Here is a 72,089-nt window from a genome sequence, read left to right on the forward strand (position 1 = left end):
AGTTCAAAACGAGACATCGTGAATGAGAACAGGCACAACCTCATTATCGCTAGTGTACGATGTGTGTCCAGCGTGGAGCATCACACTATGATGAGCTATTTTATATAGGTTTGAAGAAAATTAAGTCACAGTTGTGACTCCACAGCATTTCTTGAATGCATTTTATCACATGTTCAGTGGTAGCTAATGTGATCTCCACATGTTCAGCAGCACTATACTTTCAGTTATTTGACAAGAAATGTGGCCTTTTGCCAATACAAAGAATTGAACCTCTGCATGTACTATAATACATCAAGTATGGGATATGCAGAGCAAAGCATCGGCTAAATAGATGTACTGTTATTGGAGGAGGAGGAAAAACACCTGATTCTAATCTATAATGTTTTGGCTCCATCATTGCATTAGGACAGTGTGAAGATATTCAGCCCAGATTGCTCCCCTTTACCCTGCCATGCACACCCATTTACACTCTGCTTCCAACATGGATAATTTAAACTCACACTTGGCAGAGCTCTAGTTTGTGATTACACTGCCCTGTGGTGTCTAAAACAACCCACTGTCTTGCTGTCGTCCTTGGATGTATGAGCAGATACTTATCTGGAGGTAATGGGAGATCAGACCTTCACATATTGCTTTTTAATGAACAACAGCGTGGTGCTGTCTAATGGTGCTCTAATGGGCTCACTTGTGACGCATCATCTGTGCTGGTCATTTGGACACCAATCAATTGTTTACTACTCCACAGCATCGTCACATTTTAGTCCCAGGAACACTTCAGGGGCCAAGGGGTCAACACTGGGTACGTTTTACTCTGGAGTTTGTGAGTCTTTGAGTAATGATGCTAGCATTAGATCAGCATAGTAATGGAGAATCATACCATTGGTGAACTCTCTGAAAGAGCGTTCACTCCTCATCTATGGGGGTCCAGCTCAAATATAAATTTTAGGCTTAGTTTGCCAATGCTTCCATTATAGACTCCTTTATGTACAATCAATGACTTGAAATAAATTAAAAGCTAATGGTTTGATTTGCACAATTTCTTTTCTGAAGCAGACCTACTATAGTATATAAATGAGATCATTCTGAAGGAGATGGCACTTCTAAGTCCACATCATCATGGCTGGTTTGGTAACCTTATGGTCTTATTTTTGCTTTTTGCAGATGATGTGGATCTATTTGCATCTTCAAGCACTGATATTCATGGTGTACTGGAGACGTTCTCAACTGAAAAAAGTTGGACTGTTTCTCCCAGGTCAATTGGACTCTGCCAAACAGAGAAGTTTAAGTCTGTTGTAATGAGAAATGGAAGGATGGAGTGGAAGATAGACAGGTGGATTAGGACTTCACCTGTAGTAATTTGGGCATTGCTCTTAACAACTGTGGTAAAAAAAAAAAAATAGCTAAACCAAAATGTAAGGCTATCTGGCTATAGCTATACGACACTTTGGCTATATTCTTATATTAATCAAGGATCATGTCACGTGAATCATGACAGAAATAGAACCTGGATAACAAAGTGACCTTCCTTCATAGAGCAGTTTAAGGAGTTCGGTCAACTCGGTGGAGATCTTAGAGTGGAGTTACTGCTGAGTCAGAAGAAGTGCTTGGTAGCTGATCAGTATGCCTTCTGGTTGCCTCTGTTTGGACGTTTTTCAAGTATGCCTCATATGTACAAAATATTTTAGTTATATTTGTTTATCAAAATATTTTACTGACTTCCTCTTGTACAATTTTCAGATGTTTACCTCCATCGCTGCAGGCAGGAAGTAAAGAGACAGCAGCAAAATTAAATTTATATTGTTTAGAGTAGACAACCTGTTATTTTATTTCAAAAGTTAGTTAAATTAGCAGCCAAAACCCAAAACGAAACTTTTAGAGCTTCTAGAATTTAAAAAAAAATAATTGTATGGCAACAATTATTAAGTCCATTAAATTGGTCAATTGAATTGGTTAACTGGTAAGTTACAATAACATTGCCACATCTACAACATGTGATGTTGTTTTGTTTTACTTTAATTTCCTTGTTGCTTCTTAGATATTACAAATAAATCCAAAGCAAACCGTAAGCCCATTCACTTATATTATTGGCAATCTGTCTGTTGGAACAGTACAGATTGCAATATAGGCAAAAAATTTCCCATGTGGACCACTTGAAGGCTGCAACTGCCAAGATGTCAAGCTCAGAGTCAGCTGACAAGCATATTAGGTGATTAATTTGGATGATTGTTCTCATCATGGCCACCCATATGTGTAATTAACCTCACTGTACCCACACCAGCTTGTGCTTAAATCTAATAACCGGCCTGCAGAGAGCAACAACCGCAAAACCCAAGCAGAGCACTTCCTCCTCTATCCGTCTGCCTCACACATAATCAGCTGCATCCTGCTGCCTCTTGGAGGAAGGAATGTGACACAATATGTAACGACCGCCATGAGCTGCTGCGTGACTTATTTCAAACATAAACTGTTGGGATGCAATCAAAAAAGAACTAAAATAGCACGAATGATATAATCGAAAAGCTTAGACTTAGATATTTAGTAAACAAAACCAGAAAAAAAAACATCCCTAATTGAAAATGGTGTTTCCTTTTCATAGAACACAAAAATTCAGAAATGAAGGCTTAAAGAATAAGAGAAAATGGCATGTGTGCTTCATTCAGTGTTGATGTTTCAAGACAATTCAGAGAAAATAGCCCACTTCAGATGTCCGTTAATCTGATTAAGAGGACAATTTATTTGGGTTTCCGTGCCCAATAGAAGCCCTTCCTGCTCAGCGCACAGCCTGCCAATGGAGCAGACAAATCCATCCTCGACGAATTGCCTACAGCTGTGTATATAGAACGAGCATATTTCCCCTTGCACGAAAGAAAAAAAAAATGTTTTACTCACACAGTAAGGCAGTACTCCCACAGAAAACACATATGTGCTTGAAATTAGATTTTTTGAAAGAGCAAACATTTCTTGGGGATTTTATGTAAACATACTTTAGAATATGTAAATGCACACCGGCCCCAATAACAAATTTCTTCCTTTCTGTGCGTACCTTTCTGTTAACCGTCATCAATCAAATAATAGCATCAGATGCAAAATACAGTTTTCAAATTGTCTTTATTTTAATGAAAAACATTACTCACACAAACCAAAGCCTTTGTTTTGTTTTTGTTAAAACTGTGTAATAATAGATTAATTATGTTTTTGGAAACGTAAGTTCAATTTCAGCAGCCACATCCAAGTCCAATTACTACCAGAAATGTAGAATAAAGAGATCTGCATACAACCTATCTGGCAACATGAAGCTGGGTAAAAGATCTTAAAAAGCAATGCATCATTCCCCAATTTAAAGAGAGTTCATCATTCAACAGTTACAAAAAGCTTGGACAAAATGGCATCTGTGAGAGCTACCAGGCAAAAAAATTAGATGGATCAAAATCAAGTAATCTGGTGCTGCTTTGCTGCTCCAGAACCAGAATGGCTCACTGTTATTGGTGAAATCATGAGTTGTGTTATCTAACAATAAATTTAAAGTGAGCTTATTATAACCTTAAACTGAAATGCCATTGTCTAAAAAGCCAATTATTAATATCAAACCAGCAAATCCACCTCTGAAAAGAAAAAAAACATTGAAAGTCTTCTACTTATAGCCGGTTGGGCAGTATGACCTAATCATGACATCAAAATCCACCACTGTGACTGAAATAAAACAATTCTGCAAAGATGTGGACCAAAATTCCTCCAGAGTGATGTCGAACCTTGCCAATTATTCACAACACTTGATGGTAGTTGTCGCTATCAAGGGTTGTCCAACCATTTATTAGATTTAAGGGGTAATTATTGTTTCACATTATTTTAAAACTGTATTTTTTGTTTACTTAGGTTGTCTTTGTCTGATATACATTTTTTGTTGGTCTAAAGCAAAGCATTTACAACAAAAAAAAAAAAAAACAGAAGAAATATGTAAGGGGTATGTTCTTTTCTACAGCACCGTGCATGATTTAAAACATAATTTAGATAAACATTTTTTTTTCACCTGACTTCTTAATTTAGAATAAATCAAAATGCACTGGTTTCAGGGGTCTAATGTTTGGAGCCAAGAAATTATGCCTGTGTGGAAATTTGTGATGTCGGTCATGGGCCAAAAATGAAACATTACATAAATTACAATCCATGTAATTTCTGAACATAAAAAAAAAACGTATTACCCCTCTTTTGTTCATTACCCAATTGTTTTGTCTTTAAGACAAGGTATCTGCCCAAACAAAAAAATAAAACTGTCTGGAAAAAAATCTAAAATGCCGAATTTTACTGCTACAGGTTTCGAGTTGGGAACCGTCAAGCTGTAATGCCGGCAGTAAAGATGTCTCCTCCAAACTGACAGGTCCCAAACCTCAGTTCATAAACCTGTCTGGAGATTTTGTGCATGGCTTAGGGACTGAGTTGAACAACTTGGCCGACTCAGGGATGGAAACAGTTTCTCTCACTCCTGATGGCGCGTTTGAGGGAACGCTGATGCAACGTTTTTTTTGTGTTTTTTTTTATGGATGGTTTAAACATTTCTGTGAAACAACACTTAGACACAGATAACTCAGTTGGTCCTTATTTGGCTTTGCCTCGGAACTCTGCTCGCTTTCCCATGGCATTCCATGAGAATTTGCTCATTATGCAAAGTAAAAATGCAACAATATTGTCAAAGGATAACAAACAGTTTGTGTTTGGACTCCCATTTAGACCTTAAACCCCAGCTCTGCATCCAAGATTCCAAAACGGCTGCGTCAGTGTAACCATAGTGCTGCAATTTGGATAAACGGCGAAGATGAAAGCCGAATTACGTTTTTACATGCCCTCCAGACTGCTTGCACATTTTTCTTAAAGCACCAATGTCTGTGTGTGTGTGTAATTACACACTAAATGCTGTTGTTGTTGTTTTATTTTTTTTTTTAAGGAAATGTGTGTCACTGCGCAAACATTGCTCCAGGCACGCCTCGGCTTTAGAGTCCCAGCTCAGACGCCACTAATGACAACTGTGGTATTACAATAATCAATGTTTTTAATCAGAGATTTTAAATCTTTCATATCTTACGACTGGATATGCATTATGTTCAGATTAGATGCTGACGTTATTTAAAAAGTAGCCAGAGATTTTTTTAAATAATGTACTAGAATTAAATACATTACATTTTTTTATACATATATTTTTACCTTAAAATCAATCAATTAAAAATATACTTCTTGTTAGAATATTTAGATTTGGCTCAATACAATTGATAGCTTAAAGGATTTGTGCTATTTGTGCTATTCAACTATTTCAATTATGATCGAGTTTTGTTTCTGCAATAAAATTATACTACATCTAAATTGAACTGTAAAATTTCTTTTGTGATCCCAGTGCTGTATGTGGCTCTTCGTAGCTTATAACAAATATGACCAAAAGTGTAAAAAAAAAAAAAAAAGTAATGTTTTTAATTATAGAAGCAGAGGGAAACATAATTTTCTTATGTTTTGTAGGACATTAAATTTCCACAATGCAATGAGACTACAAGGTTCTGCTCTTTTGTGTTATTAATCTGCTAACCACCTGCTTTGTTTTAAAATAGGTTACCCTTTGAAATATGAGAAAACCCTAAATTGGTCTCCTTCTACTAACAAATTGAATGTTTTGCCATAATTGTGAAAGTTTTCTTTTTCTTTTGTAAAACCAAGAAAAACACCTCAACCCACCTTTAGAATTAAAATATTGTTTTAATAATAAACATCAATGCCATAATGTTTTGATCAACATTGATAGAAAAAAGTCAGAAAGCCAGTTCCAGATCGGCAGTAAAAGTGAGCTACTTCCAAGCTGAGCGGCAGAGTTAGTACTGGGGTCTGCGACCTGTGGCTCCAGATCTGCATGTGGCCCCTCCAATGTGGCCCCTCACAAACCTTGACCAAATAAATTAGGAAAAAATGAGCCACTAGATACAAAGGCAATATGAATGAGTAAAAATTTTCAGTGCTTTAGCTTTGATTTGATTACAAATCAGTTGAATTTCAATTCAACAAATGTCACCACAAGGAATATTAGAAGATGGAGTATATCTATAGGAAGAAATATATACTCTAAATAAATAGATTTTACTCAAGGCAGAATTTTTTGTTCCTTGTTTTAGAACTTTAATGTTTTTGGTTTTCCAAAGCTTAAAAATATAAATAACTTATTGTAGTTTTGTTATTTTACAATTAAATGAAAAAAGTGAAAGTAAATAGTTATAAAGCTTGAAATTCTAACTTTTTACAATTAGGTATAGTATTAGACACTTATTGATTAGTTGAGGCTCTTTGGGTTGCATAGTTACTGATTCTAGCGTTGGTAAAATATTAATATAACAATGTCTCCCCCACAACATTTGCTCAAAGTAAAAGTGAGATGAAACAAAACACATGGCAGATGTAATAGGATGGTTATGTTTACTACTCTAATATAAATATAATTTTTCAGTAAAGTAATTTAACTTGCCTGAGTAGTTTTCGAGCAATGATTATTTTCACTGGTGTTCTTTTTATGACATAGTTCGAAAGTGTAGTCAACTGTACTTCTGATTTAGATCTGACTCGTTCATACAGTAAACTGCAGACTTCCTCTCACGGACATTAAAGCTGCAGATGTCAGAATAAATATGTACCTTTCTTGTGGAAATGCACTTTGCATTCCTTGCTCTTCTACCATTAATCATGTCTGAACCCTTAAGTTTATTGAGTGACCCCTGTGTCCAGTGCTGTCGGAGACCGCTACACTGCACATCAGGACCGACCCTTTAAAGATTCATTTTTAAACTTAATATGGAAAGGCACTGCTAAAGCAATCCCACAAAACTTTAGCTTTGAATTGATCATAAATAGAAATAATTCTTGGTATTTCATGATATGAAGACATTTGACCTTCTGTGAGGGTATGTTAAGTGTCATCATGGTTCGTTTGAGGGGGCTGAACACTTCTCCAGGGTCGAGGACATGCAGAAAAGACACGGGGTGTGATTTGTTAAATGCGGGACACCCTCTTGTATTGTCCCAACAACATGGGGGACATCTGGCACTGGCAATGCGGCCCACTGTTGAGGTCTCCATCCGCTTTCTCGAGCAGTGAGCTGTGCAGCATTGAAGCACTGCCTGCACATTCTCATGCTAATACTCGGAAGGCAGGAGCAGATGTGAACCATTTGGTTCTGTTCTTGTCCACTTGTTAAGGAATTATGTGCTCCGTTATCATTATTTCTCTTCTTTTGTTCTTCTGTGTGTCATAAAAAGTGATTTTTGACCCAGGTCATCTTCTTTGGTGGCCTTACTCAAGCTGAAAACAGCAGTGATAATGTTGAGAGACTTTACATTAAGGTGTGATGCTAGAGTAACAATCTGTGGTTAAAAAGTGCAAAATAAACATTTAATTTCATGAGTGAGACTTACTATTAAGGTGCAGCTATGAGTATGCTGTAATATGTGTTAATACCCCAAAGTTTTCAATTTTCACCCCATAAAACTGTGTCAAGGTTTTGTAATGTGTTGCCAATCAGAAGCCTCTAATAATATCAATAGCCAGAACAACATTTCAGGAGTTATGTTTAGGTACGTCACTATTGCAGTAAATACTGTTTGTCATTTAAAGTTTTAAAAATTACATATATACTAAAAATCAGCAGATTTGATACGCTAGTCAATGCTGTTAAAGCCCGTGCAAAATGTTATGCTCATGATTTTAAAATATTGTATCTCCTACTTTCCATCCATTTTCTAACACCCTTGTCCCTAGTGGGGTCGGGAGGAGTGCTGGTGCCTATCTCCAGCTAACGTTCCGGGCGAGAGGCGGGGTTCACCCTGGACAGGTCGCCAGTCTGCCGCAGTAACTCCTATTTTTTATACCTATATCTGTATGTAAAGGGAACTATAAATAAAAAGAAATTTAAGCATTAAAAAAAAAAATTAACGAAAAAATAAAATTATACTGCACCTCATTTAAGCTTGTCCATACCTCTCTTAAATTCATACATAAAAAATATTATGCACATTAGACCATGGCTGAGTGCGGGAAGCAGATTTATAGGTGTGACCATTTCTCCTCTCAGCCCGCATTGGAGGCCTGGCAGAGTTCACAGCTGCTTATGATTCTGTTTGTGGACTTAAAGAAGTCTCAAAATATCCTTGAAATCAACGGCACTAGAGGAAAAACAGTCTAAAAATAGTGCACATTCAAACAACTGTCAAGATCTAGCCGTGCAAGCATGCAAGTTCATTCTGAAAACAGACTGCAAGATGCTAAAGAAAGACTCCAAAACTCCCAAAGTGGTCATCAGAGGATCTGCAGTATGAAGATGCACACCTGTACCATCAGAGAGAGTTTTACAAGTTTAGCTATCATTGGAGAAAAAGAAATCCTTTGCTTTTTGAAAAAAAATCACAACAGCCAAACTAAGGTTTGTTACAGACAACAAATAGAAAGGGGAGAACATTATTTCAGTAATCCTTGCCTTTGCATTTGCTGTCTCTCCCAAACTTTAGTTTGGCTGTAATGCTCTGGACTCTGCAACACAACCATGTTTTTTTTTTTTTTTTTTTTTTACAGATCTCTTCTATTTCCTTGATCCACAATAGTGTATTCTTTAATGTGAAAGATGTTTCTGTAGTAGCAACTTCTACTTTTTGTCTACATTTGGAGCTTGAATTCAATGCCTGCAGGATTTCCTTAATATTAAAACGTAAAAATAAATGTATTTTAATCATTCAAGAGTATTTTAGCTTTCTTCTTCAAGTCTATATTCATAATTTTAACTTTATGTACTAATTTCACAAATTAGTGAGCTTATCATGATCTCCACCCACCTGGAAGCTTATTGGTTGTTTGGTTCGCTCTTCTCCCTCCCATTGGTCAGGTGCCGTGTCAGTCATGGAACTTGACGTGTGAGACAAGTTTACAACTCTATACACGTGCAGCTGGTGAATCGGGAGCATCCTACATCAGGAGAGAGGCGCAGACTATAACCCGAGTGTTTAATTAATGCACCTCCACTTTCGCGGGGTTATCTTTGTTTCATTTAAGGTAGTTCTGCCTTACATGTCAAGTTTAAGTCCCATGTGTTGTTTTTGGAGGGTTTATGCTCCACATCGCAGTGTGGATGAAGATTATTTTCGCACTTTTCTTCATGGAAAGTGGATTCAGTGATGTTCGCTTAGCATGGCTGTGGCTCCTTCACCGGAGCCGGTATGGCTTTTAGCCTCATCCGCAAACTGGACGCCCCGTCCCGAGGCATCCCGTCCAGGAAAGCGGTGGTCATGCTGTGCTCCCTCCTCGCCCCTCTCATCCTCCTGCACCTCCTCACCGACCGCTGCGCCTCGCCTTCGCCGGTCAGAGGCTCTCCGCGGAACAAGCGGCTCGTGAGCGAACGGCGCGCTGCTGGCCACGGGGTCGCCGAAGGGGCTACAACGGCTGTGCGAGCGGGGCCGACGGTTTGGCAGCTTCCAGAGGAGTTCCCTGCTTTCCCGCCGCCGCAGGACCTGGTCGTTTCTCCCAGGTTCGCAGGTAAAATCAGCCCGCTCGGGGAGGGGAGCAAGAAGCTGCCCCAGGCTCTCATCATCGGGGTGAAGAAAGGAGGGACCCGAGCTCTGCTGGAGTTTCTACGGGTACATCCGGACATCAGGGCAGTGGGAGCGGAGCCGCACTTCTTCGACCGTAACTATGACTACGGACTGGAGTGGTACAGGTAAATATGTACAAATAATATAGTTTATGCTGACGAAAGAAAATGCACTTACTTAAGTTGTCTAATTTGTGTAAATGTTCCTCAAGCTTAAATGAAGCAGAATATTAAAACTCTAAAATGAATTCCAACCTATTCCAGGATTTTTTAAAAATGTCCAAATCTGATTTATAGATAAAATTAAAGGTCTAAAATGGCCAGTGAGTAATGTTTTTTTCTGTATTTAATTAGCTTATATCTTGCAAGCAAAACGTTCCAATTAAAGCATGAGCGCATATTCTTTTGGAAAAACCTTCAACTTCATTATTTTTTCATGTCTCAACAAATCAAATTGTCCAGATTTGCAAACAAGAGTAAATAAAATCAAGTTTTTACAAGTGTAACATCAAATTGTGATATGAAAACAGCTAAGTTAAAAGTTGCGATTGCCCAGAATAAAATGTGCATAAATGACACTCGCATGCCTTCAATGTGCTGCCTCACTATAGAGCTTTATGACCTTATTAACCGTCCTGATACAGTTATCAATGCATATAGTTTTGAATACTGTTAAATACCAAATTAAATTAGAATGTTTTTCATTTTCAAAACTGTTTCACAAATTAAGCACATTGTTTAACCTTAAAAAAACTATTTATTTTTAATGGTTTATGTACAAAGTTTCAATAGATCAATATAAGAATAACCCAACTGTGTTGTTGTGGGTTATCCTAATATTTCAGTAAAGCTCTAAAAAGTAATGGTAACGAACTGAATTAATATAGCACCTTTCCAGTCATACTGACTGATAGAGCTCTACACTACAGCTAGATGCACGCTTTCGCATTGACAAACACACACAACAATATGGAGGTTGGATGGCAAGTTGGGATCAAAGCCCATCAACATGTGACAGGAGAAACTGAATCAAACTTACAACTTTGCAATTTTAAGACATTTAGTCTTAAAGCTACAACTGCCAAAAAAAAAACTAAACTAAACTCTGCAGTAGGATGGTAATGGTTTCCAGTAGGATTGTAGTTGTATTTCATCAGACTCTTTCATATTCAAATAAGGATGGATTTTTTTTCTTATTTATTTGAGAGTGGCTAATATTTCATCCCTCCGAATTTTTGCACCACCCCCTTTCTGCTGTATTGATTTCTTTATGGTTTTGAGATACTAACCTAACATTAGCCTGCTTCTTCTCTTCTTTGATATGACTCTTTGATCATTTGTCCCTTAACTTGTTTTGTTTGCAGCTCCAGTCAGTCATTAGAACATGAAAATAGTGGTTTTGCTGCTTCTCCAAATAAGCACTTTGCTTTCAACATCGTAAATATTAATAAGTTCCATTGTCCAACTATGTTGCATTATGTTCAATTCTCTTCCCTTAACGTAAGTTATGGACTGTGTCTGTTTTGGCTTGCCATTCGGTCAGAATCTTTGGGAATCTTTGAAAGGAACTGGATTATGCTGTTCTGAGCCATTAAATTGCCACAGTGATAGATAGTGTTTTTCTTGTGTTTTATTTGGCCTCCCATACATCACTGATAAAGACATGTCACAGTCCAGAAATCTTTATTTTGAATCTCAACTCTCAGAAGTAGCCTAATTGCTGCTGAAATCAGCACAGCCTGTTGATTTATTGAAGCTGCGTTGGCTCTGGTTTTATTAGATGTTATCAAGCGGCTCATTTTGTTTCACATTTCAGGCTTGACCACCTTTAGCTTCTTTAGTCAAACCCCATGGAAACAAACTTCAAGCCAGTTTTAGAAACAACCAAGGGAGGAAAAACAAGTAGTTAAAATATTTTTGATAATTTGTGGTTCACATTTTCTCTGCTGAGTCAGAGTTTGTGTCAAACGTTTCTCAAAACATTTGTAACCTAATTTTTTTTTAAACCTGTCATGGTAAGACACACACATGATTTAATTATTTGTTCTGTCGTTCTAAATTTTCTGCAAATATTTTTTCCACAATTACACCATTATACATATCCTGCAGATAGCTCACAAGCTAAATTGTTACAAAATCAGATATGTTCCTAAATGCTAACAATATTTACACAAAACTTCAAAATGATACACTTGTCTACTCTACAGCATTTAGTCACTAGGATTTTAATTTTTACACTAGAGCAAAAATATTGTACCTATGAGTGTTAAAACCTTTTTGCCATTTTTCATAGAAGAGTACGGTACTAGTAAAAAAAATGATAAAAACTGGCCAATTAGTTAGATTATGAGCTGCTTAAATGTTGCTCTTAGTTTGCTACCAATATTAGAAACAATGTCAACTGGATGGATGGTGTTGCTTGATTCTGTGAAAGCCTGCATTTCTTAGCAGCCAGAAACATGGAAATACTATTGATCTTTCTTTTTCAGCCTGCTGAACAACAGTGGGCAGCAACCTGCGGGGGTGGGGACGATGCCATGTCACCGTGGCAGCTCAGTAAAATAACTTTAAAGTGATATGTTGGAAAATGTTTACGATTCTGAAATTGGAACATTTTAAGCCGGTCTAGGTTCCCCTAAAGGCTTCAGGAAGGTTGGAGTGAAAGTGTTTTTTTGTTAACCAGAAAGGTTAAAAACTTGTTCATGGCTTTTGCAGTTTGTTTTTGCTTTTAGAGAAACAGATTCCACATAAATACACATTTACTCTCCCTTAATGTCTCCTTTTCCTCATGGAGGAGTTTCTGTAGCTCATGTCGAATTTGTGATTGATTTCATCTGTCACTGCTGAAACTCTGTGAGTGAGTGTTGGTGTGTTCACATTTCTGCAGGCCTGTGGGGAATAATGGCTCTTCCTCTCAGTGGCTCTCTGTCTAATGGGGCATTGCCGACATTGCGGCTCTGTTATTAAGAAGGATTAGGGCCATAATGAAAGGTTACCTGAGTGTCTCAGGAGGTATAATTCACCCTTTTGATTGAGTTAACACTACGCACAGCATCGCCTAAAAGCCCAGAGACCAAACTTTTACTCTCGTTCACCAACAACTCCCTTCAGAGCCCCCTCTCACTCCCTCCCCTTCGCTCCCCCTAAACATTTTGGCTTTCTCCCATCTCCCACTCACACACCGCCCTCTTTGTGCCTCGCTGAGAGTGAACATTCTCTTTTTGCCATCACTCTTTCACACTCTTCTGTTTACCTATTCATCCATTGTGGGGTTTTATATCCATGAGGGTCCCATCTATCCCGAAGAGTTGCCAAGATTCTCTGGAATTTGGATCGCGGCTCCGAGGACAGACCTCCGTGCCGGTCCACCTTAATGCTGCCCATTAAAACAACAAAAAGATCCTTGAATTAGAAAGAGGAATAAATAACTGTTAGAAGAACACAGTCCACTCAGCTGGAGTTCATCTTGTTGGCTATTCACTACAACGCCTGAGAGTCCTCCTGTTGATGGCTCTTGTGTTTCTTTTTTTCCACTAAGATTATGATTGAACTTTGTTCATTCTGAGTTGTTGGTTTGAGGGCATACAAAGGTATTTTCTTGTGCTTCACTGGTGCTTGTCGAAACCAAGAAATCGGTCTGATTGCAATGGCTAAACCAACAAACTCCTTGACAAAGTTGCTGCTGGGCTACAGTTATTTTAAGAAACTCTTAAAATTCCTCTTCTGTGGTGTGGTATGTTTATGAAACATCTTCTATGTGATTGTTAAAAAGCTGAGCGTAAGGATGCAATTACAAGATTAATTTAAGGCTTTATACACTTTGTACCCAGGGAACCAGGAAATGTAAAGGGGTCAATTTATTTTTGAATCCAAAATAATTTTTTGAGAACGTTTATGTGTTTCCTTGAAGTTTACTTTTTTAAATCGAAATCAAATTTCAGATGCTTCATATTGTTTTGAGTGATTTTTTTACACACTAAACAAAGCAAGTATCCAGTCAGTTGGTGTTACATTTCACCGCACATTACTCTGTGTAACCACACACACAACCTGTTCTTGTTCCGGCTTTTGTTGTGGAAATGGACACGCCAAGCGAACAAGCAGGTCAAGCACAAGCACTGTGAAGTAAGGCGGAGGTCCGTGCAACAGAGTAGTAACTATTTGTTTTTGGCCGACTTGGGTTACTGAACACCCAGGCTTTCACCTGTCCTTCAGACAGCTAAAGACCGGTTGGATTAGGCCTCACCTGATCCCTGAGTGGGCTAATTACGCTCCATAAAAACATGTATGACCACACAAAGAACAAACTCAACTATATGCGGATGTGCTTAAAAAGGTGACTAAAGTAAACAGGTGCTTTAGAGGAAATCTGTTTTCCTATGGTTTATAGGAGTTACATTTTTTATGTGATTTTTTAAAATTTGTAAAACCAGAAAAAAGCCCAAAAAATCTATATGTTTGTGTGGAAAATCCTAAAAATCACATTATCTTAAGCTGTACCGTTCCTTTAACAGTGCAGGTACTTAAGACGGAGTTCTGTAATGGTAAAAAAAAACACAAAAAAAAACAGTTCTTGATTATAAATGCAATGACCCAGTGTTGACTTGTGATTGCAACTGCCTTCTTACGCAGATCTTTTTCCCTCTGTCGCTCCGTGATTAGTGCCGCCAGACAGTTTTAGATGTGGATAAACTCAGAGCAAATTAAGGATTTTATTTCTGATTTTCAAGTATAACTTAAGATCCAAATGTAATTCTTTAAGTAAGTAAAATTACTGGAAATCCATAAGAGTTTTCTAAAAGCCATTACAGTTTTTTTTCCCCCCTCTGTAATTGTTACCGATTCAGCAGGTTGGTTTGGCCAAATGTTTTTTTTATTTATTTTTTTTATAAAAAGACCGTTTAGAGTTGGTAGAAAACTCATAAAAAGCAGCATTAATTCAATGTTCATCTGTTGGCTCTTTTATCTGGGCGCCTGAGTTTAAACGTCCTCATCTGCTGTTGATTCGTATTTCTTTTGTCGTTATGTGAAGTTCTGCAAATTGTTGGAAAGAATGACACAACTCCAACTGGGAGAGGTTATACATTAAGACCTTGTGTTCGTCGTACAACAGGAATGTTGTGTTCATGTTATACAAAGCTTTCTGTAATTTAATCAGCCCCTTGGAAATTTTACAATACTTAAATCACAGCAGTAAAAAAAAAAATTCCTATTTGCATGTGAGCATTGCTTGTCTAGTGACTGCTTTGGTGCGAAACACACAGCAGCTGCAATTGAAGACTCAGTCCAGCAGAAATCCTTTTTTAGGAACAATTTCTGTGAAAATATAATCTTAATCTAATTAGCTCTGTGATACTTTTTATTTCCATTGCTGTTTTTCAGAAGGTTGAAACTGAACATACTAACTCTATGATCACATTAACTCATGTTTATGTGTAGGTTTTTAGGAGTGTTCTTAGTTTTCACAAATCCTTTAATTTTGGCTTCACTTTTATATAAAAATATTCATCTGGAGGTGGATTTTTTTGTAAGATAGTTTCAATACATCATTTAATATCTATCATGCACAGATATAAAAACTAGGGACATGATCTTAGAATTCTTTAATTTGTTTGTGGTTTGATTTAAAGCTGCTGCCTTTCTCAATTTTCTATTACGTTATGGACGTTAAAAAATAAGAATATATCAATAAATGAATAATTTATTCGCAAAGCATTTCCACAGATAGCTTTTAAAAGTGATCTATGAAATAAGATAAGAGAAAATGTCATAAAACTCAAAACCACGGGAGGTAAAAACATAAAAGCAAGCAAATATGCCTGAACTGATGCAAGTCTGAAAAGACAAGAAAAGGCAGGAAATACATTTAAGATGAAGAAGTATTTTTAAACCTAAGCAAATGCCTGGATAAATAGACATGTCTTTAACAGATCTTTTTCATAATCTTCTGTTTAGTCAGAAGATCCAATCATTCACAGCTTTATATATGAGCAATAATATTTTAAAAAGAAACTTAAAGTGGGAATTAATTAATTAGCCTTAAGAAGGTGGGAACCTTGATTGGACCTTTTATGGGAAACAACATAATTTATTGAAAGTGACAATGAAAGTAATATTTAAAGAGAAGACGAATATGAATTAGGATCTCAAATTTAAATTTGAAAATCTCTATTAGGGCAAATTTATGGCAACCTGGAGATAAAAGCAACAGGCTTTCAGAGGAAGGCATGTATTTAGAAACAGTTACTATTCCGTGTGAAAAATTGGGACCCATCCACCCAGCCTGGACCCTGCAGTAATATCTACCATAAATTCACATTGACCGTTATAAAAATATGGCTACTGAGATATTTTTGGATATTTGAGTCAGTAAATGTATTGAACTTTTAGTTGTAAAATGTTTAGGAATCCTATTTATGTAGTATTTTAGTGAGGGGAAGACTCCAGAAACATTTGAAATAGTAGGAAAAAAATATTTTTAGCAGACTAACGTTTGGACGTTTGACCCAAGTCAAGGTCAGTTTTAATTATGACATCTAGGAAAGTTTTTAAACATCATGAATTTGACCCACTGAAATACCCTGTGCCCTAAAGATGTGTCAGTTTACTTGGTATTGATTACACAAATTACCAATCAGTTTGAACATATTCCTAGTTACTGAGAGCTTCCCTTTGAAGTTGAAATAAAATTTTTCCTGAATTTAATTTAGCAAATTTCTCAGGTAAAAACATAGAATTTAAGTAATGTAATATGCTTATTTGATCTATAAATAATAAAAAAAAGTTTTCTACATATTGCACATATTCTACATATTATATTTTACAATAATTGCCTCAGATTTTCTGGAGCATCTGCTAAAAGCAGCAGGGTTTTCCGGGGCAGGTGGAGCGGAAGGTCCAGACGGAGGTGGAGGAGGTCGTGACAGGGGTTGCAGAGGGCACACACTCAGTGGACGGGAGGTAATGTGATCACCAAAAGACCTCCGGAGCATGAGCTCAGAGCTGCCTTTGGATTGTGAAAGTGATTATCGGGGGTATAATTGTACAGCTTGGACGCTCACCTCTTGCTGAAGGCATGCAGACCACAACCACGGCGCCCCATCCCTCTTACCCCCTTTTCCCCCCAACTCCTTGACCTCCTCCGCCCCCCCGCCGACTTCTCTGCAGCTGACCCTTGTAGGCCCCATGTTGAGGAGGTAGATGGAAGCAAGGGAAATATCAAAAGTAGTGCCTGTCAGCAGCTGCCCTGTGGCATCCCGAGAATCTGCCCTCCAATGGGTGGGTGAGGACAGGCAGCAGGTGCAGACCCCACCTGGATCTCCACTGCTCACACCTGATGCATTCACCTGACACACCTAAAATAAGACTATTTGTTGTCTCCCTGAACTGGGAGGCCGGTGTCCTGCTTTGGTGCAGATATTTCAGGTGTCAGGGATCAGCACCTCCTGGGGCTTTGATGAACATGTGAAGAAAGGAAGGGTGATTGATCAGAGTCAGGAGGGTCGTCCAGAGGGCTTCAGCCGACCACAGCAGCCTCGGAGCTTGCAGCGCCAACAGATGGTACGCCGACACTGGGATCAGGTTACATTGTTTCTAGGATTCAGTTGTTTATTCACTTTTGGGTTTATGTGTACACAAGTCGGCAACCTATATGACCTGGTTGTGTCTCAGCTTAGCAGCTGTTGGCCTTTTTATGAGCTTTCAGTCGCGACTTTATGAGGCATTTATTCTGGGATTCATATTTCCGAATGAGAACTTGAGGTCAGTTTCTTTTTTTTTATTGCACTTAGCATTACAGAGCTGTGTATTTTTGTACAGTCAAGCTGTGATGGAGACTATTGTTTTATTGTATTGTGTTGTGTCTGAAGTTAAGATGTGTGACCTTTTGAAAAGCAATTGTTTCACGTCTGAAGCTCAGAAAGCTATTTTCAGGCAGCATACTGTACCTGAAGCCATCACTGTATGGCAATTCTCTGAATGTCATTGATGTTTGTTTTTTTTTTTCTCAAATCCATCTAAACCTGCCAAGTAATGTTTTCTAACAGTATAGCCTTAGGCTCTCTAGGGAATAGCTTAAAGAAGAAATCAAGATTTTTATGTACTATATATAAAGTTAAAGGTCAATGGTGGTTAAGTATTATCCTTCCTCAAACAACCTCTAGAATTCATGCATAGTAAGACTTTCAGAGGATTTGCCAGAGAGCATCAGGATTTCAAAACGGTGAGGCCAAACCATGTTATTTGGGCACGGAGGGGCTCGGTAAATGATGTATGGATGGAGCATGTATGTTTTACGACTCTCTGTGGTGTGGATTGGCGGGGTAAGCCTATGCCTTAGCGTGATGGATCTCTCTTTCCCATCTCTCAGGCTGCAGCTTTATCACAGGAAAGGGAGCTCTCCACATTTTCCACTAAACAGGAGAACAGTGAGCCACAGAAAGAGAGAAGACCAATCGCTGTGGAAATCTTGGGAGCCAATGAAATGAAGGAAACCCTTTTCTCCTCTGTCCACCATTTTATATTCCTACTCTGGGATCTTTGTCGATATTTAGTGCTGTGATAAATGAAGATAATTTAAAAACTGGTATTTTATTCATGCTTGTTATCTTATTCTGTTATTAAAATTAGTCTGATCACCAAAGCTATTCAGTTTGACGGGGAAAAAACCCCCAAAACCTTAGAAAAACATACTTTTGGCAAGTTCACACTTTAGTATGGAATTAGTTTATTAACTCATAATCTAATCAATGCCTCAATATAACAAAAATTAGTCAACAATTATTGGCTTTTGCTTTGAGTGATCAATATTACAAATAAGAGCTAATAAATGTATGTATATTCCTCATAAATAAAATTTTCTTAGTCATCATTAAAATAAACACTTTTATTTATTGAAAATATAAATGAGAACTGCTAATCTGAGAAAGTCACACACACAAACACACACTGTTGTTTTTGCCAGAAGGTCACTCCCACTGGAAAGGTGTTAGCATTGGCCCTAGTCTGGTGAAATATTAAAGCTTTCTTAATTTCTAATTTAGCAAAGTAAGAGAAACTTTGACATTTATTAACAGGCATTTAAACCACACTCCTCCACTCGACGCCTTTGGAAGCCATAAAAACATTCATATTTTTGACATTTTAGGGCGCCAGTTGCATGGAATAACATGTTATTTTGGCCAGACCCCAAAACTGTAGTAAGGACTTTTTAAAGTGACCTGGAGAAAAGCAGTTGGAAAAAGGTCAACGGTCAAATCACAAATGTCTGTGTGTATCACAGGTAAAGCATTTTGTGTAATTGCTACTCAGAGAAGTTCCTCACGCCAGCTCTTGATGTGTGTTCACTGAGCAGGAAAGTCTTTTCAAGTGTTTTCCATGAGCTTATTGGCTTACGTGGATTTGTTTTCCTCTCGTGTCTGTGCTTAAAGGCATGGACGCTGTAACATTCACAGGGTGAATGCTACAGCGTTGCAGCTGCCGGTGTGGTGATAGGATGGCAGCGAACGGCGCTTTCAGTCTTCTCCATCGGGGGTTCCGGCCATGCCAGTTGCTTTGGCAGAGTCTGCCCAGCAGACATGGGTAGAGGCTATGGCAGACGACACCTCAGGCACAACCCTGGTTTGACTGCCCAACTTCTGTCTACGTGCAGCACACTGCAGCAGAGCTCAAGGCGTGTATGTGTGGCTCTCTGAGTCCATTTGAGGGGGATTGGCACTTTTTTGGCACCGCCACCAAAGAGACCAACATCCTTTCTTTCAGATGTTATTTTCAAGCTTTCAGCACCTCCATATCCAGCGTATTCTGCATATTCCAGCTACACTATGAACAAAGACTCTCACAGTAGTGATGAGTGAAATAAAACATGCTGAAGATTAGGGTTTGGCATCAGTAAAGACCACCACTGGAAATCCTGTACAATTTTTTAAATATCTAATAATGGAGGTGGTGAATGGAGAAAGAATGACAGAGTGCCACTTAATCTGCTGCGAGAGCTTTTCTATTCAAACAGAAGCACCGTGGATCTGTTGCATGTGCGGTTTGAAAAAGCTACCTGATTCTTCAAATAGAAATCCAGCTGTTCAAACAAAGTCTTTTGTTTTTCACGTGTGAGTGGTTGCATTTTATAAAGCATCCATTCACTGTATAAAATAAGATGTCCCTCAGCAAATGATCAAATAAAATTTATCACAAGCACAGGTTTAGTCTTCTTTGTTTTCCAGACCTCAGGTCAAAGTTTTTTGAATCCCAACTTCAGTCTTTCAGATCTTTTACAGTTTATTATTATTATTATTATTATTAATAATAATAATAATAATAAAAACAAGCATGCAGACTCTACTAACTACCACCGGATGTCAGGCGGCTTGATTAAGGGGAGGAATCTGTTAGAAATTGAGTTTGCCAACCTGGACTTGCTCGTTGATAGATGGAGTGCAACTGCGCAACCTCTGCCTTTTTTACATAAAGATGGAAAAGGGTGATAAAGGGGCCGTGTAACAGCAGAGCCTGTGATTGATGGGCCCGCAGGGGAGTGCAGAGAACCCACACAGTAATTCAATTAATCTTAACCTGAACACTAGTAATTGCTACTGTAACTAGGTCTGACTGTATATTAGGCAGGAAGGAGATTGCTGTCAGACGAGCATGTCCAACTAATAGCAGAAGGAAGAAACATGCATGGAATTCTGCTGTTTTTATGCCATTATTCTCTAGCCTAAAATTACGTTTTGCATGCAAATGAGACATTTGAGGCACTTTTTCTTTCTTTAGTTGCAAGCCAGGAATTGGAAAATGAGGATAAAAAAATCTGTACGAAATACGCTGCTGTTAATTTTTTAATAAAATTCTAGAATTGTCTCTGACAAAAATGCTCCTGTTAACAATATAATCCTTCATTTTTTGAAATATCTTTTATCTCAGAATCACATAAGGAGACCATTGCCATACTCATAAACAGTGTCTTGTGAAAGTGTTTACATACCTCGAACGTTTTCATAACAACACTATAAACTTCATTGTGCTACACTAGGCTTGTATGTAATAGACCCACACAAAGCGGTGCATAATTACAAAGCAGGAAAAGGATACATTGTTTTCATATTTGTTTATCATAAACCCCTGAAAAGCATTCTGCATTCGGTCCTCCTTTATTTTGACACCCCTAAATAACATCTAGTGTAGCCAATTGCCTTCAGTAGTCACCTAAATTGTAGAGATCTACGTCAGCTATTTTGTGAAAGTCACAGAAATTTGTCTAAAAAAACACAATTAAACAATATTTAAAGCTTTAAAATTCTCCCAGAATGATATTTAGTCCAGCAGAAAATGGAAAGAGAATGGCACAACTGGAAACCTGAGTCGTTTTTGTTTGTTTTGTTGGACGGGTCTGAGCATTAGTTCTGACAAAAACAAACTTAGTCTTTGATTGGCTTCCGCGATCAAATTAGCCTTCTGTTTCTGCTTTTCTCATGTCCAAAAATCCCATTAAACTCTACAACAGATCCTTTCGGATTGTCAGAAATCCTTCGAGCAAACGTCAACGTATTGATTGTTTCCTGGAGGATCCCTACAGGAGTTTGGAGGCGTTTACCAGGAGACAAAGAGACGATACTTTCATTTTATGCACCCCCTGGAAATTAGATACCTTGTACATGTCATATACTGTAAATCAACTTTACTGTAAAATCTATGTTTTCTTTCTCTCCAGTATCTTTTTTTTCTTTTTACTAGACACACCTCTGCTCTCCTTTCATGTCTTAAAATTCTTTCCTCTAGGTAGATTTTACAGCCGTAGTGTCTGGTATGAGATCTAAAGCGAGGAATTTGTAATAGCATGCTTTGCTAGTTTTTACATAAATGCAGTAATTTTTTTTATCTGTGCAGTCGGCTGGTTCTGGATCCGCCACAGTCAGAGGGAACTGCTGCTGTGACAGCATAGAACCTTGTGGGACTTGACATGAGACCGAGACAATTTAAGCATCAAATTTGCGGTGGGGTCGGGGGTTATTATGTAATTATGTTGTCAGGCTGATTGTTTACTTTGACATCTTCGTCCCACATAGGCACGTCCTCGCCTGCAATCGAGGCATCAATAAGGAGGAGGAAGCCGCTTATTTAGCCACCAGCATAGACAGATGCACCAGATAAAGCATTTAAACTCCTTCCAATAAGATGATACGCGTGCAGCTTCTGCACCTCCTCAAACAGACCTTGCATTATTTATTAATTTAGCCAATTAGCAGGACTGAATTATTCACCCAGCTGCCTTGATCACATCCATTAACACCACTGTCATCTCATGTGAGATTCCTGCTACCTGGTGGAGACATTTGGCTTACTCCCAGCATTCTGTGCTGCACTGTGCTACAACCTGTTTTCCCCCTCAGGACAGTCTGGGAAACCTCTGGCTATAATGGCCACGTCTCAGAGGGAAGTGACCAATGATTATTTGCTTCCGATGTACTCAGAGTATGATAGCTGTCATCCGGGCCAAAGCATCCTGTTTAGTTCACCTATCTTGTTTTACGCATACATACATTTAAAAGGGACTAAAATACAATGTATTTCCAGGAGACAAACCAGTTGTTTTGTTTCAAGATTTTATTTACAACCTGTGCTTTACTCAACTTGGCTCTACATTCAACAGCTGACACCTCACATCGATTGGTAAGATTCTCATCTACAAACAACAGCATGGCAGAGAGCATATGCATTACATGGGGATGTGTAAACCTTTCATCGTGTGATAACCTTGGGTTAAAATTACTTGGTTTCACTATATTATTATACAAACAATTTCAAGCAAAAATGTAACAATGATTTCATTACTTTTATTATACTAATATTTTATTACAGTGATTGTTGCAGTGATGATTATATTTATTTTGGTTATTATCCTATACTGTAGCCATCTAAATTTATCATTTCAACTTTATTTTTTTAAGATTATCAGGGTTTACAAATCATCATGTATTTGTTCAGCTTCTTCCACTCATCAGGTCGTTCGCGCAGAGTCAAATTTTTCTCGGTGTCACAGTAAACTGGTCAGTAGGAAACGGTGTTCACGTTGAACTTTTTTGTATGCAACACAGCAGTGATAAGGTTGAGAGTCGGCGCAACCAGTGGTGGCTGCCCTGGTGGCATCCATTCAGATTGTGCAAAATTAAGGAATTTATCACATCCTAGGAAATGCAGAAAATCCTGTCTATTATGAAATCTCAACCGTCAGTTGATAGTGTGCACGGAGTCCACGCATCTCACAGAATAAACACAATACTCCTGAGTATGATGGGGCCTTGGCGTGCTGTTTCTCTGCCCAAACCAAGTTGCCTTGTTTTCCCTTTCTGAGGCATGAAAGTGAGCAGAACCACCACCAGACTTGACAATAGTCCTGAACAATAAATCCCAAAAATTACAAACAAAAAAGCCTGCCAGCTATAATTAGAATCCATCACATCTCATCCATCAGTCATCCTTTATCTGGAACCGTGTAATCTTCGCTGTAATCTTTGTTGAATAGGAAATGAGGAAAAACTACAATGACTTAAAGTAAACTTATATCCATGGACATAAATCATCCAAAGTAAAAGTAATATTAATGCTTATCATTGTGATCCTTTTTGTTTAGCTTTAAACCAGATGTAAATGAGGTTTTCCCACAGCTTTAAAAAAGTGCTTGTCACTGGGATTTATGGGGCCTCAAAATGCTGAACAAAACCTTTTCCTGTTTTTATTGTGTTTACTGGACACACAGGCAGGCCCACCGCACATTTGATAAAAAGTGATTTATTATCTTTTGCTTATCTGGCTAATTGATGTCCCCCCAGGTCTCCCTGGCAGCAGTAATTTCATTACACAAACAACTTAGAGAAGTTTGATTAATACAAATGAGAGTGCAACAACCCCACTAGTTTACATGTTAACCTACACATTGGGAGTCATGTCAGTTTCACATCGACTCAATCTTCATTCTGCTTTGACAATTAAAAGAAACAGGAAAGAAGGCTGAACTTGTTACTCTGCTCATCCACCATGAAATACTGTAGTAAAACTGTAAATACATATGCACTTGTGCATACATATTGTGTAAATACACATTGTGTAAATACATATGCACTTGTGCATATGTTTGTGTTAAATTTCTAAAAGTGAAAGTTTAGTAAGCATCTACATTTAATTACGGTTGAATCTGTGAACTGAAGACTCAGATATAAAAGATGGAATCCATGAAAACTGGAATCTGCAACCTGTTGTTAGCATAAACAGCCAGTTCAGATTTTTTGCACATTCCAACTTATTTTCTTAACAAGTCTATAACAGAGATAAAAGAGCTGCAGCTTGATCTAATGCAAATAGTAGTTTATAATCCAATACAAAATGGATAACAAAGCCAACCCACAAATGTTCACCAACACATGTCTATTTTTTTTATCTGATTTATACTTATTTCAAAACAAAGTGCATCAAAACACATTCTGGTTGTTGATATACTTGTACAAAAGTGATATTTTTCAGTTATATGCATTTACTCAACAAGACAGCATTTTTTAAAAGTATTTTCCCTCCCAGTCAGAGCCGATTAAGGGAAAATTGGCCGATTTTGACTACTTGCTGAACGATCGTATAAACAAAATAAATCTCTGAGGTAAATTTTTGCCTAAAACTAAAAGTTTAGTAAACATTTCTATTTATATAAAACTGGTAACATCTGGATATGCCTGTTGTAATTGGAAAGTATGGGTCTTGCTGAATTATTTTCCGTTTTCTTCAGTAAATATATATCAACTCTGTATCCTGGAGGCTTATTGTCATTGCACAGTCTGGTCAGCTCAATGTGTTCCCACATGAAAAGCTAAGTTGTTTCCATCTGCCAGTATAATACAAATACTCTTTTTAGCTCTGAACCAAATAAAAAGGACAGATTTATTTATGCAGTTTTGCATCTAGACTTCAGAAATCTTGTGTGATGAATGAAAATTAAACTATAAAAGTTTATGTGGTTCCCAGATTCTAGATATGGTCCCATATGACATTCTCACTATTGCATGGTTTTTCCTTACGAGCTAATTGTTTTAATTTATGACAGAAACCCACAATAGTACTTTCTGCTGCTAAAGTATAGTAAAAAAAAACAACATTTACTTATAATTGACACAGACTGGTGGAGTCGCACTTACTTCGCAATGGTGGAGTTGTGTGCTTTTACGAGATTTTTTTGTGTGGTTTTGGAAACTGACGGTCTGATGGGACAACCCCCCTGACCTCGGTTCTCCGCTGTCCAACCGTGACATTTACTGCACTCTTCCTGAGCATTGCGCTAAGACCACATGTGGGTTAATTGGAGAAAAAGTTTCTCGGCCTTTTTTCAGTCAGCTGACCAGCAATGCACAGCAACAAGTGGGGTAGGGGAAATATGGCATCTTTGGACAACTCATGTCACTGTACTTTCTCTGGCTATTCATTAAAAAGACCATCATGTTTCAGAATGGTATAATGTAATTTTTTTGTGTCCGTGTAAAAACTATACATATTTTTATAACAGGCCCAGGCATACTGTATTTCAAATGCAGTGTATATTTAGAGAGGGATGTTCAGTTTTTGAGTAAAGAGTTACGCACAAACTTAATGTTGAGTACCATCATAATGAAAGCTATGTGTTACCTTGGCGTTAACGTATTATGGGTCTGTTGCTGTTATTTATTTTAAGATCCTCATTATGGCCCTTGTAACACTGGTGTTTACAAGTCAATATCCATGAGTTTGTTGGCCTCCAGAGACAGATGCATGATCGGACTTATTAAATTAAGAGCTCACAGTATCATCCCTGGTATATCTCCTCTCATTGTTAATGTTCTTGTTTGTTTTAATCATCTAATGATTGGTGAACATTACTGGAAAAGCTTAAACATACATGGACAAACTCAATGACTGTTTCTGACGTATAATTTATAACATTGATATTTTCCATTTACCCCAGCAGCAGTGAATATTATTTTTCACTGCCCAGTTTTTTTCTTTAAATTTTTTTTGATCCAGCATTTCTTTTACTTTCTTTCTTTTATCAAGCTTGCTTTAAAACAGGGTTGGCTCAGACAGGGCATAAATCCAGCAGGAGGGATTTCCCCCTCGTCCACAAAGCTCCATTCTTTTTGGCAGTCAACTCCCAGTGTGCAAATCCAGCGCTTCATGTTGCCCTCTTGAATGCATGTTTTTGGAGAGCAAAAAAAATGGAAGAGCTCTAATACTCAGGGTTAATTTACATGAATGTAGAGATAGTTTTTACTACCAACCAGACCATATGCCTGTGTGGTCTTTGCTACACCTAGAGGACTTGCTCGTAAACCAAAACCATGTTTGCAACAATATTAATGTATGTTTATTCTCTAGGTTTACACTTCAACTGCAGGCTTCTAATGTAAATGCAAATGTGATTGAAAGTAGCTCATAATAGCCTCTATTCCACTGTCATGAATATGAATTGCATTAATATGCATTTCGTTTTGGTTTGCCGCTGCTGTTTGTCTGCACATGTGAATAATCATGCACACTCAGCCCCTCCTCATTATGGGCTTTATGCTATATTTATTTATTTTCTAATTGTGCTTTGGACTGACCATATTTCTTCACACCACAGCCTTTATCTGTATTTAAGGCACATCTGTCATTCAAGGATGGAAGAGTTTGACTCAGTAATAGTGCAAACAACAGCCATTATCCCTCTGCGGAGCACTCTCTCAATGTTAATGTGTTTTTAGGACGATTACATCAGTGTGAAATATTGAAAAATAACCCACTGATTGATCACATGAATCATCAGGGCTGTGTCCCCTCCTCCCTTGAACACCTCATTTACCATCTCTGTGGATAATATTCCAGGGCACAGCCTACAAGCAATCACCTGCTCACACAAGCTGTGGTTTGGGGGTTGTCTATGTAATCAGGTGGTCCTTGGTGACAATTGGACCAGTCTTTACTGACTATAACAGGAAAACAGCAGCATGGGCCTTAACTCGGTAATGCTTCCTAAATACATCACAAGTTTATGAGTAAAAAAATGGAAGGCAACATTCCTACTGGAGGTAACTTATAAGCTGTAGCTGATCATGTGTGAAAAGCCTTCAGCAAATTTATCATTTGACACTGCAGGTAAAATGTTCATTTGTACTTTTAAACTCTTAGCGCTTAAGTATATTTAGAGCTTTACTGGTTTGTCTTTCTACTTACCTTACATTTCTTACCAGTGGAGAGTTAATAGTTGAAATCAGCGACAGGGCAGTGAAGGAAGCTACATTGCATCAGTTTCAAAGGGGATGTTACAGATGTTACAATATCCATTGGTTTACAGATAATTCAAAATTATTTACTTGAGTAAAACAATCCAATTGGCAATAGGTTTTTAATCATTACTTTGATAACAACTTAACGGTTTCATTGAGTCTGATGTAGGAAAGGAGAGATATAGACTTCAAATTTGTTGAGATTTCTTGTGTAATTATGACATTTGCATTTCTTACTGGTTTGACTGGTCTGCACTGTAATTGCCAAAGATGAGAGATATACAAATATATTCCCATTATGGATCTTAGGAAACATATGAAATTAGATTTTCAGGCACCATACAGAGTCAGAGAATAATGGCATCGTTAAAATAAATGTATGATATTTCAAAGGAAGTGAAAAAAAATGACTTGAATTCTTTAAACTTTGAAGATCTTACTTATGTCTTTTTAGCACTGAAAATCTTGTTAAATTTTAAGCGGGAAGAGGAAAACATCCCTACAGTATATCCATTGTCCAAACTTTAGAAAGGAGGTTATGCCTTGTAATTACATTCTATTTCTAGATCCATTCGTCTTTCCCTCCAGAGAGCTGACAGGCTAAAACATTAGCACGTTGTCAGCGTCTCCTCAGACGCCGCACTTCTCCATTGCCCTTTATATTAACTTCCTCCAACTCAGCTTCCCAGATAGAGTTACCTCTCTGGAGCCTGGGGAGAAAGAGGAGGTGTTTTCCTGTTGCGTGGCCGGTTTAGCAGAGCCATGATGGGGCCTTCTGCATTCTCACTGGAGGTTTGTTGGATTCTGGGTCACAGTCCTTCCCCGGGTGCCCGCTGGCTGCACTTTGGCTGTTCTGTGTCGGTTTAGCTCCTGTGACATTCCACATTGGGTCATTTTTCACCTTTTCTATCAGCAAACAACCTGCTCTCTATCCCTCCCCACCTTGCTGGCACTGCATGCAGCCACAGCAAGCTTGAGGCAACTGTTGCTGATAGCAAAGCGGTCTCGACACCTCTGCATCACCTGTTCGTTATGCATAACAGTGCTGCCTCAACAGAAACGAGCTGCGTGAAGTTCCATTTTCCCCAGGCTATTTATTTAATGGATAATGCAGGGGACGCAAAATGGAAATAACGCATTCGACCGTGTCTTTAACCCCGGCTCCTCCCTGCATGCCTTCCTGAACCGCATTTCTTCTCACCCCCAGTGAGCATAAATCATTTGGGTAACTTATTATCACCGCGCTGATTATTTATTCTCCAAGGAAGTTTGAGGAGAAGCACAAAATTTCTATCAAATATTAAAAGTTACCAGGGTGTGTAAATCTTGATCTGTTTCTGCCTGTGTCTTTGGGAGCAGAATCTTAGCGAAAGCTTGCTGAGATTGTTCAAGCATGTTGACATCAGAAGAAGAGATAAGTCGGGGAGCATTTATACATGCTAATCTTGGCCCTGCTCTGCTTCGTCTGCGGTGCAGGGATAGCAGAAAGGGGTTCAAGCTTTTCCCGGTGTGCTTTGGCCATGGCTTGGCTCTGAGATGAGAAAAATCACTCTGATGTGCCAGGCGCTTTGTATTCTGAGCCTGGGAGTTGAAGGATGCAGACAGGAGGAAAGAGGGAGGAGGCAGAAAGAAGAAGAGACAGTAATCACTTTTACACTCCGTGATATCGGTGTACACCTAACCCATAACTCCATCAAATATCTCCCACCCGCCCCCCCTTTCAACCTCAGTCTAAACAGAAACTTGATCTTCAGGGTTAGCCTGTACTTCAAGGCAGTTTTGCTGTCTTCCTAATTTTTTTATGGAAAGCTTACACTCTGGACTCCATGTGCTCCCAAAAGTGTTTAAATTTTACTGTCAAATATTTGGGTTTCATTATGGTGTAACTATCAGATTTCAAGTAGGAATTATGTTCTACTACCTTCCTCGTTCTTCTGTCTATAGATCAAGAAACACTGGGCTGAAGGAGAGCAAAAACTAATGAAATTCAGGACGATGGCAACTGAAACCTACACCAGCTCTCTGCTGTGAGGTAGACAACGGCGTCTGGGAGGAATGACGTTCTGGGTTCACAGCGAACTAATCTGGCAGCCCATCTAACTCCAGCACTCTTGGCTAAGAAGTTACCTGACTAATTTTGGCTTCTATATGCCAACGTTTGTGCAGAACAATGAAGCCCTCTTAGAAGTAGATCTATTTTAGAAAATCCCAGGCGGTTAGCAGCTCTCTGTACTACACCATCGAGAATCAACCTGTCAGGTTTTTTGCTTTAATTAGGTGTCGTACCGGACATTGATTTTGAGTGTGGATGCGCCACTGTAGTTTTATCAATGCATTGATATTCTTATCTGTGCTGTGGATGTGGGATGAAAATACCTGGAGATAAAAGCAGACACATTGAAGTTGAGGGCTTGGCAAGATTGAAAATGACATCGTCTCCACAAGCTTTTCTTCTTGTTGAAATATGCATTGTGTGGTAAAATAAGGAGACAAATTGTCTGATGTAGCACCAAACACACACGCATACAAGCACACACATGGAAACAAACACTCTCCACCACACCCAGCTCCTCCTCTTTTCCTTTGTTTTTCTTCATTCTTATGATCCATTATCATAAAATAGAACAGACTCCACTATCATCCACTTGTACTGAGCTGTGGGAAGCTTTCAAATAGCACCATGCCACATCTGCTCCTTTGGCAAAGAAATAAACTTTTCGTTTCCTAATGCCTCCTAATATTTTTACCAGCTGCATTATACAACAAACATTTCCAGACATCTAATGTAGAGGGGTTTGATGTGTGCTACATAGATAATAGCTAAATACTGATGGCAATCCAGGAGGTTTTTTGGGATACTGATATTTTAATAATGAAAAATGTACTGTATATTTTGCGGTTTCAAATCATGCCACGGTCAAAAGAAAGCTATTGGTCAGCATTTAGCCTATTGCTGCAGTGAATAGAAAATTAACATAAGAAGCTAAGAAGCTGTTTTAGTTTAGCTGGATTAATGAACACTTCTTAACATTACTAACACAAGGCTCAAGGAAGACAGTAGTGGGCCTAATGTAGACCCCTGTGGGACCTCATAACTTGTGTGTGCATGTGTGGGTTCTTTCCAGGTGCTCAGTCTTGATTGAATTGATAAAGTGCTCTAGAAGTACAGGCCATTTACCATTTAACTTTTTTTTCCCTCCCTTAAATTTAAAATTTAGGAGCTAATCATCTAAAATTAGTACCAGCCAGTTATGGAAGGCAAAGATCTAAAATCAGACATGAAATCTGTGATTTGTGCTAATTGTCACCTAGAGAGAAACATTTAGCGCTTTTCTCTGTTTTATGCCTAGTTTTGCTAGTATTTTATTATATACCTATCAAATCTGTGATTTGTACTAATTGTTTACAAAGCTAATATGCACAATTGACTTTTTGCATATTTCCTACTTTAAATGTAGTTATATAATTAGACTGAGAGGCCTTTGTTTTCACAAAACAGAGTTTGCCTCGTGTGCCATACTAAAACATAGTGAAATGTGTAAAAGGACACAAATTCACATAACAGCTGAAATAGCACAGCGCTACAATTGTACACCACCTCAAAACATTTTCTTTTTATTTGTAAAAATTGAATTTAGCTTCAATTACAGAAAATGTTTCTGTATTTACTTTCAAAAGTTTATTTTGGATCCGCATCAGTACCTATTCATACTGGAAATGTTCTTGAGACTCTTCATTATTCTTGTCTGATTAAGAAGTAATAAAACCATTAAGTATTGCTTTTTAAGGTTGTTTAATAAGTTGCATTTGGAAGGATTAATACTGAGCATACCTGTGAACAGCACATTTCTCTTGCAGCTGTTTCTCAGTTATAGAGCAGTCATCTATATTTAAGAGAATATGTGTAACAATTTGTGACTAAAGTGTCACCAGACAGAGCAGGGAGAATGTTCAGGAAAGTTTGCGTCTGTGTCTGTGCTGGTAAAAAGAGAGAACATCAGCGGGATCTGCCAGCTCATCATTTCAGCAGCTGTTTCATGAAGGATCAAACCCTCTACTTAAGTTATTAGAGTTTGCCTTTTTATTATTTAAATCACAAGCTGTGGGGATTTTTCTCATATTGCCGTTCCTTCGTCTTTCGACACAAACAGCAGCTAAAGCAGCAGCAGTGGAGGCACTCAGGTGGGATGTGGGCCAGCAGAGATGTGGCACACAGCAGTTATCTTCCAAGCGACAGCCTATGTGTCGCATGTAAAAAGTCTCAAATGCTCATATTGAAAGTTTCAGCAGCTTATAATTCACTGTGCCAGTGGTCCAAAAGACACAAGACCAAGCCTTTTGTTATGGTTAATTATCAGAGTAGACCCTTTTAAAGCCTTCCATTTTGCGCTGAACAAATTCATATTTAATTTTGCTCACAAATTTGACACAGGGCTTTGAAATTTTCCTTTCAGATCAGGCTTAAAGGGGGAATTTAAATACCCTATGAAATGAGTCCTATTTGAGTTCATTTTCTATATTGTTTCAACACTAAAAACCATAGAAAAAGATAAAAAGGGCTGCACACTGGCCTAATGCTTCCTAATGAAACCACCTTTAGCATATGAGGGGACATTTCAAACCACAATACCTTGAAAATTAGCTTTGGCATTAAAGCCAAGTTTAGGTGTCTTATCTCTTATAAGCTGCTGAGTCCCAAAAAACTGACTTGGCAGAATGAAAAAATGGCAGAGAGCTTTTATCCAAAGCCAATCCCACTGAAGTGTCATTTCCACAAGCTCTGTCTCGAGCTGCTTGTAGCTCTGAACTGGGTCAGAGAAATATGAAAAAGTAATAGCAGTGCTTTCTGAAAAAAGCCTCACACTGCCTATGTGATGGCAGTTCATGTAACACACAGTTCCTTTAGGTTTATATGTACTGCTGAAATTTTGTCACAATTTGGTTTAATGCTAAATTAATCCAGATTTCTGGGTTTTCAGACACTTCAATCAGTAATCTTAAGTTCTTTTTACTTGTACTGCCTATGCACAATATCTCCAACTCAAATGCATCTCAAAAGGCCAGTTTAACTTTGAAAAAAGGAGAGAAATTATTAGTTTCTTTAAATAGAAAAATGTATGTTTCCCTGTTTGTATTTTAACTGTACAATTTGCATCAAACATTGCTAGAAATTTGACACATTCCTCCTGACAGAACTGATGTGACAAGTTTAAGTTTTCAATTTGGTTTGCAATCAAAGCTTCGGCTTTGCTTTTGGCACAATGTTTTTAGGCTTGCAAATTCCACACTTTCTATGTAACAATAAAAATTATGAACAAATACATAAATAGTTTTTTATCATTTATAAAAATGAAAATAATTTATCATCATGAGCCTGGTGAAAATGCAAATGAATTGTCATAGTGACGGGAGGCTAAAAAGGTAGTCAGACAAACAGTTTTAGAAGGCCAGCAATTCAGAATGACTCTTGCTAAAAATGTTTCTATCCCTTTTGGATACAAAGTTATAATTCTAAAGTGAGACTACGGTATGTGATGTTATAGTCAGTAAAAGTTCCTTTACCTGTGCTGAGAATATTTAATATATTTGTTAAAATAAAAATAAATCCTTGAAGTGGTGATAAGCTAACAAGTTAGTGAGATGCATGTGGCTAGATTTGTATTCATGTGGAAATGTCGGCTGAGCTTGCTGGCTGCATCAATCTGCCAGATCAACTGAGACTCGTTGGACAACTTTATGTTCCCCAAGGATGAAGTAAACCTTTGGACTTTGCTTGAAACTTTAAGTTGTGTAATGGTGTGAAAGATGTTCATGTCTTATAGTTTTTATTTTTCTTAAATTAGCTCAGCAGACTTACAATCAGTTGATGTGACTGACACACATCTCAGAAGCTTAAGTTAATATAATACCAATGATCAGTTCTGTATGCTTGGCCGTGTCCATAACTACACGAAAATGTAATTACTATGAGAACACAGTAGAATTGGTTTTCAAATTTTACACAGGAATTTTTCCACTTTGTTAGGTTTTTGTTTAAATTTTCTAAACATTTTAAATCTCCTAGTGGGAGATGTGGGTTCAGATGGATATCTTATTGAATTTGCTCCAAACATCTAAATCATGTCTTCTACTGTTTCTGTCACTTTACTCTTACTAATCTTTCCAGCTCAGTTCTGGACATCACCTTCCTGACCTCTGACACACAGCCTGGATCTGACTTCCAGATCCAGGCTGTGGATCCAACTTGTGGATCAAAGTGACTTAATCGCATCTTTCTAACCACTCTGCATCCCTCAATCACTCTTTCAAAGAGGCGGGTGAATAATTCAACGTGTGACCATAAAGATAAAGCTTTCTTTTACCCATTACGCAATATACTGGGGGAGAAGAAAAAGAAGACTGATTCTGTTAAAATACTGCTGACAAATTTATAAGAACAAGCTGCAAAGCCAACTATAAATGTTTTACAAAATCACATAGTGGTTTTTCTATGGAACGAAAGAAAGAAGAGAAAAGCCTCAGCTCAGCCGAAAGGCACATTTCCAGCTTGAAGATGCATTTTACAGGCTTTAAGAGAATGTTTTATCGCAGTGGGTTATAAAATACTATTTCATCAATAAATGTCAAACAAATAATAGCACATTTTGGACCACTTTTATCATCCTGTCCTTTATTTTTCATTTTAAGTGCGTATGAAAACAAAATAGAAACTTTGCAAGTGGAGCCACACTAACTAAAATCTAATTGCAACCATGTTTATTTTTTAAACCTGAATCTGAAGATAAATGCAAAATATATTTCAGCTTCTCATCTTCATTCATTTTTTAATACCAGGGAGAAATGATTAATGCTTACAAGCTTTATCAAATCAGTCATCTCAGCTTGTTATTGTTTTGTTTTTTTTTCATTTTCAGCCTAATTTCCTTCTCTGGACCCAGTTAGAACACCTCCATGAAACCCGTTCATATCCACTTTGTCTAACTTCAAAGATAACGACTCATCATTTTGAGAGCACATTTCCTGTTGTTGAAAAGCAGTCATTTTTATTTACTTAACACTCTTATCGGAAAGTGTCCTCCATGTTGGTTTCGGTTGCTATTTCTTAAAGGACGAGAGTTCACCATGTCCTCCTACTTCAGCTCTCTTATCTAAAGAGTCAGAATTACTTCCCAACTCCCTACATTTCCCACAAACATTGTTTTATTTCTTTTGGAGCATAATTAATATTTTTTCAGAAATATTGTGCTGGACTGTATTTTTCAACAGATCTATAGTTTATGATGTTAAGAATATCAAATATAAGCTTTCCATCAGAGTTTTCACTATAGTCAAAGCAAATAGGATTGCTGTTTTTACATAACATGGCTCATTGTATTACAGATAACCTTATCAGAATAGAGTATCAGACTTTATTTACAATTTTTGGCCAAACTAAATGGCAGTGATAAACACAATGGTCAACTTTGTAAGTTGACCATTGTGTTTATTTAGGAAATGGTCAAATGTGAGAAGAATATCTTTTGCCTTATTGAGGATATTAGTCAAACTGTTTAGTGACTTCCTCACTAAACATTGTTTTCTGAAAGCCCAGCAACTGTTGCAATGCTATGGCAGATATAAAGTCAGTTGGTTCGGGTTATAAGCCAATGTCTTGTTGCATCCCTCAATAATCTCAGCGCTGCAGTCAGTTGAGTCTCATTTAATTTAGTCTTTGCTGGTATTAGTAGCCGTGCCTTGGTACTTGTGCAGACAAAAGGAGATTATGAAGGAGTTTTTGTAGGGTTTATAGAAAAGTATCTTTCTTTCCTCTTTTTAGGCTGAACGTGTCTTTACATGTCATACCAGACAAGTAAAGAAACCTTTTACTCTAGAGCTGCATTCACTCAGCCGCTATCACAACACACTTTTTTTTAGCTGAACAATAGCATTACCCATGCATGGAAAAATATGGAACAGTGGTGAATTTTTGAGGAGTGTCCAGCCAACCAAATTCACTAAAAGAGTTCATTATCGACTCATCACAAAAATACCCAGAACAACATCTAAAGCTGGCCCGTGGGGGTGGTCTGATGCTGCTCTTCTGCTTTGATACCTGGATGACTTGCTGTTATTGTTTGAATCATAAATTCTGCTCTGAACCAAAAAATTATTCAGTAGCCATCATTTGGCAACTTTAAGCTTAAGTGCACTTGAACGATGCACCTCCACCTCCGATTTGTTTGAAAAACGAGTTTTAGACTCGTCTTGAAAAAGTCAGGACTGAAGTCTGATTCAGATGCCGCCGCATTCCCTTAAACAGGACGTTTATGCTTGAAAACCCTCCATTATGGCTGAAATAAAACAAATCGGCAAAGGCAAGTCGGCCAAAATTCCTCCGCAGTAATGTCAAAGACTCATTGCCAGTTACGCAACCAGTTTTTAGTTTTAGGGGGCAATTACTTTTTCATATAGGGTCTGGTTGGTTTTGGCAGCCTTTTCTTTCAATTAAAACCATTTGGACACTGCTATTAGTTTATGCTCTGCTCATCTACAAACAGCAGATTTGAAACATTTAAGTGTGACAAAAGAATAAATCTGAAAACGGGGAAAACACTTTTTTTCCTCTAGCATTTCATATGTTTTCATTTGAGCTGCTTTACGTATGGCAGCACAGTCGGTGCTTACAGCTCACACGGCAGGTGAAGTACTGTGTTTTCACGCAAGGCTGAGAAAGCTGTAGGGCTCCAAGCTAAAAAGAGTGGGCTTCCCCCACCACCGCACATCGGTCATTACTCTAAATCATCCCCTACTTCCTCCTCCTCCTTTACCCATTGACCTCCGCTTGCATCCGCTGACCTGGAAAATATCTGCCGAGTCCGAGCCACCGAGAGCGGTACTGGGCCCTCCCGTCGCCTCAAAATAGCAAAAATATTGAGCCAATTACAAGATTATTATCTGGTGGCAGTGGCAGGGCCACACCGTGGGAGTGTTTTTATGCCTGCCAGGGCTCCCTGCTAGAGGAAGAAAAATGAACCAAAGATTGGTGGGGGAGAAGTGGTCAGCCCTCATGCCCACTTGCCTCCGTGTTGTTGCAACTCCTTTCACTTGACAGACATTGGCTGAGATCCAAACTGCTTACTAAAAGGTCATAGCCAACAAGAAAGGAGCCCAGTTGGAGCTGATTCTGTTTTACTTAGTGCTAATTCATTAAATGTTTAATGCATACACATGATTTACAGTTTTAAAAAAAAAATGCCATTAATGCACTCTTTTGTTCATTTGTGGTGAGACATGAGTCACAGGCTGTACATGGCTGCAGAGGGAATTAGTTTGCAAGTAAAACTCGGTCATTGGGAAAAGCAATGATGCGTCAGAGCCTTTATTTCAAGGTGGTTAGTTTATAGACAAGCTTACAAAGGGGTGCATTGAGTGATGGATTGCCTGTTGTTTTTGTAATTGGGAGTAGCGATGCTCTTGACATTCGTTTTCAAACGGTTGGTTCCATATAAGTAAAATTACAGTTTGTAATGTTCTGTCATGTACACAAACTGTTTGCTCTGTTTATGCTCTAAACATCTGTCACTCTTAATATTTGCCCTTTTTTCACTGCAGCTCCTACACACATGCCAGCGCAGTGAAACTGATTTAAAGTGAAGACTGCTGCGTTTCATTTAGGAGCTTGCGTCTTGTGTCTTGAACGGATCCCGCTGCCTGTGTTTCCTGCGTCAGCGGGCTTTGGGAGTTGTATTTTAGCAGCGCTGTAAAGACATCAAAAAGCAGACTTGGGAGCTGCAGTAAATCTCAGGCGCTTGGACATTTTGTCATCTGTTACATCACCTACAGTACTAAAGCCGCTGAGGTTTTCCTTGAAAAGTGCTGCTCGCTGCTGCTGCACAGTGGAAAGAAAGACTTAGGCTTAATTTGCTTTCAGTTAAACAAAAACAGTGTTCATTGCTTCTCTTTTGAAGTGTGAAACTGAAGAGTTGTACATGCATTAGGCATGTGTTGACACACCCATTTTTGTTCTATTTTAAATGTAAGGATTGATTTAGAAGCCATGCTGCGAAATACTTCAAACCAAAAATATGAACCGTCCTTAAAACATTTCACATTTTAGAATGGCTTATCCAAAATTTGGGATTTCTTTTTTTTTTTTTTTTGTAAATGGAAAGAACACACTTTCTATACACAAAGTCTATTCTTCTATTGTTAATGTATAGAAAAACAAGCAGTAGTTCATTCTAGAAATATGAAAAAAAAATAAAATGTGTAACTAAAAAGGTGCCAAAGGTGGGCATTATTTGAGTCCATACTCTGTAGAACCACCTTTGGCTGCATTTGCATCTTCTTGGGCTATGTCTGTGGATTTGGATCTGTACTTTGACTGGACATTCCATCCCACTGTAGTTCTGGCTGCACGTTTAGGATTCTGATCCTGCTGAAAGTTGTTTGTAGCCACTAACAGATTTCCTTTCAGGATCACTTGACTTCCCTGAAGAAAAAATATCTTCACATCATGATGCTGCAACCGGCATATCACTGTGGGGATGGTGTGGTCAGGATGATGTGCAACGTTTCTCCTAAGTACAGCGTTTTGTGTTAAAAAAACCCCCAGATATTTACAATCAAAGTCAACCAATAAATTTGCTTCCTCTGACCAGGGATCACTTTTCCACATGTTTGGGGTGTCTCCTTTACTCACTTTTGGCTAACCGCAAATGAGACTTCTTTGAATTGAATGAATTTCTTTACAGAATGACGTCCTTCTGATTTCCCATTTTTGGCCAAGTTTGTGGTTGTGACAAAATGCAAAAGGTTTAAGGGAGTGAATACTTTGAACAGCACTGCATAAAGTGACCTGTAGTGTATTTATTCCATGACTGCATTCCACAAGTGTATAGTTTTCCCCCTACATCAAGCTGAATACACGAGTGGTTTACGATTTGGCCATCTTCGTGTTGTCCTGATCACAACATACCACATTCTTCCTGACTCTGAGGATCCCTCCTGAGTTTCCCAGCTCCACCACATCACTGATGAGAAAGTGTCGACCACAGAGCAAGCAGGACGCACACCATCAAGTATGGATGCTTCCTTTTGGACAGACTCATGTCTATTTCATAGCACAATAATGTTCCTCTTCATTGCAGAGTTATACGTTTTACGGTCCTCAAGTCGCTCCCGAATCAGCATGATTACAAAATAAGCAGGAAGGAATTCAGACATGCTGGCGTCTGCAAGTCCCAGTTTATCAATAATTAGTCTCACTGCTCTTTATCATTGGCTTAGGAGCTTAGTAGCCTTTGTAGTCCCAGATGACATTGGTTTTTGTTTCAAGCACCATCGTACGGCCTCACTGTGTACTTCTGGTGCGATGAGCCAGAGCTAATGTGAGAGGAAAGGAGCCTTGTCCAAGTTGCTTGCTACACAGCTGTGGAAGACGTCCCAGATACTGAGAGGACTCTGGAGGTTGGGTCACGGTCAGAGTTGCAGGCTGATGTCGAGACATCGGTGCACCCTTGTTGGTGCTGTTGCCCTTATCGACCACTTCCCTCCTGTTCCTCTTCTGCTGACCTCGTGAACGGCTCCTTAAAGAGGAGAGCCACTCAGCATACTGAGCCACAAAGACCGGATGTGCTGTGATATATCGACATCTGGCTTTTAGAAATGTTACGCTCAAAAAATACTTGTGACCAAGTAGTGTAGTAAATAGGCTTATTCCATAGTAACTTATAAGGTTTTAATTTTCATGCCCAAAATATGCAGGGCACTTTATATTGCTTTTATGGTTCACCAAAACTCCATGCCTTTAGTAGCATTTTCCATTATAGAATTTAAGTAATTTCTTAAATAGAAGACATAAGACCATAGTTGTTTTTCTCTTGCATGTTGCGTCATTTTGGGGAGGTAGGACATTGTTTTTTGAATAAGTGTCTCACCTAATATCTTAACTATATCCTCGAAAGATGTGTTTCAACCCGACTATAAACATCTTGGCAAACATTATCTCTTGTACCACCTACTAAAAATATTATCAACCCAAATTGGAAAGAGCCCATGTCCACATAATATGGGGATTTACAAAATGAGCCTTTGTAGCTATTATGTATCCTATCCACACACACATGAATGCACTTTAAAAACAAACGGTCAAAACTAACATTTTTTGCGGTTTTCAAATACATATATATATATTTTTAAATATTGATATATTCCAGAAACTGAACCATGTCTTCATAGTATGTGGCAAAATTACAAACCAATAATAAGGAGTAGTCAAAACTTAAAAAGTACAGTAAAGGCACTAGCAACCTTGAAACAATGTTGAAAGTACAACATTTGTTTTGTTTCATACTGAGCAAAAACTGCCAGAATAATCTCAGCCAGATTAGAAAGGTTTTTTTCTTTACATCACTGTCCTGCCACAGAGTGTGTCAGATGAAGGTGTACGCGTCAGCCTGGGGGTGGGAGTAATTACAAACAGTGTTCGAGCGAAGCTTTAAGCAGCTCCAGGCATCACATTTGTCACGACAGTTAACGTCTTTGTTTTTTTTGTGCGAAGCTCAGCGACAGCAAACATCTCGGTGGCCTCTGCCTCATTTTCTTCCATGTATGTTAAACGGAGCATGATTGTACAACAGCCTCAGGACGACAAAGAAGGTTCTGTGCCTGTCATCTTGACTGGCAGGCCCAAGCTGTTTGTCCTTTGATCATGTGTGCTTGTGTTTACTATTGGATGATCCTATAAACAACATGTTGAAGTGTTGAATAATCTGCAGACGTCCTCCTCTATGTGATCTCTGCAGATTTTTTTTTTTTTTTTACAGGTGTGCAAACTTTTTCAATTACCCCAATAACAGCCCAAGCCACTTAGCTGTTGCCCGTCCTCAACACCAGGCAAGCAAATGAATAATTGACGCTTGCATTCTGTACTTTGGTGAATTTTAAAGCTGTATTCTGCAGAGACTCTAAATGGTAGAGGGAGGGCACGTTAATCATTCATGGGCTGCTTTTACTCACTTTGCTTAAGGTCACTGTCCTTACGGCCGCTGAGCAGAGGGAAAGTAGCAAAAGATAAACATTTTCCGGTAAGTGCAGGAAAGTGTGGAAGAATTTTTTTTTCAGCTACCTGACCAGCAGTGCACAGCAGTGGGTGCGGGAGGGGCAGAGCTGTGCTAGTCTGTGCTAATGGCAGAAGGAAAGAAAGTCTCTCTGGGAACTCGATAAAAAGAGTCAAAACGGCAGTCATATTCAATAAATTTTGCAGTACCTTTTCAGGTGTTGTCGGCATAACTGACGTCTCTGCATTGTGCTTTTGTCGAAAGTGCAGATCAAATAAATATCCTACTTTCTCTTTATCATCTCTCAGGGATCTGATGCCGAAAACCCTGGAGGGCCAGATCACCATGGAGAAAACGCCCAGCTACTTTGTGACCAGAGAGGCCCCAGCGAGGATATCGGCCATGTCCAGAGACACCAAACTGATCGTGGTAGTGAGGGACCCCGTCACCAGAGCTATCTCTGACTACACACAGACTCTGTCTAAGAAGCCCGATATTCCCTCTTTTGAGAGTCTCACCTTCAAAAACAGGACTACGGGGCTCATTGACACCTCATGGAGCGCCATCCAGATCGGCATCTACGCCAAGCACCTGGACAACTGGCTGCAGTACTTCCCCATGGACCAGATCCTCTTTGTGAGCGGCGAGCGTCTGATCAGCGACCCGGCCGGAGAGCTGGGCCGCGTGCAGGACTTCCTGGGCCTCAAGAGGATCATCACAGACAAACACTTTTACTTCAACCAGACCAAGGGATTCCCGTGCCTCAAGAAGGCAGAGGGCAGCAGTAAGCCCCACTGCCTGGGAAAAACCAAAGGGAGAACCCATCCGAACATTGATCCCGAGGTGGTGCAGAGGCTACGGGACTTCTACAGGCCCTTCAACATGAAGTTCTACCAGATGACAGGACGTTTCTTTGGCTGGGATCACTGAATGTCTTTTTTTTTTTTTTGCTAAATAATGAGTGAGAAATACAATGGGTTCTTAGGCAAACACTTGATGGTATGAGAATTTGACACTTTGGGCTTTAAGTTGGAACACACTAATCCTAACCCCAAATGTTGTCTTGTTTCCTCCAAAGTCATTAATTGAAAATTGAAGCTATTGGACTTTTCTAATAAAAAAAAAAAAAAGTCTTCTGAAATTCAGATAGTTACACTCTTAGTTAAACCAGATATAAACATTAGACTAAACCTTGGCTCCTGTTAGTCAATTGGCATTAGCACAATTATTTTAATTTGTTAAAGTTACATTATTGAGATTTTTTGTCTTTTCGTCAAGTTCAGAAATGTGCATTTATTTCTTAATATTTTGTGGAATTACCCATTAAAGTGTAAGATTTGGATTAAATATTTTGGGGGTATTCTCTACAAGGTCCTAACAATAGATTACTAACATTTTGATCAATGTTTTAGTTTCTTCTCACAACAGTGGCCAAGTAATAAAGTAATTTCCTCATACTACTGGACATCTTGCAAAAACTATTTCTCTGAATGCATTTGCAAACTATAATCCGAATTGTTTTTGTATTGCTTTTCTGTCTGCTTGACAGTAGGACACCGTCCTTTTATGGTTAATTCACACATTTCTCACTACATTCATCCCTGGGAGACAAACCAGCCTTCTTCCTGAGCTATATGATGCCTGGACATTACCAAACCCAAATAAATGATCGAGGCATTTCCACTTATTTGAAGGTTGTACGCAAGGATGAACCAAACTTGTGGAGATCCACAAGTCTCTTATTAATATCTTCATAGGTTTTTTTTATTTAATTTTTTTTCTGCGCTGGTACGCGACAAAGCAGCATGAGGTGTTGCCTTCAAATACATCCCCTAGTGTGCCTCCAATTAACTCTGTTGTGAATGAACCAATCAGAAGCTTTCAAAGCTATTAAATCAGCATTTTTGGCTTTCTCAAGTGAAAGGTTAGTTGATGGAAGCATCCGAATGTGAACAAAGTTATAAAAGGTCTCTCTGAGTGTTATTCTCCTACCATCAGGACTTCCTCCACTCATTAATCAGCATTACCAGCTTTAAGCAATATGCAAAAGCTACAGATTAGGAAAACAATATGCAAAACTCTTTCTGCGGAAATTCTTCTGACCTGTGCTCATACATTTTAAGAACTCGTTTAAAGATTTAAGTCACATTACTCCATGGTGTCTGCATACATTTCCTCAGTTTGAATCCCAGTGGAAGTGAGACAGAGATGATGGGTATTATTATATTATGCAGTTTTTCTACACAGAAGTAACAAAATCAGTGGAGAAATAAGTTGTAAACATGCATTAAAGCGTTTAAAGTTTGTTTATAGCATAAGGAGTACGGAAAGATAAAGAAATGTATTTGTATTTTTGAAATGTATTTATTCAAAAAGTGTATACGCATTATGTATGTATTTTGAATAACTCAGCGATTGTTTTCTGAGATTATTAAGCCTTTCCATTTTGCTTTAGAGTTTTGCTTTATTTGTTTGTTTTTTTTCCTAACACCTCACTTTCAGGTTATTCACGTCTGTATGTTTTTTTTTTTTTTTGATATACAGAGATGAATGTGTTGTGTGAACACTTCGCTTTGCGCTCGGTTCCAGAGCTGTGAGTTTGTTATTTCAAGGGTCGTTTCCCCGTCTTCAGTTAATGAAGCCACAGGCAGAGAGAGAGCACTCAGTGTTATTTAAGCAACATCGACTCCAATGGAGGGAAAAAACACCTCCGAACAGGACCTTTCAAAACTGTGACTCAGATTTCCTCAACATGCCTCCTGATGAAGCGAACACACTTGACGCCTCCACCAGTTGTCCTTTACTTTGAAACCAGGCTCCTGTGGAGGTCTGTTTGAAAACCAGCGAGCATGAGAACAGTGGCTCAGTTGTGTTCCTAATTTCTAACTACTTGCAGTGTGAGACTCCTTATGAAGGGCAACGTGCCTGAAAATGCACACGATTGGCGTGTTTTTGGGTGTGTGTCGGAAAACAGTCAGGTAAAGGTTAAAAAAGTTATGCACTCAGCTGTTTGGGTTGTCACGTTCATGGGCACTCCTTCAATAAAATATGTGATAATGAAAGCATCGGTCTGTGTCTACTCTGTTTTCTGTCCACCTCAGAAAGCGTGGGATTTAATGGGACACCAAATCGGCAACATTAAAGACCAAACATTAAAGCTACTGTAGCGCCGCTCACGCATCTCACCAGCCCAGCTGCTAGCAGAATCATAACAGTGCTTGGCTGCTCCACTCATATCTCCTCTCATACACCTTGACATATTGTCTCTGCTTATCTTTGTCCAGCCTCCAAGGCAGTGTCAAAGGAGGGAAGGAAGGATTTGTTTTCTTATAACTTGGGGTCTGTTGGAAGCTTTTTTATTTGCATTTTGGGAAACTCAGAAGGACACTTTTCAGTATCAATGATATTTTTGATTGATCTATTTAGGATGGGTTGGTTTTTACAGTTAATATGTCGATTATGTTTTATCCACTATGTAAAAAAAACATTTATGAACAGATTTTTAATCAGCATTGCTATCATATATTTGCCTCCTACAGATTTCCAATCCTTTGAATATCAGAAAGAAATAACTTTATAAATGAAGTTTCCTGATGATGATCTGATTTATTAACAGAAAATAATCTCTCCGAACAAACCTGAAGAAGCAACTAATTGTGCTACCGTTAATTTTAATACCAGGTAATGAGTCTTTTGCATCTGGATGTATTTTGGCCCACTCTTCACTGTCGAATTTAATTTCACCCATATTGGAGGGTTTTAGGGCATAAACAGCTCATTTGACGTGCCGCCTCTAGACTAAATGTGCAATACTAGTTGGCAGTTCATTACTAAGTGCTCAGCAGGCAACAAATATAATCCGATCCAGCCGTCTTCCACAAAATAACCTTAATTAGTATACTTCCACTAACTCAGTCTTCTAAGTAGTAAAGGTTAGTACACCTTGTAAAATTCTTACTGGCTAAATTGCAAGGAAAGAGGGCCTTAAATAGCCGATTCATAGCGACTCAACAAGCTTTCAGTTAGACAGTTAAAACTGTTGTAGTGCTGACAAACATGTAAATTATACACCATGTTGGTATGCCGCCTGACAAACGAGCAGTTTGCTCTTTTGAAATAATAAAAAGGCTTGTGCTGACTGACTGTGTGCTGAAATGATCTTGGGACACGCACAGCGCTAAGGGAGCAAAGGGAAGCAGAGGTTGATGTCCATTTGTTGACTCGTTTAATTTGCTTGTTGTTCCTCCCCGAGTGGCTCAGGACGGGATCCTGTCTGATGGTTCTTTCACGGTAATAAACACTGACAGTTTTCCTCCTCACGTTTAAGCGTCTAGAAGGGTGGCTCGGTGTAAAAGAGAAAATGGAATGGCAACATCTGCTGGGAGAGGATGTGCAGGCCACCCCTGTCAGAGTGAATTCAGCTCAGTATCGATGGCATGGTCCTGGGGAGAGCTTCGAGCTTGAAAAACACAGACCGCATGTTCATGGATTTTTTTCTAACTCCTTTAGAGAGAGAGAGAGTCCGCTGCAGATAGACAGGCATTTGTTTGAGCTTTGCAAAGCTCTTTGATCCAATGTTTTCTAATCCCTCCCATATCCTTTGTTTACTCTTTCCCTCATTCCACAGTTTTCTGAATACACGTCGGAGCACCTGTGTCGAGTCACCTGTGCACAATTAGTTTGTCAAATTAAGCCCCTGAGGCCTCGTGGTGTTATGGCTTCTTAAATTGTGACTTTTACTTTATCTCTCCCATTGTCGGCTATGATGTCTCTCATTTTTCTCTTGGCAATGCTTCATAGATATTCCATATAGTTCAGGTCAGCTACCACATACACAGCCTTTCCATAATGCTTGTCAGTAAGATGAATTACGAAACTTTCTAATATGTCCTGACATTGAACTTAGTAAAAAAAAAAAATCAGTGGACCAACACCGACTGATGACAAGGCTGCTCAATTCATTACTTACTATGGAAGCTTCGACTGTGACCTCAAGCAAGTTTGATTCAATGGCTCTCCTTTCTTCCTCTAGAGTCTTGGACCTTATATATATATATATATATATATATATATATATATATATATACAGTATGTGTCTGTGTTTTCGTGATTGAACTTGATAATGGACACAAATAAATTTTTGATGATATTCTCATTAACTGAGAGGCACCTGTTAATGGACTGTATGACTGCCCTCTGAGTAACTTTACACTCTGGGTAAACAAGTATGGAGTGTAGGGGTGTGTCGGGGTGTGTGTGTGTTTGTCCATGTCCCCATGGCCTCATAGCCCATGCAAAATCATGAAGTAAAAGGATTAGAGAGAGGTCGCTTTGAAGAAAAGAGCAGAAGTTAAAAATGGTGTGTGCAGCCAGAATACTTTATGCATTTATCCCAACCCTGGCCCAGTAGCATGTGCTGCAGATGTGGCTTGTCATTGTATCATAAGGAACACACACAGTGACCGTTTGGTTTGGAGTATGATCGCCACCCACTTCTGCCCCGCGGAGGGACATGTGGGGGATCAAACCTCTGTTTTCTCTGGTTCCTGTGAGAGAAACCCTTAATCCTTGGCCTAGCCTGAGCAAACAGCTCCACCAGCCACACTCCACACAGAGTCCTAATCAAAACAGCCTGAGGTGAGGGGGCTGCATGAGAGCAGACTGAGTCGTCCCTTTGGGTTCAAGTTCAGCTTTATCTATCACAGGCTCCATCTTGAAGAACATATCCTGTTTGTGTTGCCTTTTTAATTGCCGGCTGAAAGTTGATTGATGTTTGTAATGCTAAACTCAATAAATGAGTAATGTCAAAGTCTGTAACTTGAATGTCAGTCCTGACCAGCATTGCTATCGCAATGTACATTCATTAGCACATTCCTGCAGAATAAATAGGGTAGCACTTCTTTGTATGATTATATTGACTGTACGATTGTGATTAATAGTCTTACTATTCTGAAAATAATCAGTGTTGTATTTTAATCATAAGGATTTAGTATCTGTCAAAATGTCAATCTAAAGAAACTGTCACACCAACTGAGCCCAATCAGTCCACCATTACTTTACTTCCTTCATGTCATTTACCACAAAACATTTGATAATGACAGTTTAAGATAGCGACAAACAATAGAAGCAACCGCAGTCAAACACTCGCTCCTTCATTTGGCTCAGACATTGACAAAAAAGAAAAAAATCATCAAAGCTAAATCCTTTAATCAAGGGAAAGACAAACTGTTGGAATGTTAGAGAAAGCTATCGGCAAACATTTCTGTAATGCAGCCATACGTCCACTCAATAAATTCCTACTAAAATAATCTCTCTGTCTACAGCCAGGCTTCAAGACTGTGTCATTACAGGCGCTATGTTATTATCCATAATGGAACTGCAGTTCAGGTTTTGAGGGGGCAACTCCAAAGCCTCCTCTTTTGTCAGAAAAGTGTGTTTAAAAGTTATTTATCCACTTTGAAAAGCAATTAAAAGACATAATATTATTTATTTCATACAATAGTTTTCTGTCGGTAAAATATAATCTTTGGCATCTGCAGCAGAACGCCAAAGTAGTATTTCTTCTGAGGCATGCACGTTTTATCCTATAAATTGAATAGATTTCGAAATGAGAACCACTTTTCATACTCTGAGACCTTTTTGTTTGTGTACTTCCTCACGAACCACGCTCCACATTTTCTCTTTATGACAGAATAAGGGTTGTGGCTTGCCAAAACCAAACCCAATGAAATGTCACAGCAAAATTGTTGGTTTAAACTTTAAAAACCACCTCATGAAAATGGCTGATTGTTCGTTTATAATGAAAGGCAGTTGGTTAGCACGATAGTAGGAACCCACAGGGCTGTTCTTTGAACTGTCACTTTTAGGCCCAGAAAACAGCAGACAACACACACTCGGTTGCAATTAGGATTGTCTGCTAGCAAGACAGTTTTACAGAAGTGCATTTTGACATAGAAGTTTGCATGTAGCTTGAAAATAGAGTGACAGCTCTTAAAAGCAAAATGATTCAACTTTACGCCTGACTAGAGATGGGTTGAACGCAAATGTCACATCATTTGGTAGAAAATATGCTGCCCAAACTACCTTTATTGAGATTTTATGTGGTAGACAAAGTGGTGCATAACAGTGCATGACTGGACAGAAAATTATAAACGTTTTTTCTTTTCTTTTTTTTTTCTTCAACAAATACAAATTTGAAATTTGAATAGTGTGGCATGACATTATAAGTTGTCTCTTTCACCCAGAACTTTGGAGAACAAACTTCTGCTTCAGTGGTAGCTGCAACTCTTTTAAGGTGTGTATCTACCAGCTCAAAAGAGTCAGATTGGATTGATGACATCTGTTAGATTTAGGTCTGAGCTTTGACTGGAGCATTCCAACACATGAATGTGCTTTGATTCAAGCCATTTGACTCTAACTTTGACTCTACATTTTAGGCTGTTGTCCTGCAGTTTTCCTCCCAGGGCTGTCCTGCATTTTACTTCATCCATCTTCCCAACAACTCAGATCCACATCCCTGTCCCTGCTGAACAAAAGACTCCTCACATCATAATGCTGTCATCACCTTATGTTATTTTCTATCACTTCACAAACTACTTTGTGTAAAGGCTAAATTCATTGGCCTAAAGGCTCAGCATCTAAATATACCTCATTACTTTTAAATTTCAGCTTGGAGACTAGTTTCGGGAGAATGAGTTCGATCCAATGTTTCCACCGAATCCAGAGCCAAATAATAATACCCTCCTACTTTGTGTTATTGTTCCCTTTCACATTTCTCTTTCTGCTGTATTAACTGGCCTTGTGAGTTGTTTTGCAACCACATAAAATTAACTCCACATAGCTGTTTGACAAATTGTTCTGCTTGTTATTTTAAGACAATTAAAAGAAAACAGAATGATGTGGGATGGAATGATGGAAACCATTGGATAAGGAGCACCGGTTGTTGAAGGGGAAAATTAGCCTGTGTGGCCCGAAACAAATAGCTTTAAATAAATCATCACACACTTATTCCCATTCAGTGCACAGTTTCTGTTTGCCTTATGAATAAATGAGAACTCGACCCTGTTTACCTCCCACTCATTACAGACGATGGCCCTCCACAGTCGGAGGTCGTCACACACAAAAACACACGCTAGCTGCAATTTTGCTGCTGCAGCACGTAGCTACAAACAGTTTTTTAAACGTATTCTTTTCCTTTTGATTTTGACAAAAGTCTCAGATACTGAACTTTTCACACAATCAACTATCAGACAAACACAATGTCAAGCCAAATGTACAGATGCAGCTTTGAATTTCTCTTTTCTGAGCAATTGTTGACATGGCGCCAACCAAAGAAAAAAAAAAAAAAGAAAGAAATTTAAATAGGCAGAGGCAAAAGGACCTGGTTAATTATTAAAACTGCCAAAGTGCTACGGTGCGGAGAGAGGGGACAGCATGCAAACACTACAGGAGAGAAGTCAAGGTTCTGCTAAGTAATTATTTATCACCCAAGGCTATTGCTCTGGAGACAAAGTGAGACTTGAGGGGGTCAACATGATGAACTAGCCTGGTTTAGAACCTTATGAGGTGTTACAGACAGATTAAGTATTACCTCTCAGACTGTATATTTTGAACATGGCACGGTTAGAGTTGATGCAAAGACACAGACCAGGCGATGGGGAAACTTGAGCTGCAGAAATGAGGCAAATTTGTCTCTTTAGATGCCTAACTGGGTTAAGAACTGTTCGTTAGACAAAGCGTAATGTAATACATAACACTATGTGTGTTTATCTAGCGTTTATTCCCATTCTGTCACTCAACTCAGAAGGTTTCTCCACTCCCTCATGTAGCCCTTTATTTAAGGTAAGGGCTCGTTCTGATGAATGAGTATGCTAAGATGGTCTTTGTGTAAGGTATAGCGGTCTAGTCCAAACACAGCTGCTTACACTCACAAATATGACAGCAGCTGCAGCAGCAGTTTGTCTTTTCCAAAGACCTTTGTTGCCATGGAGGCTTAGGTGCAGCAAGGTGATGGATCTGCTTCAGCCGATGTCATAATAATCACAGAGGCTGAATGGATGTTCATTTACACACTCTGTCAACTATTTCGCCTCACATCGACCGTTGTAATGTATGACAGTGCCACCCTGCCATTAAAAAGCAGTTAAATGAACAGCGAACATCTCGAACATCGTCGTGTTAAATGATGGAAAAAATATGCACTTTTTAGTGGGACATATGTCCTGTTGAAAAGAAACAAATCTGTGAGGTTATCACATAAAATAGCAATTATCTGGTTGGATAAGTGTGTGCACCTTTATACTTCTACTTTGCCGATTTTGATTGAATTTTAGGATTAAGTTTCCTTCCAACATGTTGACTTGGTTATGTTTACTTGTTCCACTATGCAAGATCTCTCCAAATATCTCGAAGCCAAAGATTGTCTGGAGTTTCTCACCTGACTCAGCTATTCCAAAACGTACCTTTTTATCTAATGAAGCCATTTTTGTGGATTAGGACAAATACTTTGATTTACAGAGGGGCAAAAAAGCTCGCTAATATTTTAGAGACTTTTGGTCTAACACAACATGTCAAACAAGCAACACACACTCAAGGACACACACTGGACCTGGTTATCAGTAAGGGTGTGAATATTTCCAATGTCTCTGTAACTGATGTCGCCCTGTCGGATCACTTCGCTGTTATCTTTGAAAGTTCTTTATCTTTTAACTCACTTGGACAAACAGCAACCATCACAAAACGTTCTCTCACTGAAAACACAGCAGAAACTTTTAATCAAATCTACTCTTCTTCCTCACCCTTGAGCTGTAATGATGTAGATAAGTTGGTAAATGATTTTCAGTCTAAAGTCTCAGATATTATTGATTCCATTGCCCCAATTAACATGAAGGTTGTGTCTGGTAAAAAGAAATCTCCATGGAGGAATACACAAACAGTTAGATCTGCAAGACAACTCTGCCGTAGGGCAGAACGAAAATGGCGTAAAACTCAACTCCACGTTCATTGTGACATATATAAAGAAAGACTACGTAACTATCATTTAGCACTAAAACATGCAAGAGAGGCTTTCTTTGCAGATGTCATAAACAAAAACATTAACAATGCTCGAGCTTTATTTGCAACAGTTGACAGAATCACAAACCCTCCTGTGATGTTACCGCCTGAATTCCAATGTATTGCCGCCTGCAACCAGTTTTCCAGCTTCTTCTCAGAGAAAATTCAAAAAATCAGAGGATTAATCTGTACATCCACTATAAAGTCAGTACCAATGCTGTGCCCAAACAAAACAAATACAGGAAAAATGACCCAATTCCAACTACTTAATTATAAAACCCTACAGGAAATTATAAGTCAACTAAGCTCCAGTTCCTGCTGTCTGGATGTTTAGAGACATCTAAAGGCAGGACTTTCTTTAAGAAAGTCCTGCCTGCTATTGCTGCTGATCTGATCCAAATAGTAAACTCATCGCTCTCATCAGGCGTTTTCCCCCAGGCTTTGAAAACAGCAGTAATCAAACCACTTATAAAAAAGAACAATCTGGACAAATCACTAATGCAGAATTACAGGCCGATCTCCAACCTCCCATTCATCAGCAAAGTTATTGAAAAAGCTGTGTGTAAACAATTAACTAGCTTCCTAACTATAACCAACCTCTTTGACTCCTTCCAGTCTGGGTTTCGTGCTCACCACAGCACAGAGACCGCCCTCGTAAAAGTGTTCAATGACATCCATATAAATACGGACTGTGGCAGAACCACAGTGCTGGTTCTGTTGGATCTCAGTGCAGCTTTTGACACTGTTGACCATGACATATTACTGAATCGACTGGAGAGTTGGGTCGGACTCTCCGGTCCAGTGCTAAACTGGTTTGAATCCTACATAAAGAACAGGGATTTCTTTGTTTCAATTGAAAACTTTTCATCAAAGAGGTCAAAGGTCACATATGGGGAACCCCAAGGTTCAATCCTAGGGCCCCTTTTATTCAATATTTATATGCTCCCACTAGCTCAGGTTATAACAGGAAATAACTATGCAGATGACACACAGCTCTACATTACGATGTCACCAGGTGACTCAGAACCCATCCAATCACTGAACAGATGCTTAGAACAGATAAATGTGTGGATGTGCCAAAACTTTCTTCAGCTGAACAGAAACGAAACTGAAGTTATTATTTTTGGGCCTAAAGAGGAACGATCTAGAGTCAATGCACAGCTTCAGTCATTACAACTAAAACCTAGAGATCAGGCCCGAAACCTGGGAGTAGTGATGGACTCTGACCTGAACCTCCAGAGCCACATAAAGACAGTTACAAAGTCGGCCTTCTATCACCTGAAGAACATTTCCAGGATTAAAGGACTGATGTCTCAGCCAGATCTAGAGAAACTCATCCATGCGTTCATCTTCAGTCGCATTGATTATTGCAACAGCGTCACAGGTCTGTCTAACAAATCAATCAAACTGCTGCAGCTGATCCAGAATGCTGCTGCTCGCGTTCTCACTAAAACCAGGAAGATAGAGCACATAACACCAGTTTTAAAGTCCCTCCACTGGCTCCCTGTAGCTCAAAGAATAGACTTTAAAATACTGTTGTTAGTTTATAAATCACTGAACGGCTTAGCACCACAATACATTAAAGATCTGCTTTTATTGTATCAACCTTCCAGGCCTCTCAGGTCTTCCGGTTCTGGTCTGCTCTGCATCCCCAGAACCAGAACCAAACGAGGAGAAGCAGCTTTCAGCATCTATGCACCACAAATTTGGAACAAACTTCCAGAAAACTGTAAAACAGCTGAAACACTGACTTCTTTTAAATCTCAACTGAAAACCCACCTGTTTAGAATTGTATTTGAAATGTAATCAATTACAAATTTATTGATGGAACTTGACTTAATGCTTTGTTCTATATTGCATTGTGATTCTGTGTTTGTAATGATGTAAAGCACTTTGAAAGGCCTTGCTGCTGAAATGTGCTATACAAATAAAATTTGATTGATTGATTAATTGATTGATTGATACTATTGTGCTAAAACATCAAATATTTCTTGGTTTTCTGATGGAAGACATCAGAAAGTGTTTCATTATTACTGGAATTCAAGCTTGATTATAATTTCATCCACATTGACAAAAACAGAAAACAAATCCAAATACCATTATGCTGCCATCACCATCTTTTTCCTGCAGTTATGGTGTCCTATCATTGAAGTTTGAAAGGGAAGAATTTACTGTCAGCCTTCATTAGTTTGGAATAAAACTTTTGTAATATTGGGTTTTCCCCCACATTTGTTCCAACCACTGATGACCCTTGGGGCTATTTGAACAAATGTACTCAGATGTGACCATTTACATGTTTTTATCCATGTGAAATTATGATACTGCAATAACTATGATAAAGTCCCTTAAGTATGGAGTGCACTGTTTCTCCGACCATTGCAAATTTTACAACTCCCAAAAGTAAAAGCAGTGGGTTAGCTATAAGAATTGTTCCCTCACTGTGTGTTGTCTTTTATTTTCTAATGTCATCTTAAAGTAATTTGAGGCTTTTAACAGTCTCCATCAATAACTGCAATGATATAACTAAAAAAATAACCTCTTATAGATTTGTCATAACACAAAGCAATTCTGAATGACTATACAGTCACTTGAAAAGCAAAGTGATACCTCTGGCATTTGTGTCCGTATGTGTGTGCGCATGCAGCAGAGAGTATGTGTTTGCCAGGTAAGCAATCCAGGTGGATGGCAGCAGAGGGGCTCCGGTGTCCCGTTTCAGGCAGCAGCTGGTGAGCGAGACCCTGGCCGAGGTCACCATCAGCGGGGACCGTGCCCCCCTCGCCCCCGGCCCTTCCCTCGCCGCTTTCTCCACACTCGGCCCTGTCATTGTCATCCGATCTCATCCGTGCTGCATACATGGGAACAGCAGCTTCTCCGCAACACAATGAAGCTCTTTTTAATTATCGGGGACAGTGGCCTCGGTCGAGCGATGACAGCTAAAGCGTATGCGTCGTCGTCAAGAGACGAGCAGTTCATGCATTCATTCCGGCACGAAGCTTCACAGGCACAGTGATAATTGATCACATTGTGGAGCCGTGATGCGCAGCACAAAGGTCGGGCATGAGGGTACACAAAGACACACAGTAACAACATCATGCTGACTGGACCGCCTGCTGAAAATAACTGAAGATGCAGCATTGTGTCACTTTTCCACGTTATCAACTTTATAACCAAAAACTACTTTATTGGAATTTCCAGAGGTAAACTGACGTAAAATAGTGCACAATTGTGCAGTATAAGGAGAGTTCATCCATCCTCCCATGCCACACCATGCTTCACTGGAGAGGATGGCTTGTTCATGATAATTTGGAGCTTCTTTTTTTTTTCCTGCATATCAGTCTTCCTTTACTGTCCCATATGACCAGAGTACATTCTTCCACATACTTGCTTTGTTATTAAACATCTAAGCAGGAATTTCTCTTTTTTTTCTTCACTGTTCAATGAAGTCCAGATTTTGCGGAGCGCACATCCAATAGTTCTCCTACCAACACCTCACCTGAGTTGTAGATATCTGCAGCTAAGCTTTTCGTGGAGCCTGATTATGACCCTGGATTAGGCAACAACTGAAGGCAGTTGCTTGCACCGGATTTTATTTTCGGGTATCAGAGTAAACAACTCTGAGCACAAATGCATGCATCACTTTTCTGTTTATATATAAATATATAGATAGATAGATAGACAGATAGATAGAAAATTCTTTTCAAACCAAGCATAACTTTTCTTCCATTTTACAATTACAAACACTTAAATCTACAAAGACATATTTAAATTTGTGTGTAATGGGGGAAAAAGTTAGATATTTTGGCAGATGTAGACATTTTTCGCAAGCCGCTGTGAATAAAGATTTCAAATTAAAAATATTGAACTTTTTCTGTTTTGTTTAAAGCATTTTTAACATCAACATTTTTAGTGGCCATTGTCTCCTGAGTGCTCTCGCATTGTGTAAATTAACATGGGGATATTATGTAGCTGTTGGAGCAAAAACGAGGTTAATTTGTTTGGCCTCATTTCCTTTGGTGACAATTTGTCTGCGTTAAGATAACAGCATAAAGACAGGATGAACACAGAAGCATTAAGGCATACAGAAAGTGATATTATAACTGCATAAGGTCGAGCAGTTTTTAAAATCATACTTCATCTGAAGCAGAGCGGGAGGTTCTGGAGGATACTGTATGTGGGACAAATTAAGCAGGCTTTATGCTCTGGATTTTAAAGCACGGCCTCTTCAGCTCACCAAGGAAATTGAGTTTGTGACCGAAAAAATGCACTTTCCTCTTAACCCCCTGACCAGCCGTCACAGACACACAAACTTTCTCTTTGAAGGCTAAACGGGCAGAAACGAGGGAGGATTGGCTGTTCTTCGGAGTTATGGAAGCCCTGATCCTATTACCCGCCACCCCGTGAAAAATGTGTCTGCGGGCCCCAGGAGCTTTTAACCTTTCACTGCTCCGCGCTTTGATTCATGGAGACCAGTGGCGCTCTCATGTGAGTGTTGGCCCGCTGAAAAATGTGGAGCCAGTGTTTCCTGGCCTCAAGGTAAGTCCGAGTCCTGCCTCGCAGTAAACATAGGGATTCCCTGCGACTGGGAAAAGTGAAATAAAAGGAATATTTCTCCAGTTTTTCCACTGAGAAAACACATCAATCAAGAGTCAATCTCTCACAGTGCATGTTATAGAAATTGTACATGGTTTTTCTATGATAGCCAGCCTCAGGCAGCTGCAGAAAGTGTCTGCTGATTGGAGTTTAAAGCCACACATGCCAGCTTTCTGCAAGTTTAAATCAGTCACTTTTGGGTTGTTTTTTTAATTTTTTTAGGAACAAATGCAGTTTTAGATATATACCGACTCACAAAAGTAACTTTACTGAATTTTCTTAGTATTCTACTTGCTAGTCTTACATGGGGGAGACAGTGTTGGGAGCTCATAACCCACCTGCAACCAATGAGTTGCTGGTTTGAAGCCCTGCTCCATCTGTCCGTCTCAGTTGTTGGGTAAGACATGTCACTCTGTTTGTTTTGGTCCAACACTGACCAGAGCACATTCTTGCACATGTTTGCTGTGTCTCCCTGTGTCTCCGTGTTCACACTGCAAGCAAATATGGCCCAAATCAGAATTTTTGGGATCAAATGGCCAGGTCAGACTTTTTAGTACAAGTTCACTAGCCTTTTATTTGTGCATAATGCCATTAGTTGTCCTTTTCATTGATTTCGTTTGAGCAGTGAATCTCTGCAGCTCCTCCAGAGTCACCTTAGGCTGATTATCTGCCTTCCTTGTGTCTCACTGTAGATTGGTCATGTCTTGTTGGGATTATAGATATTCCATAGCCTTTCAGTTTCAGAAGATGGATAGAACAGTGCACTGAGGTGTTCAATGCTTGGAATGCTATTTTTAAAACCAACCCTGCAGATGAATACCCAAAATAAAAACGTTTGATCCTTCAGAAATCTGGAAGAAAATGCAGCTCAGCTACGAGATGCACTTTTTTTTCTCCAAATGTGTGTTTTCTTGAATTAAACTAAGACAGAGCAAAAATAGACAGCTTAGACCCCAAATAAGCTTAAATGTTTGCTAATGGGGACCTCCAGTTCATGCTTTTTCAGATTAGATTTATCATTCAATAAAAAGTGGATTTATTGATCTCATTTGTGATGCTTAGCTACAGCCCATTTAGTTCCACATCACAGGTCTCCGTATGAGTTACTGCCAAGAGCCAGAGCATTAAAAGAGCTGACAAAAGGGGGTCTGAGTCTCCCTAAAAAACTCAGCCGTTTTAGCTGCTTTGTTGCCAGCCCACAAAGAGGAGCCTTCGGGGGGCTTGGAAGAAACTCACGACAATTGCACAAGTCACAATATCTACTTGTGTGGCGGACCATAACTTGCCATGCACCTCAGCTAACGTGTTGGTTTAAATACCACGGAGAAGCTCTGAAAACAGGCATTAAAGTAGCCCAAATCCCCCTCAAGTGGCTGTGCGCTTAGCATGGTCTCTGAAAGGTATCCAGCCATTTATGTGAAACCTAAGCACTTCTTGATCAAAGGCTTTTAGGAGACTGCGAGGTGAATGAGGAGCCTTGTACAATTCTCTGTTGATTACTTTTTTTTTTAAGTCAGCACGAACGTGTGTGTAGGCGTGTGCGTTTTATTTTGGGGTTTTTTGCGTGTGTCTCCAAAGGCAGGAATCTTTCACCGGGGAGAACGGATTAACACATCAAATCCGTCCCTTCAATCAATTGGGAGGTAATGGAGCAAAATCGGGAAACACACACCCTGCACATTGCCAGCACGCACAACAGATTAAGGAAGCTTTCTCTTCTCCACGCCTTAATGAACACTTGTACTCAGATGTAACAAAACAAAACTTTTTTTTTTTTTTACACAGGAAAATGAAACAGGGGAAAATGATGCTTTAGTTTATTGAATAGGATCTTAAAATATTTCCAGCTGTTGCCTAGAATTATAGAAAGCAGAAATAAGTACAATAACTTTCCCTTCTTTTTCCCCCTTTGTTCAAGGAGGCAAAGCCTGCATGGTTCCTGACGGAAGCTGCAGCACCACTTTGTGTTTGTGTTTGGACAAACTTGACCCTCAACCTCCTGCTGTGGGCCCATGACCTCTCTCACTGACCCGTCAACATACTAATTTGTCAACACTCCCCCCCCCTCCTTCTAGGGCTCGTCCGTGGTCCCTCAGACACTCCTGTCTTTGCAGACACAGCTCTGCTCACAATCAATATCGCAACTGTGTGAAAAGTTAAATTACCAAAAGAGAGTTGCATCTGTAGTGCAGAGCCATACATATTAATGTGCTTTTGTTTTATACATGTTTGGAGCCAAAGCAAGTGTGGTGCTTAAAATTAAGTTGGTGCTGCATTCAGCACTTTCTGTGGATTTTTACTACACTCTGGTGCATTTAAAGCACCTATTTGTATACTATATATTAGACATTAGATTCAGTAGCTGTAATTTTATGAAGACAGTCCACTTTCGTTGTCTTCTATTGATACCCAAAAATGTGTTGTGCTAGTGGGTTACTGTATACACATTAGTTCAGAAGTTTATATACACAACAGGTTATTTAACCCCAACTGATGCTGTCATTAGCTTCACATTTTCTGAAGACATATCCTGTGATCGGGCAAATTGGGTTCATTTAATTTAGAAAAGACAAATTATTGGCACAGTTCTAGCAAAAAAAAAAAAAAAAAAGGAAATTTGGCTTAATGACTTTATGATTAAGAGATGGAAGGACAGTAGAGAATCTTAACTGAAGATTTGTGGTTGGAAAAAATCTTGAATAATTATGATTGCCAATCACTTAAACGCTTGGTGATAATAAAATATCAAAGAGACACAACTGCTGAACCCAGCTATTGCCTGTAGTTAAAGTGAGATCATTTCCACAAGCATCATGTGAAGAGAACCGAAAGAACTGGAAGTAAAAAGCTGTGCAGCCTTAAAGAAAATCTGATCATTTAGGCTAAGAAAAAAGGGCTCTAATTTGCCAGAAAACATAAAGATGGGACTGTAGACCAATGGAAGAAGGTCATGTCATCTGATGAGTCTAGATTTACCTTGTTGCATAGGGGTGGGCACATCAGTGTAAGACGAGAGGTGCATACAGTAATGCACTACTGTGCTTAGTGCCAACTGGACAGGCCTATGGTTGCAGCTCTGTGATGCAGGTTCAAGTTCAGTAGCATTATGTTTCCAAAGAATGAGGTGAGCTGACAGCCTGGATATGTTAAATGGGATGATTATCCCGTATCTGAATTTCATATTCCAAGACGATGGTGCCAGGATTGTGAAAATGTGGTTAAAGGAGCATGAGATGTTCTTTTCACACACCACAGAATCCAGATCTGAACTCTGCTGAGAAACTTTAGGATCTGCTGAAGGAGAATTTGCAAAGCCGTTTGACTCTTTCATTTTCCTAGCTTTTATCTAAGGGTGACAGTTTAGATCATATGATTGAAACATAACAGCTGGGACGACGATCCCAAAGTCAAATCAAAATTGATTGTGGAAGGAGTAAAGCAGGTCAACTTTGAGCTTAGTGAAGACCTTTCTAAGACCTCTACCTCAACGCTACTGGGAATTTGTGGATTATGTTTAAAATTCAGTTTCAGTACAATTCAGTTTATTTGTACAGCACCAATTCCCAACACATGTCGTCTCAAAACACTTTACAAAAAATGTGCATCCACACACCCAATAAATCTAAATGAACTAAGTCAAATTCTGAATCATTTGTTTGAAACAGTCCATCTTTCAGACCTTCACTAACTAGAGAAATGACACCAAGCCCACAGTTTTTTGTGTCAAAAACAGAATGTTAAATTCCAGGTAACAGGCCAAACATACAGAAAACTGGATCGGTTTCCTGTCACAACTAATCTGCTGTAGTGTGTGCCTCCCTCCTTTGACATGTGTCACCATATGTTTAGCACCAAACGGAGAGCATCAGCACTAATGCCGATGGAGCAGCGATCCTTCTGGGGATCCTTCCGCCCATTTCCTCTTTTTAGGTGCAGTGAAAAGCAGCAATTTAAAAACACTGAAGTCGCAGAGGGGACTGTGTGGAAATGCGATAAGACAAAAGAATTCTCCTAAGCACCACGGCACAGAAGAGACTGTGAAAGGTGAACGAATGTTTTTTAGTGATGCCAGGCAACCACAAAAAGTGGGAAACACATAGTATTCATTCCCCATGACTTTCTGTCCTTGTTTGTCACATTTAAGCTACAAACTTCAGTATATTTTATCAGTGTTTTAAGTGAGAGTCTTTGTTTTCAGCATCAATACTCCGATACCCCCAACTAAAATGCAGTGCAGCTGTCTTAGCAATAAGTTGTTACTGATTTAAAGTACTTTTACTGTTGTGGATTTCTTCAATGTTTTTACTCAGTTTGCATTTTAGTTTGCCTTTACATAGACTTAAACACTTGTTCAACATTTTGGTCAAATGTCATTTGGAAAAGTGTTCTTTAATTAAAGGGGTGGAATTATGCATTTTCCAGGCACAATCAAGTTATTTTTGTTTAACTTCACAATTATATACTACTTTGTTATAAATTTAACATTATATGAATACTTGTGCAAGACACTGTCTTCATGTTCCCCTCAGGTTTGTCAAAGATAGTGTGCTGCACACTAACATGGAGACGTCTTCTTGGACCCAGACATTGGCTGAGAACTAAAGTACTTAAAAGTTGTCAGAGTGAACATATGGAGACGTAGGTCAAAGGAAGGCAAGATGAACATTTGGAGACGTAAGAGGTGCAGTTTTAAATCCGGACCCGGGTAAAAACGTGCCAGAGCATACTGCGAGGCAGAGCGCTGGCATCGCCGCATAATCCATTTGTTCATGGCAGAGGCGTTAATGTCTGAGCAGCTCCAAGCCAAAAAACATAAGGGAGCGCTTTAATCAAAACTTGCATGAATCACAGCCGTAAAATCTCTGCAAACGCTTGAACAGGGGTGAGAGGTGAGCAAGCGTCACTTTGGACTCCTGAGCCCGAGAACGATAGGGCGAAACCCTTCCTGTGTGTGATGTCACATCATGGGGAAAATGAGGAACGTGTGCGGTGTCAGTATAGTGGCAGGCTTGAACAAGGGGGGGCGGATTAGGACTGTCAATGGACCCCAGTGTGGCTGATCCTTTCAGGGGTTAAAGACCAGGAAATCACTCTCTCAGACTCACAGGCATAAAGCCGTAAGAGCACAAGCCCTCGCTAACGTTCCTCTGGTGGCTGATGAGGTGTCTTAGCTGATTAATGCCGCGCAGAACTTTGGAGGTCGTTTCCAGGACTTTAATTAGGCCAGGCACTAACTAAATCACACTTAGACAATTGAGTTCTCAGTTATCTTGAATTAGGCTCAGCTGAAGACCAGGAAACCTGATTACTGTGTTTACGTGAGGAGAAGTCCCCAATTTAAAGGTCAGTAGAAGGGGAGGATAATAGAATATTAGTTACCTAGAGTAGATATTGGACAAAATGAAAAGTTATGCGAGCTTCCTGCAGTGTTTCATGACAGTTATAACTGCTGGGGTGGTTCTGGAGACTCATGCTAAGGCCAGACAAGCCCAAATCAGATTAACAAGCCAAATCTAAGTGATTTAACAATCTCTGTGGAGAGGTTAATCCCATTACAACAATGACCTCCTCCTCCTTAAAGCAAACAGGAACCAACTTTTTTTTTTTTTAATGGTTTCTAATTAATTGCCTCTAAAACCTTCCCACAAGCACTTCTGCGACGAGTTATCTTACCGGCTGATTCTCTAGTCTTGGTTGTAGAGCTTCAAACAAACGTCTCATGACCACGTTTATTTGGTCGTAATAAACATGACCTAATAACGTTTATTATTTGGTCACGTTTATATATGTGACCAAATATATAAATGTATATATATGTTAAAGCATATATATATATATATATATATATACACATTTTTTTCCCTATATCATTTATATCATAGATCTACAGATCAAAGTGTTTTGATGAAATGCAGCCCACTTAAGGTTAAGTTCGATCAAAGACATGTACTTATGCTTATATATGGTTGTACAAACAACCCATTCATTGTGTGCATACTAAGGTAGAGCCAGCCATCACTCTTCTAATGCTGCCTTAAACCTGCATCTCACAAGATACAACTACAGGCTGACTAATCAGATATGTGTCAGGCTGCTATACTTGTGTGTTATTCATAGTGTTATTACTTCAGGTAATACAGTGAAATAAGACCACCTGCAAGAAAGCTGAAATCCAAATACATGAGTCTCCCTCTAAGAATACTTAGAACTGCCTATTGTATTAGTTCAAACACCAAATATGCCTTAATGTGAATTAATACACACAGTGGAAACAGTCTTAGCACTAATGCATAAACTAACTTCTACAGGCTTCTTTATGTCCAGTCTTGATAGATTGATTGCTTTGCAAATGGAAGACAACAATTTGCCTACACATTTCAGTCCCAAGCTGCATTTTCTATCATCTGTTTTAGATATGTCCTTTGGGGGAAAAAATCACAATAGCCAGGTTTTCTGCAAGTAATTTGGAGTCATGTTCTTAAAAAAAAAAACAATTATGAATTCAGAGCCATGAATAGGCGTGAGTCCAGTGTAAACCACTGTAGGCAAGTTTTTGTTATCACTATGTTCACCTTTTTCATTTAAGTCTCCTAAAGCTGAAATAATAATGCAGTAACTTTTTTCTGTCACATTAAAGGACTCAGATTATCAGATGCATTTTAATCTAGACACAGATGATCTGAGCAAAGATAAAAATGTTAATTTTTTTCATGTCTTTAATAACTGATTGTGAAAACACTGAGAGAGATAACTACTGTTATAACTGACTATGAGTCTTTTACATCTTTTCAGAGGAACTTCAGCCCAGTCTGCTTTAGAGAACTGGATTGTGTCTGAATTAAACATAATTTTAAATATTTAACATGATGTACAGTATGTAAAATTTACTTTTTTGAGCTCTGTATCATATTATAATCTAATTCCTTCATCAAAAACACACCTGACGTGTTGCTTTGATTTTTTTTCATGCATGTTTGAGAAATCTTTGACTCTCTCGCACCTCTTCCCTTGTCTACCACACTTAGCTCCACCAGACTAACAGCAGCAGCGATTAGCAAACAGCTGGTGGAGCTACGTGTCTGCTGAGCTTATCACCCAACTTACATCTCAGTCAATCACTCCTAACAATGGCTGTAAATGGCATAACGGAAAGGCATTATTGGGATGACTTACTGAAAGCAGTGTAGGAAAAATACAGGAGCTTCTTAAAGAGACAGAGGCCGAGTTTCTAGGCGTCAAATTGTGAAATCAAATTTCTTTTATGTCATGTTTGATTTCATAACAACAGAAGGTAACATAGTTGCCTGATTATGCTATTAAATGACACCATGGGTCTGAAAAATGCCTAATACTGCCTCTTTAACATTGTAGAAAATGTAAAAAAAATTATTTTGTTGAAGTTTTATTTTAAAATTTTAAAATATAAATAAAATAGTAGTTATTTAAAATGAGAACATGTTGTAGATATGTGGTTTAAATTGTACATAGTCTCTTTTTCATAGGTAAGGTAACATTTGTGGCTCTAAACGAGTTTTGTTCAGCTGGACTGAGGACAAAAATGGCTCTTTGCCTAAGCATCCGCCTGCTGATTACACAATCATTGAGATGAAGTGTGTCCAAGCAGATAAATGCCTCTAAAACATGCAGCCCTCCACGAACCAACTTAGCTCTAGACAACAAAACGCTGTATGCTGTGTTTTACTGCAAGTTGCCCACCAATATACAAGGTCCAAACCATACACATTTCTGGTCTGCTGCTCCTTTTTTACATGTCCATTTCCACTAGTTAAATACATTTACTCTTGGAAAAATTGCTTATGTGTATATATCAAACTCATTACCTAAAACATTATCCAGACTTTTGGAGGAGTGGTCCATCCGACCATGAGGGAGGAAAAGCCGAAGGAGGGAAACAGGAAAAAGGAGGAACGGTGGAGTGACACTGGGATTCGACTTGGGAAAATTCTCTGTGGTCACTCATAAAATGGTGAAAGCAGGAAAGAAAACATGTTCTTGCAGACCGCGTAGGGATTTGATGGGACTTAATGAACTCTAGTGTGTGGTGTTTGGATGGAGACAAAGAAACACAGGAAGGACTTTGGTCAAATTCATCAACCACAAAGTGTAATCCAGTGTGTTGGATGGTGGTCTCAGCTTTATTTCTGGGGCCAACAGGGAGGTCATTATAAAACTAATTGCCGTTCTTTTTTATGTATGAAACCTTTTGCATTTTGGGGGAGGGCGGTGCTCAAAGGTTCTAAATTTAGAAAGTGCATTTATATATCCAGAAAGAACTTCAAATTGTTTTATTTTTTCAGATTTTTATGGTGAATTGACAGAGGGCATAATTAGATTCTTTGTGTTTTTGTTATTGTTTTTCTCCCTGAACAGAAGAAAAATGACAAATCAGAAAGGACAGCATTTTTTTTTTTTGTGCTGAGAAAAATATTTTGAAAAGTAACTTAAGAAGATGAATTTTAATAAGAAAAAACTGGAACATCCAGTGCCTCACAAAACACCCTTTGAATTTTTTTAAGCTTAGTAACATCTATTATTCTCACATTCAGCTTACAGACTGTAGCATGACTTTAAATTAATGCTTAGTTGCAAACTTTCTAATGTGTCTGAATTCAATTCTGCTATTTAAAAAATGTACATAATTAACCTAATGACAAGAAAAATAGAAGTAAAAAATATTACAGGTACTTTTAGTGTTATTCTCTTGTGGGAATTCAGCAACAATATGTTCCCATATCTTTATTTAAAAATATTATTTGGTTCTTTATCAATTTAGCCAAATTCATTAAGATCTATTGTGGCAAGTCCAAAGACCACTTATAGCTCCAGAGCCACAAGTTGCACACCACTGTGATAGACCAACATTAGGTTTTCAAAAACCCTACAACAAAACTCTGACAAGTGTGGCATACACTTGTGTTTATCCCCCTTGAGTCAATCATTTGTAAAACCAGATTTTGCTGCAATTATAGCCACATGTCTTCTGGGATTTGTCATTCTTCCCCACAAACAAATAAGCGCAATCTCAGTCTGACTGTCCGAATGACTTTGACTAGGCCATTCTAACATTTAGATGTTAAAATAGTTAGATAAGGCTGAAGCCTTGGCTGTAAGTCTAGTGTCTTTGTCCTGCAGGAAGATGAACCTCTAACCCAGCCTGAAGTGTGTTGCAGCCTCCAACACATTTTTCTTTAGGCTTGACCTGTTTTTAACACCACTTATCTTCCCATAAACCTTGACCAGATTCCCTGTATCTACTGAAGAAATGGTTCTCAACAACATGGCGCTGCTATCAGCATTTTTCAATGTTCCGATGTTGTTGTCATAGTAGTCTCCCCTTAAATTTTCATATGACCATAGTACCTCATTTCAATAAAGTGTGTCCACGTGTTTCCATGCAAATAGATGCAATAGTACAACATCAGAAGTGCAGAATAACATTGAATGCCTGTAATAACAAGCCATATTTGAAACCAACAGAACGAGGTGAGAACAAAACACATCTTGCAGTTTTCTTGCTTGTAAAATTCCTGAATGGTTAAGGACCACATGTCCATCCTGCAGTTGTCTGTTTGTTTTCTGCAATTCCAATAGAAATGATCAGCTTTTATTTTTTTCCTGCTCTCTGAGTTTTGTGTTTGGACAGAAAAGGGGAGGACCCACTGAGATCTCTTCCACTAACAGATGGGAACTTGTAGGTCCATTAGGCTGTGCAGCACGCTTCGATGCATTCCGTCAAGAACGCTGCAGAATCTATCGATTCTTTGGTAAAAAAGAAAATTACAAACCAGACATCTAGTTTACAATTCTTGGGCGCTTGCTGGAAAGGACGCCCTGCATGTGTGATTGTTTCTGCAGAGAACTTTTGCTCATAAGGAAACACTCTGTGTGCTCCGAAAGCAGGAAAATGATGGATGTGTTTCATTTCTGCCACCTGTGCTTCCACTGACAAGATAATGTTATTCTGTTGCACATTAAAACTCCATCCATTAAAAACAGATGGTTAATTTATGTGGCACCGCTCTCTCAGCGTTTGCTACTGTTAATTCAGTTTGATCCCAACACCCAGCAGAGAACTAGCAGGTCCTTCAATTTGTCTTGGATTTGAGAGCATTGTGTTAACGAGAGTTCAAATCTCCCTTCAAAAATCCAATTTGTTTTATTACATCTACCACTAATTTTTTTTTTCCAATTAGCTGTTCATTTAATGAACTGTATATGATTTTAAACACAACAAGTACGATCAATCAATCAACTAAGAGTGAGAAACAAAACTGTTTCCTCAAAGTGCGTGCTGGTGTCCTTTATTGGAGAGCTCCTACACATTTCTTATGTAGTTTTTTTTTTGACATATTGAAATTTGAGAAGTTCTTAGCACTTTTAAGCAAGTTTATAAAATACAAATACAAAATTTCACCTTGAATTTATTCAGGTTTTTGTTTTATTTTTATATGGAGATCAAACTTTAAATACAGAAAATGGATGTATGTACGGATGGATGTCGGCGACGTGCGGTGACGTTCATAGCTGGTGAGGCACTGACTTCATCACAATCAGATTTACAAATATAGACCCCCTGCATGTTATTGTTTACATATGGAAATTTCGCGCATGTGGAAAACGCTGGAGGGCAAAAAGACTATTCTTTTACATGTCATACAAGGCCGCGCTGCCACAGTAGAATAATTCTGTTAACTCAATCTAACTTGGACATGTAGATATTATTAATTACGTGCAGACTCGTTGCCATAGCAACTGACAACAACGCTACAAAAAAAAAAAACACTCATATTTCCCACACAAAGAGCAGAACGTTCAGTCTGTTGCAGTAGTACTGTTTTAGGTTATGGCTTTTGCGTTTATTAATAAGTGATTGCTGTGGTAAGAGGAGAAAACTATAAATATATTGCTGCACTTAACTGTATGGCTAGCTAGCTCGCTGTTTGGATGGACGGATGGATGGATGGATGGATGGATGGATGGACGGACGGACGGACGTTCAAGCATTTTTCTCCAGATAGTATTTTGTTTTCCAATACATTATCATTCTGAAAAGATACAAAGTGCTGCTGCTGACATTTCGGTAAACGTCAGTAAATTCAACTCAAACTAAACTTTTAAATGAAGACTGGATCTGAAAGATTTTACCAAGAAAGGTAAAGTGAAACTTAAGTGATACATTTTTCAACAAATCAAACATTTAATCTCCTTCAGCTGACATTAATAAATTCAATATAAAAACAAAAATCCTTTTGGTGTCTTTAAATCACCTTATCCCTCTGCTTTCCTTCAATTTAAACATTTATTTATCTCTTCCAGACAAAGCCCCTTTGTGGGATCCATTACTGGGTGAAGACATCTGCAGACACTTCACCTGAGCTGAAAACTGCTCTGTGTCCTTCAGCTCCAACTCCCTCCTGCTATCGAAAAGGAACAGCTTTTTTTCCCCCATTCATTCACCTACTATATCACTATCAACTGGGATTCAAAATGTAAAGAGAAAAGAATAGGTGGTGTAGATTGTGCATGCTTAATGTTGACAAAGTCCAGGATTGTGGAATGACCAAATAATAGCTTCCTACAGATTTTTCCACTTGAGGTGTTAATCTCTGCACCTCCTCCAGAGCGACCATAGGCCTCTTTTTTGCTTATCTAATCAATCTTTTGTCTGCAACTTCATAATGTCAAAAGAGACTTCTGGTTGTTTGGAAAAAATCTCCCCAAAAACCATGATTATCAGACATGCTGTTGAATCACTCTGAGAAATAGGTGTTTCTAAGTGGTCAGAAGAGGAAAGCACTTCGCTTCAGCATGTTTGACCACAAGAAAGCAGACAGATTGGTAAACAGTCTGCAGGTTCCTGCTGCAATGAGAGCGATAATAGTTTTGTCCTTCCTCCAGGCTCCATAGCTGTTTTCAGGGGAAGCAGGCTGGCCAATTTCTGAGGCAGGAGGGGGGCAGATGAGTTAGTGGGGATGGATGAAGAGATTAGAAATAGAGTGCGGAGATTCTGGCCTTCGGTGCCGAAAGAAGTCACACTGTCTGGAATCAAGTGCTGGCAGTTGGTAGGCAGTATTTATTGCCATGTTTTGTGGCAACAGTGGATGTGGTTGCTACAACCTGAATGCAAATAATGTATTTGTCTGCAATTTCCTGTATTAGTCTGAGCCACACATGTGAAACTCAAGGACTGCGGACCACACCCAGCCCAGGGAACACTTGCAAGATTATTTAATATCTCCATCTTTGATTGTCCAGCAGTGTGTCACATAATGCTCATATCAAAACACACTGCATATTTCAAAATGTACCGCTCCAGTTAGATATGAACAAAGGCTCTGTGCCTCACTGTAATCCAAAGTATCCATTTTACTGCTTAACTAAGCCCCCTGCACAATTCACATAGCACTTAATTGACTTTGTATCACAAGACAAGTTGTCCAAAGATGTTTTTCAATAACTTTTGTTCTTAAGCAGGAGAGTGTATCTGCGTACATCCAAATGGAGTTTGCAAAAGAACAGATTATCAGTCCTCTCTGCGAGTCTGACTCAGTTTTACATGTACTACCGAGAAAGGTTACTCTAAATCTAAAAGTAATAAAATTCTTCAGTCAAAAAAATTCTCTCTCTGTCAAAATGGGGTGCTGATAAATGTATTTATTGGCTCCTCGGGATTTTTTCATAACTGTATTTTGAAAAAATCTGAACTGAAAGAAGTTTTGTAAATGGTGTGGCCTGTCTTGGGCCAACTTACATAGCATACCTAGGGTGTTTCTTACTGAAAAATACTGGGTGGTGCAGCTGGTTGAAAACATGGAGAAGTTAAAGCAGGCAAGAGTCCAAAGCTGAGGCTAACTCTCAGTCTGGCACAAAGCTCTTGATTTCTGCTACAGCATGTGGAAGTGCTTTTGGCTTGGAGTAGAGCTAACTGGGCTGGGAGGGGAAAAAAGAGGGAGAAAAAGCTGAAGGCAAAAACAAGCAAGCAAAAAGCAGAGTCTGCAAATGGACAAAGGAGCTGGGACAAAGCACATTACTCTTCATTTTTGTCACATCCAACTACCCAGTAGCCATACAGTGGGAAAACAAGCCTCTGAATTATGATGAATGCAGTCAAAAGTGGAAAGCGGCTGCTAACAAAGAAGCACATAAAGGATTCTTACATTTAGTATCGCACAATGGAGCACATTTCCTGGGATAAAATTACTGCTGTTGCCAAGTTGATTAAATACACAGATTTTTTTTTTTTTTTGCATTGCCTTCATGTTTTGTCATTCTTCCTGATCTGACCTTAACAACCGACTTCAAGACCAATTCCTCCCCTGAGCTGACCCCGTCCCTCTGACACAGCCAGCTCTCTGCTCTATATGACAGGGTTTCGGCAGGGTTATCATCAAGTCTATCCAGTGGTCTCAAAGCTAATATCAATGTCTCAAGGGTGTGCAGATAACCATCATTTTTCTCCCTCTAAACCCCACTGTTGGTCCCCTGAGTAGAGGCTCAGCTGCCTGCTAAAGCCTGTTTTTACTTCATCCCTCTGCTGTTGTCACAACATTTTCATTACATTGCAGCTTTAAGCCCTTAATGACCCCCTTCTAAGACTAAACATGAGGTCAAACAGGGTGTTGTCCGGACAAAGAGCCGCATAGGCGGCAACTTTTGTTCATAGCTAACCTTTGTTGGCCTCTAAGCTGATAATGCCAATATATTGATGTCAGATGTTCAACACTGAAGCAAATATTCAATTACATTTAGTATATTGAGTTTTTTTTTAAATCTTTGAAATGAAATGATTTTCACAGAAATAATGTTGATTAAATAAAAACTCATAAGGTAAAAATCTCATACGGATTCTATCACCTTACGTTTTATGATCAGATTTGTATTGGAATGTACCTTCAGATCAGGATTTGGTTGATGCAACGCTAGCTGCAATCACAGCATTCAGAGGGTATATGTTTGAGGCTGTTTTAAGGTATATTTCATTTTTGACTATGTGGGAAAAAAAGGTCATGCTTAGATATCTTAGTATTTACATTGGACTTGGTATAAAAAGTTAGAGAACCACTGACTGAGGCAAAACAGGAAAAAGGAAGCAAGGACGATGGGTTTTTGGAGAGTTAGAACTTTTAGCTGTTACATAAATACACACCACCTTCTGAAATGCTTTCTGGTGCATGTTACCATCTGACTACAGCAAAAGTCTGAGCAGCCTGTCTATTAGTGTTGTTATAAATAAAAACTTCAGTTCAGAAAGCTAAAGCAAAGTGTAAATAATGCAGAAGTTGGGCACGATATCAAAAACACCCAAGAGTTAATCCATTCAGAGAGCACGTTCCAACACACATGGTGAGTGTTTGATATCATGTTTCTGAGTTTTGTTAAATAAACAGTAACTGCTTCAGCCTTTCTAAACCTTTGCCAAAACCATACAGAGCTTGGATGCAAGTGCTCCTTGGAGAATAGTTTCAGGGAAAAATTACTACAACTATCCAGATCTGAGGTAATCATGTAGTAGCGTACAAATGTCTACATGTTTCACGTTGGAGGAGTCGATCTCTTCTCCAGGTTCTTTGGACTTTCTGAAGGTTCTGGACTTTGTAACTAGTGACCATTTTTTGGATTGAGATGCAGCTCTGCTCCAACACAAAAGTTGCCTGACTATCTTCTAACCAGCATGTCAAAGGGCACTTTCATTTGAGGACTGACTTTGAGCACCACTGCCCTAAAGTTGGTCTTTTAAGTGGCAAACCTACAGCTTCAATCCGGATTTCCTTGCTGAAAGAAACCTATAAGAAATCCTACTCTCAGTTTTCCACAAGCCACATAGGGTAAACAGCAAATATGGGGAAGAAGGTGCTGTGGTCAGATGAGATTATGTATAAATCTTGAGGGACTACTCTGTACACATCCCGTGGGTAAAACATGATTGAAGCAACATGCTGTGGTGATTCTTTTGTTGCAGCAGGGGCAGAGAAGCAGGTCAGTGTTAATAGGAAAATGGATTCAGCTAAATACATGGCAATCCTGCAATAAAAACTGTTAGAGGCTGTAAAAGACTGGAGAGGAGATTTAACTTCAAGCAGGATAATCATACCACCAAGGGTACAATTACATGGGATACATCAAAGTGTATTTGCAAATCTAATGAGGAATCTGCTGCAATTAAGAAATGCTGTTCGCAGATCCTCTCCACCCACTCGGATGGAGCTACAGTTATTTTGCAAAGACATATTCGCAGAAATTTCAGGTCCCAGGTGTATGGATCTGGAGAGACATACCCCAAAACACTTGCAGCTACTAAGTATCAACTTAGAGGCATTGAATACAAATATACACACAACTCTTTCAGATTGTCAATCATGCTTTTAGAACCAATTATAATCTACTGAAGTTATGTGATACTTTGGTGTTGGTCTTCCACATGAACAAAATGCAACTGTATTTCTTTTTATGTGACAAAATATGAACACTGTAAAGTAAGCCACCTGACCACTTTTCTCCGTTTGTTAGTGCAGTACTGTGATGTTCTGGTCAAATTTATTATGTAAACATCAAGCTAGGGTCCTAAGATAAACCGTGAAATACCATTGAGAACCTGGAGAATTATTGGAGAAACGATAGAAGAACAGTCTGTACTTGGAAGAAAAACAAAACAAATTTTGAGCAGTGATTTTTAATTTTTTTTTTTTGCTTAGTTGTGAGTTCTTTATGGATGAGAAAGACTCAGGCATTTTCTTTTGTTGCTTTTAAGCTCAAATCAACTGCTATAGACAAGTTGAACACCTTGGATTAGCCTTCCCATAATTAGATCCGCAATTATTATTGATATAAACATAAAGAAGAACTGTTCATTTTCTCCCCGATCTCTTAGTGCATGTGGTTTGAAGGCTGCTGTCTGGCTTAATCTCCTACAGTGTCAGTTTATTTCGTGCGCCTGTTCTACAGCTCTGCTGCTGATGTCGCTGCCAGCTCTTTGGTGCCGAGTTCAGCGCAGACACAAGCTCACTGAGCCCAGAGTCGGGTGTGATTCTTCTGTGTTTGCTTGATTTTCCACCAAAGTCCAAATGAAATGATTAATGGCAATGAAGGGCCGTGGCTTGTTTCTCAGCCCACAGGCTTCAGGGTCTGATCAAGTTGTTTGCGCAGACTAAACGGGAATGGGTGTGTAGGCGAACACAGAGTTTGCAAATGGAATATGATGAACAGAAAGTGTCCATGTTAATGTGGATTTTACTATGTGAAGCAAACTTGGATTAGTTTTGTTCTCTACTATTCCCCAGAGGTAATCACATTTTTTAATTTTCCTGCATGCATCAACAAGAAACAAAAAAAAATTGCTCTGTCACATTCCACTGTGGGTAAGTATGAGCAGTATCAAACAAATATGACTTTACTGCAAGCTGCAATGCAATCCGACAAGCAGCTGCAGCTAAAATGGCAAAATAAGTTAATTCTGCATCTGACAGATAGAAACTAGTCTCAGAGTACCTTCAACTCAAACAAATATTACTAACAAGCATTAAAAAAAGAAATTATGTTTTCAAAATGTATTTTTGAAACATACGAGCACAAAAGCCACTATAATCTCTACTTTTAAGTATTCAGATGTTCTACATTTTACATTCTATGTTTGTTTTATCTTACTAAGCATAAAAAAATGTATTTGCTGCACGATCAATTATTTACATTGAAAACTGGGCTAATTAAATCACATGTTTTTTGACAAGCAATCAGAGGAAATTGATACTGATCTGTTTTGTTAGTCAATCACATAAAGTACTTTGAAGACAAAGAAAAAGAAAAGAATAATAATACAAACAGGAAATATTGGGAGTCAGTTTCTTAATATCTAGCAGTTGCTGTTCAGGATGTACTAAATGGCTTCCAGAAAGAATCTTAGGGGAAAAAATGTCAACTTACATATAAATATCCTAGTTATATAAAGACATTTCTGTGGTGACAATAAAGCCTATTTTGGTCTCAAAACAGCAGAATGCCCTTTAATTTAGACTCCTCAAAATTAAATCCATAGATTTATTGCAGCGCTCTAAAGCTTCATCACTGGCAGAGGGGTGATGAGAAATACCTCTGAGCACCTGCTCTCAGAGAGAAAAAAAAAAACATCTTGTGAATGGGCTTTAGTACCTGTTCACGTCACACTCCCTCCTCTTTTGCTGCACCACTATTAGCTCACCTTTCCATATGAAAGTCCTCCTAAGCCAGGTCGTCCAGGCAGCAGATGTTACGCTGGGCCGTTCAGGCCGAAAGCCTTGATCCAAGATGATTGGGCGTAATTATAGGCTGTAAGCTGATAGTGATGGAATAGGGAGTCCATTGAGATGTCAGTCCTCCTGGTGTTTCTGAATGCAGCCAGCCACTATCACGGGTGCAGCCTGCACAACCCTGCAGGCTGATAAAATGAGGAGAGGTAAGAGATTTTAATAGGAGCACCTGGAGAAGTGAACTAAGTTAAACAGCGGCAGGTTTGTAAGTGTTGGTTAGTGTAGGATGGA

General features: G+C 38.9%; 1 protein-coding gene and 1 long non-coding RNA gene across 2 annotated transcripts; one reads left to right on the forward strand and one right to left on the reverse strand.

Annotated features, from left to right (window-relative positions):
- Nucleotides 1–5,758: 5,758 nt before the first annotated feature.
- LOC114151677 (uncharacterized) lies at nt 5,759–9,221 on the reverse strand. The gene is made up of 3 exons (XR_003596983.1): nt 9,080–9,221; nt 8,848–8,977; nt 5,759–5,919 (listed from the first exon to the last, which is right to left on the reverse strand). It is a non-coding gene; the product is annotated as an uncharacterized LOC114151677 (long non-coding RNA).
- Nucleotides 8,975–42,972, forward strand: LOC114151676 (heparan sulfate glucosamine 3-O-sulfotransferase 3A1-like). The gene is made up of 2 exons (XM_028029020.1): nt 8,975–9,725; nt 40,224–42,972. Exons 1-2 carry the CDS (start codon nt 9,229–9,231, stop codon nt 40,843–40,845), a joined length of 1,119 nt encoding a protein of 372 aa, XP_027884821.1. The 5' UTR covers nt 8,975–9,228; the 3' UTR covers nt 40,846–42,972.
- Nucleotides 42,973–72,089: the final 29,117 nt, after the last annotated feature.

Source organism: Xiphophorus couchianus, chromosome 10 (assembly GCF_001444195.1).
Source record: "Xiphophorus couchianus chromosome 10, X_couchianus-1.0, whole genome shotgun sequence".
Classification (NCBI taxonomy): domain Eukaryota; kingdom Metazoa; phylum Chordata; class Actinopteri; order Cyprinodontiformes; family Poeciliidae; genus Xiphophorus; species Xiphophorus couchianus.

What these genes read in the sequence shown, in the direction of transcription:
- LOC114151676 (XM_028029020.1), top strand. Translation starts at nt 9,229, where the DNA reads ATGGCTTTTAGCCTCATCCGCAAACTGGACGCCCCGTCCCGAGGCATC. An exon ending in TACGGACTGGAGTGGTACAG is followed by an intron (nt 9,726 to 40,223) that starts GTAAATATGTAC and finishes ATCATCTCTCAG; the next exon opens with GGATCTGATGCCGAAAACCC.